The sequence below is a fragment of the Platichthys flesus genome, chromosome 11 (genome assembly GCF_949316205.1).
Source record: "Platichthys flesus chromosome 11, fPlaFle2.1, whole genome shotgun sequence".
Taxonomy (NCBI): Eukaryota; Metazoa; Chordata; class Actinopteri; order Pleuronectiformes; family Pleuronectidae; genus Platichthys; species Platichthys flesus.
The window spans coordinates 20,578,603-20,645,084 of NC_084955.1; the positions used below are offsets into that span (position 1 = coordinate 20,578,603).

A 66,482-nucleotide genomic window follows, 5' to 3' on the forward strand; every position below is an offset into this window, starting at 1 on the left:
TCTTATTTTTCTCTCCTTTGCACGTGAGTTCAGTCCAGGACAGCGAGGGAAGACCTGTCCCATGGGAGCTGGCAAGGAAGAGGGTGAGCTCACTAATCCCATGAGGTCCTGGGCCTCCCAGTGTGGCACCCACAACCCCCCCCCAAGACCCTGACAAAATCCTGCTGACAGCAGTCCTCATTGTTTGCCCATCGCTGGCTTAGCTCCACTTCCATGCAGAGCAGAGAGGGAGAGTTCATTATCAAAGGATGAACAGAGGAACATTTATGACAACACAGATATAGTTTCCTTATAGCCCACTACTGAACAAATGTGGAAAACTAAAGAATGTGACAAAGAAATCAAAAATCTATTACAACGACGGCAAGAAGATCGATGCAGGTTTCAGGACATCAGCTCCATTGTCAGTGTGAACGATGAGAGAACACTGTAACCTTGACTTTGAGCTTCTCTCCGTTGTGAACAGGTTTTCTCCTCCGCGTTCACTCTGTGCCTCCCAGCGTCTGATCAGGGCCGAACAGGTTGCTTCCCATTAGCCGGACAATCCTAATGCTATTGTTACAAAGCTTATTAGAAAACTCAAGGGGATTGCACGTGCATTACATTCAATTATCTGTAATAAGACATGAGTTTGAGGTGACAGCTTCTATCTGTGTATCTCTAAGACAATGGGACTCATTATAAACGGAGCACGTTAGAATCAGTTTGTCAAACCCGACGACAGCTGCTGTATGTGAGTTTACATTAAATAAACAGAGAGAAACGTAAATATATGTTTTAATTTACCCCCGAACAATATTACACTTATACAACAACATATTATTATTATATTATATATAAGAGGACTGTATTCTGTATCATTTAAAACATGTAGAAACTCAAACGATTATTTTTGTCAAATGTCAAGAGAACCTTATATATTTATATATATATTTATCACAATAAAAGTGACGCAGCAGAGTGGAACAAGAGGCCGGGATGACGCCTAATTGAATTTGGTTGATGACGTGAGTTCATTTTCTTTTTGACACCCTCCAAGGACGCACGAGGAAGATTCCCAGCTTGATTTACCGGCCTCCCTCCTTTTTGTTGGTTCAGATTCTAGAGGAAGTAAATCAGATGCTTCCAGCTTCACTGTAAGAGGCCTGATCAGTCCACTGGCTCCAGCGGGATAAAAATGATTGGTAGAGTTTTTTTTGGACTTTGTGATGCTGATGAATAATGGAAGTCATAAACCAGATAGCAGGGGGGGGGGGTTGCTGTTGTTTGTGGGCTGCAGCATGTTGATGACTAATTCAATCATTGCTTAACAATTTAATAAAATGACAAATGTAGAACATCCTCATGGAATATCATATTTGTTAGTCATACATCATCACGCTCCAATTGTCTGGTCACACGAGGCCATGTCAGAGGGATATGAACACCTCATTAGTCATTACAGTTACAGCCAATAGCTAAAAGCCAGATAGTGACTAAAGCATTACTCATAAGAGTGAGTGCCATAACGCCCCGTCTCTCAATGAAGCCATTTCTCTATTAACAGAGCACTGGTGCCGACATGCAAGTGGCAGTTAACTAGTGTTTGTGCAGTTCATCATGAAAATGAAACATCCTCATCCAGCACACGACTCCTGAGAATACACAACAAGAAAGACTGAGGTAAAGAAATCAGGTACTGAATGAAAACGTCTTCTTACACTTACAAGAGATTTTGAATTACACCGATAATTCCAGAATATCTGATTTGCAAAATCCCTTTAACCACAGGACTGTCTAATTCAGTATTTATGTGATGTTGATAAGTGGATACAAACGTGCATTCATATCTATGTTTTCTTTAATTCTCCTCACATTTCAATACATCCAGGTAGACGGAAAATAAGAATTTCATGCATTATTAATTTTGAACCGTTGAACCTAAAATAACTGAATACCTGACAAAATGAGTCATCAGGAAAAACAAGTCCTCATTAAAACATTAGATCGACTCAGAGGAGTTGCTACAAGAGAAAACATGCACACTCTCACACACAAACACACACACACACACACACAGACTCTCACACACACACACACACACAAACAAACACACAATCACACACACACACACACTGTTCCTAGGCGATGTCAACACAGTGAAAACAGATGAGGAAACACGTGTGGAATTTAAAGACTGTCCACCACTTCATCACTTCTTCCAGCCGCTACGTCAACCCCCCCCCCCCCCCCCCACTCATTGGACCCCACTCCAAACAAACAGCTGCATGCAGATAAGAAGCCAGTCAGATGGATTCAATGTTCCTGTTTATTATTTGAGGAGATTTAAACAGGATTCATGGTAAAAACAACAGGTTTAGATACAGAATACTCTTGAAAACTTAGGTCCGGCTAAGTTTTCTGTAAAACAGCCTCATGAGAAGGCATCTTTAAAATAATGTTGAGCTACTTTGCAAATCAATCAGTACGCTACAACACAGCTTATTTATGAAGGTATAACTTCTTTTCCCACTTGCCAAAGCCCTGAGAAAATGTTAAAAAGAAATGCTAGCAAGTTTCTGGGTCCAGATAATTGTAGATGCACAAAAACCGGAAGCAGCGATCAGTATGTTTAAAATATAAATTCACGAGGTCCAGAAACTATTCGCCTGTACATCAGTTGTGTTCATCGCTGCTTCTCTTCCTCCAGATAACAGCACAGGACCGGCCTGTCAATAAGTCTGACCTTTGATGTACAACATCAGCGTCCATTAGAGGAGAGTGTCCTCGCTGTCCTCATTGTGTTTGCTGAGCTCTGTCTTTCTGCGAAGTGTGATGTCGGCCCAGAGTCGACACAGCATGCCGCCTCTGAACAGGCAACATGGCACAGAGGAAAAGAGATTTAAATAGAATCAAACATGAAACACATAACTTCAGCCTCTAGGGGGTCTCTCGATTACAACACTGACAAAAGACCTAGTTTGGTGATATTGTGAAGCAGCATAATAAACATGACAATCTGCTTTGCTTGAAGCTATAGAGATAACGGTAAACAAGTAATGATTTCAATGTGCACTTTTTACTTCACTTTTTTTTTATCTTTTATCTATTATATATTATTATTTAGATATGTTTATGTCTAAATAAATGTTACTTTGTATAAATATTAGAAAAAGGGAGTAAAATAAGAAGTAAATAGTGAGTAAATATATATTGTTTAATGCTTTTCCAATGTGTGTTGTATTTATTGTGTTTTTAAGTCTTTATGTTTCTATGTTCATTGCATGCACCAATAACCAGAGCAAATTCCTTATAGGTGTAAACCTACTTAGCAATAAATACTTTCTGATTCTGATATTGCCCCCCCCCCCCCCACCTGAATAAATTGTGGCCCCCTTAATGCCCCTGATCTAGAAAATCATAGGTCTGCCACTGCCCGAATGTTTAAGCAGAGACAAGCAAAGCCACAGGTGTATGACACAATTACCTTATGCTATATCTCACAGTTTCCACATGAATCAACTCCTAGATCCACTTGACCTTAGACACTGTTCTGTCCTCACCCCCACCACCTCTGAGCCACTTCCCTTCCAACATCTCTGTGAGGCTGACGGATGGAGGAGACTCACCTTATTCCACAATACATCAAGTCGTCCCTGGAGGCCATGTGGAGGAGACAGTCCAAGGTGAACTTGTGGGCGAGCAACTAGAGAGAACAGGATCGTGCAGGTGTGGATTAACGGAGGGTGGATGAGTAATACCAGCCTCAGCAGGAAGTAGAACAAGGAAGGCAGAGTTTACCTTATCAATGGTATCTTGATCTACAGGGACAGACTTGAGCCAATGCACCAACGCCTTCATCTCTGGATTGTGTGTTTTCTGTGAAGTCGATTCACCTCCTGTAAAGTAAAGACATTAAAACACCATTCAGGCTTCCTGTTCTGACACTTGGTGCAAGCTAGAGACATTGAATATGTCATGGTATCAGTGTTACACACAGACAGAAACACTCATTGTGTTTCCACGGCCAGACTCTAAAATCATTATCCGAACTGACGAGTCAAGTTTGAGCACATTAGCCGATGATGCGATGGTTTACGCCTCTGCCAGGAACCAGTCGAGCAGATATCCAGAGCCTGAAGCTGAGGTGTGGTTGGCATCCTCTGGTGCAAGTGTTTAGAAACAGTAATGAAACATCACTCAGCGTATTAATGAGCCCACGGAGGGCTTGGTCACCTCGGTGTAATCATGCTGCTGCTTGTGTGGCTGATCATCAGACTAGTTCTGACTAACTCTTAGGAAATGGCTAAAAACTAAGCAGATGTTCAAAGTATCCTCATTATCCTCAATTTTAATGTGGTTTATGTTACTTATCACATATTACCAGCAGGGGGAAAACAAAGAGTTACTGTTTGTAAATCAAGGTCCCTGATGGTGACACTTGACCCAGATCATGTACATTTCCTTGAATGTTGATTTGAACCTGCTCAGTGTCCTGGATATGGAGGTTTAGACAGATTCCTTGAAAGGTCCACATAACAACTATTTAAAAGGAAAGAATTGGATTTTTCCCAGTCTATTTTCTTACATAAATACAATATTTAGAGGGTGTGTTCCACTGTTACATTGTCATTTGGTTTTCCCCTTGAAAATGTCTCCCAATTACCTCTGCTCTGCGATGAACAGCTACGTACAGAAATAAAGATGTTTGTGGAATTTGTAAGTGGATGGCAAGATTTTTTAAATCTTCACTAATTTCCAAGGGAATAATTAATGAATCTTGATGAAAACAATCAGGCATGTTTAGAAGACTGATATTTACAAGTGTGTGCAGAGTTAATTGTAGTTTTATATGGGGACAGTTGGCCGAGGTGTGTGCTCTACTGATTCTATTCGTGTGTAGAATTCACAGCGAGCAAGGTCAAGTGATGATTACATGTCTTTCCTGTCTCTTTCACGCTCTCCCCTGGTGCCACCACTCAGCTAAACCAAAGGTGAATCTCATGGTGTCTGCTACACGTGAGAAAGACCAACTGGTGACAGTGATTCACCTGAAAATGTCCAGACTTCATGGGGGAAACAATATCGACCTCACCTGGTGCTTAGACCAGAGTGTCTGTGTGGTAAAAGAGAAAACATTACCGTCCGTGATGGCCTCTTTCCTCAGTGCATCTATCTGTTCCTGTTTCCTGTGGACTGAGCTCCTGAGCAGATCCTGGTAGTCCCTCTCCTTCTCACTCAGCTGACTCAGTAATCTGAAACACAGACAGCCATCGTCACTCAGCAGAAATGTCTCATTTAAACATAGATGTCTGATTGTGTGGTCATGAAAAGTCATTTTAAAGGCATGATTTCAACTGATGATTATTGTTGGACACATGTTGAAAACCATCGGAAATAGAAATAGCCTGGCATCATGATAAAAAAGAGAAGCTGAGTGTCACCTTTGGGTCTCGAGTCGCAGCTCTCTGAGTTTCTCGCTGAGGGGACAGCTGGTTCTGAGGACCAGGTCTGTGGGAGAGTAGCGGTCGGCGGTGGGCGTGATGTCGTTTATCTCTTCGGTTTCCTCCAGGTATGCTGGCGCCTCCAGCTGGTCAGGCACGAGAAGCACAGGAGTGTCGGGGTCAGAATTCAGCTCCTCAGCGGTGCAGTCATTCTCAAACGAGGACTGCAGCTGGATTTTCAGTTCTGAGAGGAAGGGGGGGGGGGGGGGGGGGCAGATGAACAGAAGCAACAATGACAAGGGAAAAAATCACTCACAGGAATAAACAACTAAATAAATACATGAAAATGGACAATTCCTCCTGAGCAGATGTTTGCCTTCCACGACCAATGCAGTCACTCTAACATTTGAAGAAATTCCTTAAAGGCAGACTTGAGATGAAATGTTCAAGAGGCCGAACACATGTTTTGTGAGGCCACTGTGACCTTACAACACCCAAATCTAGTCAGTTACAAAATATAAAAGACACTAGACAATGTTCATTTTTCTTTTTGTGGCAAATTGGATGATATTAGTGTCCAGTATTTGCTTGTCTCTCTCTTAGAATTAAAACCCATATTCTTATACTCATGTAGAAAAAGATGGAGCTCTACCTGGTAGCAGCACACAGATGGCGTCCTGTACCGCCTGCCTCAGGAGATTGTCCAGAGCAAACATCCAGTGAGGCTTCACCTGCTGCTGCTTCAGCACCTTCTTCACCTGCGGGCACAGCGGTTGGTTTAATTCGACCCCGATAAGACAAAGACATCTGAATAATCACCAGAAGAAAAAGTCTGCGAGCCGACTCACTGCATCTTGGAAGCTGAACAGCACCGCCTGCAGGCTGTTCACAGGTACTGTGGCAGCGAGCAGGGCTGCCCGGACGTCCAGCAAACCACCGGTCAGCTGCTTCCTGTCCGGGGAGTGGATGTTGTCTCGCAGGCAACCAATGAGCTTTGTGATGTGGTCTGCAGAGAGCGATGACCCCTTCCCGACCTTTGGACAGAAAAAAATGAATTCATAGATAAACAGAAATAGTAACATGTTTTTTTTTTATTGTTCTCATACTGGAAATAGTCATGGACAGGAAACGAAAACAAGTGTACTGTTTGTTCTGGGGCAAAGTGTTTTTAAGACCAATGCCAAAGTAAAAAAAGAGGTGAAAATACCTGCAGGCTCTAGGTGTTTTTCTTGTTATTAACTTTGCATGCCAACTTTAATATTAACTTTCCAGTCACTGCAGATAGTCGTGCCGGGCGATTGCTCAAACACACACAGGTACTAATATTGTTTGAACGGAGCAACAACATGCTTGAGCATCTTGAGCAACATCTTTCCAAAGACGGGATCCAAATATTCAGAGCTCGTTTGAGGAAACACGTCTTTGCCAATTAGCTCAGACTTTGTTGACTCTGTTAAACAGCGTCTGTGAAATATAATAACTGTTCAAAACTTGATGATGAATCAATAATCTGTCTGATAAAGAACTTACAGTTAACAGATTTCAACACAATGTTCTGTTGTGACTTTATAAACCCCACCCCCCCACCCACCTGAGGCACTGACTCCTGTATGTGAGCGATGACGTGAGCGATGTCGTCGGTGAGAACCCGGTGGAGAGTTGCTCTCCTCTCGCTGTCCTTCCTCAGCATGAACAGACCCATATTCTCCTCTGTTGAGGCAGGACTGCACATGTCCAATGTAGAGTCCTCTGGTATTCTGGACAGCAGGGGGCAACAGAGAGGTAAAGCACACCATGTCAACAACAGAGATGCAAGAAAAACAAGGGGTTGAAATGCTCAGAAATAGAAACACATGCCGACAGCAGCAAGATATTCAAATTAATAAATCAAATCTATGCAATTCACAGGCAATATATGGTTTATTTGGGCAGTGGGTATGGTGATGTTACACCAAAAGGATGCAGCCTCAACAGACACCCTGACTGAAACCTCACTGTGGTTTGCCACGTAAGATCCTGTGTGATTCTGCCAGACGCAGAGATTAGAAGGCTTTCATTTTTTGTTGAGTAATATTAAAACTCACGGCAGGAAGCTGCTGGTGCTGGGGGGGCTCTCGGAGGCTTCACGTGTTCTGAAGGTGTACAGGGATGTCCGGAGGTCCAGGGAACAGGACAGGTCGATAGAACCTGAGTATGAATCAGTGTCCTCAACCAGGATGGAGATGGGCACAGACAGGCTGCGCTGATAGTCAGCTGCAAACACAAGACGGTTGTTAGTGGCTTTGTGTCCCTGATCAAAATCTCTACCTGGTGTCATGATATTATCACACAAAATATGTGCAATAATAAAGGTTTGACAGAAATTCCCTTTAGAATGAGAATCAGAGACACAGAGACATAACCGTAACATTTAAAACAGATGTGAAAATAAGATCAACTGACCAAATGTGTGGTAGAAGAGCAGTGTGTGAGTTTAAAGTGCAGTGAAATCTCTTTACTAGAAAGGGAGTCTTTGGGTTCGGCTTCCTGCGGAGCCCTGGTCTTCTTCCTGGGGGACGACCGGAGGAAGGCGTTCGCCAGCAGCTCTGTGGCCGTGGCTCTGTCGTCCGGGTTTGGATCAAAACTGTTCATGATGAAACCTTTGGCCTCGTCCGACATGCACTCAGGAACCTTGGGGTGGATCTTAAACATGCCAACCTAGACAGGAATGTGTAAAGGTTACTTGCAGATCATCATTAACCTGTAAAGGAAATAGTTTATATGTCCATTTAATTTCATTTTACTACAGCAATATTATGTGCTAAATGATAATATCACCACGCTAACATGCACAAACAGACAACACAACACACACACACATAAATCTAGCATGCATCATCTGGGAATCATGAATGTCTGTGAAACACTTTTCAGTCCATCTAAGGATTGAGTCCAATTATCTGTATTTCAGTCCAAATCTATTAAAGTCCCTCTAACAACCACAGAAACCTTCATATCTTTCACATTTCTAACTATCAGCCATAACAACTTTCCCTTCTTTACCTTGAACATGGCCGCCTGGGGACTTCCCAGCTCATGAAAGGGGGGCTTGCCTGTCGCCATTTCTATAATTGTGCAGCCGAGGGACCAGATGTCAGCCGGCTTCCCATAACCCCGAGGCCCCTGGTCTATAATCTCTGGGGCCATATACTGAAGAGTTCCTGGTGAGAAATCACGAAAATGACGAGAATGCAGCGACTGTAAATCACTTAAGAAATAAAAAACATCGTTATATATAAGCAGCATCCTACCAGCAAATGTCTCAGTGCAGGGGTTGATCCCTGCTAAACGTTTGGAGGTTCCAAAGTCAGAGATCTTCAATACTCCACTGTACGTGTTGATTAAAACATTGTCCCCCTGCAGCACAGATTCATAATCGCACATTAAGATGGTCCAAAAGTTCTATTATGCAAAATAAAAACCTCCATATGACGTTTTCCTCACAGAGTCCCTGGGGGTTCAGCTCACCTTAATGTCTCTGTGGACGATCTGATTGTCGTGGAGATACTTGAGCCCCTCCAGGATCTGCTTGGTGTAGAATATGATGGTGGCTTCGTTGTCTTTCAGAGGCCCCCATTTGGAGCGCAGCAGAGACGACAAACTGCCTACGAGCAATGATGGGAAATAGAAAAAAATGCTGGTTCATTTATAGAATAGAATTCAATACAATATTGTGATAAATACGTTTTTTCCTGCACGTTTAAAGGGGCAGAGGGGAAAACAAAATATAAAAGACACTTGAGGATATTCATTTTTCTTTTTGTGGCAAATTGGGTGTATTTCTCAACTCTCAGCTACACCCGGTGATGTCAGACAAACATGTGGTCACTGTCCCTGGCTCGGCAGGAGTTCTCTGGAACCAACAACTTCCCTAAACAGGTTTTCAGTAGATGTTGCATTATCACACATGCATTTGAATACCTCAACACATCACAGTGGGACAGAGGGCAAATTCATTTCTTTTAGAGTTGGGTTAAGTGTTAGGTTTCCTCCAGTGAGGTGTGATCTTTCATTAAATATTTTTCAAGGCGGTCAAACAGTTTTGTTGAACTGTTGGGATCACTACCTCCTGGAACTTCTTCCATGAAGATCTTGATGAAACCGTCCTGACTCACGGAGCCCAGGTACTGCACGATGTTCCTGTGCTTCAGCCTCTTGTGCAGAGCGATCTCCTCATGCAGGGGCTGCGAGTACCTGGAACACGGGGCAACAAGGACAGGTTTGAGAGGAGGATTTCCTCATCGCTTAAACACCTCATTTGGAAATGTAAGTGAAAGTGACAACTGTAATTGCAGGGTATAACAACTTGTTAGGCCGGGGCAGTAAGACAATAACAACAATTATAATAATTATAGCAATATTATATTCATCATTATATTTAATGCATTGTGTGAGCACAGAAAGGAGGAATAACATGTAAGAGTTTAAAACTACAGCCTTCACTCTGGAGCAAAAATCGGTGTAATAATAATAGAAATAATAATAAAGAAATGTTTTTAATAATTATCAATATCAACCGATATTTTTTATATGGTGTTATTTTTGGCCTTATCGCCCAGCCCTACCACGTGAAATATAAACCATTTCTATACCAGACCAAATTATTACTACATTGCTCTTTTTTAAATTTCCATTCATAAATTGATGCACAGAGGATTTGACCATTTAAAAATACATTCATCACTCTTCCCCTGAACAACCCTAAAAAGCCAGTGCACGATGTCACATGACAGCTGCTGTTGCGCCACACTGAAAGCCCCCCCCCCCCCCTTCTGTTTTTTGGGATCTTCACCTCTTTCCGCTCAGCCTGATGATTACCACATCAGAGGAGCGATAGAAACAAACACTCTGCTGCAACTTGGACACAGAGAGCTTTGGCTCAAGTGCATCTAAAGATCATTTAAAGATCACATTTCCCTTCCACTGAATCATTCCCATGTGCCACCGAGTGCAGCACAGGCCTGAGCTCTTTGTGCAGATTGTGGAGTGATGTGCAAGGAATGAAAACTAAACACGTATCCGCCTCCCCCCAAAAGTTTCCTAAAGAGCAGCGGTGATCCAGAGCGTGCCAGTGAGCGTGGCGTCTGCCAAATCCTTTCCATTATGGCATTATGGAAAAAAAGCATTAACGTGAGAAACAGTGGAGCTCAGTGTCTCCCAGTGAGACACGACTCAGACTGAAAGAGGTTTGTCTCGTACGTGCTGTCCTTCTCGGGGATCTCTTTGATGGCGATGCGTACTTGATTGCTCAGGTCCCTCCCGGCGTAGACCACCCCGTACGTCCCTCTACCCAGAACCACCTTGTCCTGGTTCTCGTTGGTCTCATAGATGTACTGTGGACGAGAGGAGATCGGTATGAATGAGAAAGCACAAGTGGTGTAAGAGAGGAAATGTTACGAGAAAAGATGTTTCACTTTAGTCCCGTATTTTAAGAATAAAAACAAAAGTTACATTCTGGTGTGTTTATCAATTGACTAACAAAAACAGTAGACGGTGCCAAATTATGATCATCATCAGAAGGAATGTCTCAGTTTCGGAGAATTGACATTTTCCTCCAGAAGTAAACAATCCTTTTTGTTCTGCTTGTTGAGGCAAGCGAGGCCTCGAACAGAGAGTGAAGGCCGACAAACAGACCTCGAGTATTCCTTCAGTCAGACGATTCATGTCCTGAGCCGAGTCCTCAGCCTGCTGGAGCAGAGAGTTCACCAGCTCGCAGAAACTGGAACAGTGGGGAAAGAAGACAGTGACGTGGATGAACATGTGCTCTCTGGGAAGCGTGTGTTGAAGTGTGTTTCAGGGAGTATAAGTAAATAAACTAAAGAGACAACAATTACATAATACACAGCAGAAGCCTTTACACGTAAAACCAGTTGAGCAGAATTTATTTTTGCCAATAAAAATCCATAGAGCTTTAAGCCTCTTTCCAGAATGACCTCTGAAAATTATCCTGTGTGAGAAAATTTCAAGAAACGTTCCTCTTCCAGCCCGTTGAGTAAATATCCTAATGAGCCTGTGTGTGATAACAGCAGAATGATGTCTGGAGAATTCAGAGCAAAGACAGTCTGCAAAGCTTGTTCACTATTACCCTGTAATGATCTGTTGCAGGGTCCAGGCTGCAGGTCTTTATCTGCACAGTCAGTGGGCCAGTAAACATGTCACTGCCTCTCACGTACACACACACACGCACACACACAAACACTGTGCTTGCTGTATCTTTGAACCTGCATTAGTCGCTCACCCTTCGCAGTGAAGCTCGGAGGGGAAGCAGAGCTGGAAGTCGTCGGAGTTGTAGTGGACGTACAGGAGCAGCTCCGCTCATCATTCTTGAAACACTTAAGAGGGAAGAACACACAATTTAATTATTCTAAGATGATGGGACTCCAGAACAAATCTAGGTGAACCACTCACAACAACATCACCGCAACACATTCATATTTCTTCCCCATCTTAACTGTTTACTCCTAAATGATTTTGTGATTCGTCATGATCACTCATTACTGTCGCTACAGCACAAGCACAACAAAACAAGTAAACAAGAACCTCCTCTAACAGAATGCCCCCCTCTTTAGAGCACATGACCCTGAGGACCTCGAGGACCTAGCGCTCTGAGGCCGACCTTTGTATTTGGGTCTTTTAGCTCTATTCCCTGAGCGTCACTTTCAGTCTCCTCGGCATCAAAGTCTGGAACACACACACACACACACACACACACACACACACACACACACACACACACACACACACACACACACACACACACACACACACACACACACACACACACACACACACACACACACACACACACACACCACACACACACACACACACACACACTCACACACACCACACACACACCACACACACACACACAAACACACACACACAATCCTCTCTGCTGGCATTTCATGTGATAAGATGACGATTTTAAGAAACAGGGGGAAGACATTTTTTGTCACAGGGTCTACAAAAGTAGTCTCAAAATACAACTAACTGTTGGCAGTCCTGGAGCTGGGGATGGTTAGCTCGAATTAACCTTCTGCTAAAAAGGATGCGTGCACCGATTTAAAGCCTGTGCTATCAACCCGTTCACTGCTGCAGGAAGCAATAGCTCCTGTTTGAATTTCAGTATCAGCTTTAGGTCAACAAACGGTGGGAAGTAATTGATTCATTCAGGATATGCAGATAAAGTGTTTTGGGGGTAATGCTTAATAACTGCCCTTGTGGCAAATCTGCATACGAGTCCAAAGTACATAGTGGATGAACAAAAAGCTGCATGCAAATAGAAGCCTGAAGATCATATTGACAGAACAAAAATACGACCGACAGCCAAGGTTTCCCAGGCAACCCCTGTGTTTTGGGTCCTCTGGCGCTGCCGTCGGCCGGGACACACCCAGAACTGAGAGCAGATGCTTCACTGCACTTTACCTCACTCCGCGGATTGCAGAGGCCGGGAAAGTCCACTGGTGTAAGCCTTTCTGTGAAAATCAAAAGATGACGTGAGAAGAAAGAAGGAAAGGAGCAGGTTCTGCATGTATGCACAGACGTGCAAGAAAAGAGAAAGCAAATAAACTTCCCCGGGAGGAAGGAGGATCATAAATGTGCTTCACACATGGTGACGCTCAAGGAGACACACCTACACCCGTCCTGGATTAAACATTCACCGGATCATAAATTGGTGTAAGAAAATGTCCTTCCTCCTTGTCCTATTGAGAGTGTACTGCAGGTCACACATCAGTCAAGAGGGAGGCTTGGTGGAGACAGAGGGTCTACATACCTTTAAGGCTGTGACGTGTTTCAACTGGACAGTGCGACTTTCATCTTCCTCACTCACGCACACGATAGCCGGTTGCAGGACTTTACTGGGCTCCAGAATCAGCACCTGGAAACCAGCAGTTCATAAAATAAAATCTATTTCAAATCATTTAGAACAGGTCAACATGGAGAGAAGGTTGGAGACCTGGTTTCAGCCGGGGTCTCTCTGTGTGGAGTTTGAATGTTCTCCCTGTGTGTGTGTTTTTTATCTGGGTACTCCGGCTTCGGTGTGTGTGTGTGTGTGTTGACCAGATACCAGCTAACAGAGAGTTGTCTGTTTTTTGTTATCTATTCAATGTGGTCTTACCGGGCAGCGGCCTGTGGAGACCGTGGGTTTACAGGTCTGCAGCAGCAGCTCCATCCAGAAGTCCACAGTGTCCTGTTTAGGAGCCTTCACCTCCGGCGGCTTGGCAAACTGACGGTACAAGATGTACGTCTCCATAATAGATGCCACGTACCTCAAGAGGAACACACAGCTCTCATTAATCCACATTACATGAATATGGAAATAAGGCTGGAGGAATATTTCTAATCCACAGGGTTGTCTTTTTTAAACGTTTAAACGAAGCAGTCAAAACGAAACACACATGCTCTGGTGACTGAAACCTGATGATGATGATGAACCTGATAAGTGCTTAATCGAGATCTGGTGGTTGGACCTCACCATATCGGAGCCTTGAGCCGGTAGAGCTTCTCCGAGGCCTCGATGACTTTCCTGTGTTCGTTAACTAAGATGTTGGCTCCGAGGTAGAAGCCGACATCCCAGTAGTCCCTCATCATCTCCAAGCTCCCCTTCCGGCCGAGCAGGGAGCTTAACGTCACACCTAGACAGCAACGCATGGGCGCGGCACAAATCAATATATGAACCAAATGAATCAGCACAAATCATTTTACAAATGCAAATTACTGGGAAAACACATGATACAGCTATAAGCTCATTCAGTTGGAAAACGAAAAAGTGTAGCAAATATAAGGGTAATCTGTGCATCACATATTCTATAACACATCAATAGTATGTTTCATGACACAGTAAAACTAGAGACCATGAAGTTGTATTGTGTCCACATGCTCAAAGATTTGTTTTTGCATTTAATTGTCTCAGAAATACGGAAAAGAAATTGATTGAAAATCACATGATCTGAAAGTGAAAAATAACATTTGCAAATATGAATTAAAAAGGTAATACAACTCTCGGTGTTCACAACTGCATATGCAAATACACAAACACAAATACCAAACAATTTGTGTACACATTGAATCTTTTTTTTTTTTTTATCATTGTATGCATTTGAAAATCATATTTATTTCCCTCGTAGATCATGTGATGCAGATCTGTGACCCATTCTGTGTCTCACCTGATTTACGCAGCTCTATAGAAGTGTCAAACTCGTGGCCGGCTGCCATCAGCAGGACCACGTTGTTAATGCCCGAGTGCAGAGTGGGCTCCGTCTCGAAAGCTCGTCCATACCTGAGGAAACAACACAAAGATAAACACTACCTGGAATATACCACTGCACCAACACATCGGGGGCACGAATAATAATTCAAAGTAAACGTGCTGCAAGTATAATAACACCAGGCAGATGTTAAATACCTTAAGTTCTCATTAGGTACAAATAACACACAAAGGGGTCGTACCAATAGCACGCCTGGTCCCTGCTGCTCTGGTCCCTGCTGCTCTGATCGGTGAACGCGGAGCTCATGAACATGTCTTTGTAGATGCGTCCACACAGGCAGTAGACATCTGATGCCACCTTCCCCCCCGACTCCACCATGGGCAGAATGTTCTCCAGAGCCTTGGTGCGATCTCCAGGGTGGTTCCTCCTGACATGGGATCAAATGAGAAAGTATCAGCTGACGAAAAGCCCTTGATACTTCAAAAGGGCTGAATAAAGACTTCAGGCTGATGTTTATAAATATACTTAAAAAGACAGAAGGAGAGATTCCAGCCGTTTACTTATAGAACAATAGGAGCCACGTTACCTGTTGAGAGCAAATATGTAGTGAAACTGGATATTCTGATGTCTGGATACCAAACACATGGGCAGGTGCTTCAGAGTCTCCACCAGATTTATTATTGCATCATAGTCCTGCAATGAGATGGTGTAGAATTACCATGCATTATTAACCAGGCTCACATTTGATGGCATGCAATACTCTATTACAAGAGATCCTTTGAAACCTCAGTGGTGTTACATCTATACAGGCTCTTACCTCTATTTCATATGATTGTAAATAAACAACTATAATTCCACAATAAAGAATGCACACATACACACACATAAATGTCTGCACACACACCTGGACGTCCCTGTAGGACAATATCAGGTTCATAACTATGTCGGGGGTGAGCAGCTCCACGCTGTCCAGGCGTTTCTGGATGTTGCTCAGCTCGTCGCTCAGGGCCTGGCCGCTGAACCGCTCCCGGGCCATTCGGATCTCGTGCCGGATCGACTCCTTGAAGTACTCGCTGTCAGCGTCAAGAGCAGAAAGGTCATATAGCATCGGACTCAAGCAGCCAGTTCCGGTGTGTGCTGGTGCGTGTGTAATCTGAGAGGATGATGTTTTTGGCAAAGCACATGTCGGTGAACAGAGCCGTGCTACGAGCGCCTGACCTGGACTGAGTGTGAACGTTGCTCAGCAGATGCACCAGCCTCTCCACCAGCGGCTTGAGGAGAGGCTCCAGCTGGAAGCTCGGCTGCATCAGCTCCTTGATGCCGGTCATTATCGCGGTATCGCAGGCGAACACTTTACCCTGAGGGGACACTACGTACGGGATGAAGGTGTAACTTCCACACTGCTCCTGGAGGACGACAACACACACGTCACACAGGGACAAACTCTCACACACACACACATCAGCTGGCAGTTGTTTGGCTTTTAATACTATTTCAGTTCATATCTTACACACATACAACTGATTTCAAATTATCTTTGGCGTTTATCATTGATATAATATCTTCCTCATCTTCATCATATAAACGTGATAGGATAGGCTGGAATAGGATAGAACAGAATAGAGCTGAATAGTATAGAATAGGATTAAATAGAACAGGATAGGACAGAATGGAACACAACAAAATAGAATAGAACAGATTAGAATAGAGCATAATAAGATGGAAGAGAATAAAATAGAACAGAATAGGAAAGAATAGAGCAGACAGTAGGTTGATGTGAAGTTACCTTGAGGGCCTGCAGGTCACTGTGTTGTTTGTAGATCAGAATAGAATAGAATAGAATAGAAGAGGATAGGATAGGATAGAACTAACAGTAGGTTGATGTGAAGTTACCTTGAGGGCCTGCAGGTCACTGTCTTGTTTATAGAATGGAATAGGATAGGATAGGATAGAACAGAATAGAACAGACAGTAGATGGGTGTGTTGTTACCTTAAGGGCTTGCAGGTCACTGTCCTGTTTGTAACAGTACAGAATGATGTTGTTGGTCATGCTGAAACTTTCCCTCACTCCCAGGTGATAGAAGAGGGAGGGCTGACAGAAGGAGTCGCTCATCTCCACCACCGCTACGTCTGTGGAGTAAAAACGTCAGTAAGTTTTGAGGAAAGTTTGCGTAATTTGGAGCAGAGCGGCTGTCTGCCTGCGGCGTGCGTGTGTCCGCGTGCCTGCACTTGCCTGCGTTGTAGAAACTATCCAGGATGTCGGTGGTCCCCAGAGAGAGCCGCTCGAACGGAATGGTCTTGAAGGCGGCGTGTGCGTCCGCGCACGCTTCTTTCAGACTCTTCAGGGACAAGTTCTCCTCCGTCTGCGGCACCGACGCGTCCTCGTTCACGATGTAGGCCACGGACACCTCCCTGGTGCGGCTCCGCGGGGACACGAGCTGCTTCCCGGGGCCGCTGGAGCTCAGTTCCATCGCGAGGGAGTCCTGCCAGAAGCTCCCGGCGGACACACGCACCGGGTCCTTCCTCTTCACCTCGTGCAGACTCATGCGCCGGCTCATCCTCCTGCGCTCCGTGGTGAACATCTTCTTCTTCTTGTCTCCTCGGACTCAGCTCCTGCCCGGGTCGGGGCTCGCTCGACTGGGTTGCGTGTTTCTGAAAGTTCCCAGGTGTGTCTCCGCCTCGGCTTTCACCTCCTGCCACATTCCTGCTGCTCCTCTCTCCGCTCGACCCGCCCCCCTCGGCTGCTCCTGCTCCGCCCGCCCGCCCGAGCGCCGGTTATAGACTGAAACCAAACGCCACGGCCTCGACTCTCACATGACCCCTGCTGCTGCCACCGTACATTACTGAATGAAACTATACCAGGAATAATTAATTATAATAAAATAATAATAATAGTGGTGGCTCATTAAATGTCACTATCAAACCAAATTATACCATATCTCCATCTCCACAGAAACTCACAATATGAGTTCATCTCACAATATAAGTAACAAGTGGAGAAAATCTTTATATGATGTTTTATTTATTAATTTATGCTTATACGATTGTTTTAGTTTTTTTAATATGTATATGCCTCTCAAGGATTTAAAAAAGTTATATTTAATAGGAGCAGTTTATGAGTGCTATTATGAGAAAGTAGCCAACTTTGCCTTTAATTTTCTCATAAATTCTATCTTAAAATCTCCTGATACTTGAAATGCGGATAGTGTTGGTCACAATGAGAGAGTGAGATGAAATATCGGTGTCACCTCTCAAGGATTAATAAATAAACATGTTTAATATGAGCACGTTATAAGTGACCTTAGGAAAAAGTGACCAACTTTTCCACCAAAGCAAAACCATTGAGATCTCTCCTAATTTTTCAGTTCAGCTTTTCACCACACTAGTGAACCATCTTTCCCAAACAAATCCGTAGAAGATCTGTGATGACGAAGCAAAGCGAGGATCTGTGCCTGTGCTGGACCCACCTCCTCATCTGAGACCTTCTGGGACACACTCCTCTCCACGGGGTGGCGCCATTATAAACAGGAGGAGGTGTGGTCATCCATGGTTATGGGTAATTAAATAATAAAAAAAAAGTAATTTATATCAGAACCACAATTTAGACAAAGAAGTATTGATATAAAGTGGGATGGTTACAGTCGCTCTCTCTTATCATCAATGACACCCAGCACTTCATTGATTACTTATTTGTTCAAGACTCTCAACCTCTTTAATTCCCTCCGACATATTTACAATTTTATAAAATAATACAATTTAAGGTGTTATACACACAATTCTATTTTTATTTTACCAGGTACAATTCATAAGTTTTCCAACCTTCCCTGATTCTAAAGGTAAAAGGTAAATCTAAGTGTAAGTAAACTTTATAAACTAATTTGAAAGTTCACACCACCTGAAGTAACTAAATAAATGCTTGATGAAGCGTCCCAGGGCTTTTCCCAGTCTCCCTCAGGTGGTTATACTGGGAAGCCGCTCTCGGTAAACTCCCAACATCTCCTTCCTTTACCAACATTCAGATTCAATATTTAGACAAAAACGCCTACAATTTGTATAGTTTTTTTTAATTTTTTACCCACGCCCAATCCATCACCAAGCTCTTCTGTGGAAACCTGTTGTTTCTGGAAATCCAGCCAACAACTCAAACAGTCTAGTTTTGTCTGAATTTAGAAGTAAAACATTACAGTTCATCTAAACTTTATAACGTAAAGCAATTCTCAAAGCAGGTCTTTCTATTAGTGATAAATGTCCATAATGATTAATCTTCTTAATCTTATTATCACATAACATCTTTTATTTTTTTTTAATGTATTGAAAAACAAAGCTCAATAGAAAAGAGACAGATCTGAAGAGGGGTCTACATTAAAACCAAGACAATGGACTTTTTCTTTTTTATTTACAGTAGAAAAATGAAAATCTTAATATGAATGCTGTGGGCCTCTGAACAGACAAAAATAAAAAGGGAAGTCATTAAATACACACAACATCAACTATTGTCCCTGCACTACAAAAGCAAAAAGGCAATATGACTTAAAGTTGTATGTATGTTTTCTCTGGCAATAAGCGGTGCTTATTTAACATGAATGCAAAGTTCACATTCCACTTGATCATATACAGACGAGAGAGATTAGTCTTCAGGTATTCTTTGTACTCAGTGCTGAGATCCAAAAATATAAATTTAACTACTGTATCCAGCGAGATATCGTTATCTGGCACTGAGCACTTTGTAAATGATGGGCACTGTCAGATGAGAGATCGGTCATGCATCACACAGACATTGCACAAACAACCTGAGAGTATAAGTCTTCTTCGAGACAGTTGTGGCAGGTTAAAACAAGAGTTCGGTAAATTACAGAATACACAAACCAGCCTTGTTCCATTGTTCTAGCTAAGTCCCACAGATTAAATCCTTGTTCCACTCCCTACAGACACAGCTCTGATCACCGATGACGATGCTGTCTAACCTGAATGAACCGAGGAAACAGAGTCCATGGGAGAGATTCACTCGTCGAGGCCCTCGTCTTCCTCGTCTTCCTCGTCCTGCTTGACGTCCACCTCGCTCGTGTCTGAGGTCTCGTGCAGGAGGACGTATTCGCGGCTGCTAAAGCCGAACTTGAGAACGTCCTTTTCTTTGAGCTCATAGTAGCGCTGGGATTCGATGCGCTGGTTGTTCAGGTAGGTGCCGTTGCCCGAACCGAGGTCAATGACGTAAGGCCTCACCCTGCGGCCAGAGGTCCCATCTGCACGGGTAAACGGCACCAGTCTGAGGAAACACAAACATATTAGACACGTTTACTCATAATCAAGTAAAACACTTTTCAAAAAAGTACCAAGATTTGAATATATCGGTCTAAATTATACTGATTAAAAAAACAATTTAAAACGATTGTTATTCTTACCTATACTGGAACACCGCATGTTGCTTGGAGCACGAGGGATGGTCAATGGGGATATCAGCAATTTTTCTCTGCCGCCCCAACAGATAGGCACTCTGTCTGTGAACGTACATGACCGGGAGGGGCTCGTCATTCTTGAACGGGTAAAGTCGCCATCTGCGCTTGGGAATTCGAGCCTCGGCTGGCTCGTTGTACTTGATCACCACCCCTCGGAATGTGTTGGTATCTTCGGTGAGCGCCCCCGACAGTCCAAAGTCGGGCTTCTCCTTATCGACAGGAGGAGCATCTGCACCGTCACCCCCTCCGTCGGGCGCCCCGAAATCTTGCTCCTGGTTTTCCCCGCGCCGCTGGTGGTTTTCCCTGCGCCGCTCGTTGTGCTGCTGTCGCTCGGCTTGTTGAGAGGAGAGCGCTTCTCGATCTCGGTGTCGGTCCCCGCCGCGCTCTCTCTCCCGCGGTCTGTCCGATTCCCACCGGCTCCGCCCCTCTTCGGGCTGGTCGTTTCGTCTCCTCCGACCGGCGGCACCACCACCACAAGCTCCACCACCAGCACCGCCATCAGCAGCCCGATGCTCATCCCGCTCCTGAGAAAACATTAGGAAAGACGACAGAAGAGAGATTATTAATCATTCAAAAACAACAATGAGTTACTGACATTGCACTTGAACATATTACTGTATTCTAGCCTTTCTATTATTAATTCAGAGGTTTACTCTTTACTCTAATGTTAGTGTAATAAAATAATATTTGTTATTTAATTGGTGAAGAGATTCGACTAAATTGACCAAAGGGTTCTGTTATTTGTCTCTTTTGGTGAGAGTTCTGCGACACATCTCCCTTCCCACTCCCACACGCTGCCACCTGTTGCGTGTGTGCGCATGTGTCACACTCCAATCACAACACCGCATAATCGGCACCGACACGGAAGGGACTGGTTTCTTCAGAGACGTTATTGAGGAGGTCAAAGAGAAACTTTTGTTTGTTTTTTTTACAAATTGATCTCTGGACATTGAGACAGTGGGAGGAAAACGCACGCACTGAATCCACATTTGGGTGTTTCAGCTGCTTTTTCTTATGCACCCAATAAGACCCCAGTCTCTCAGATATCAAACCAAGGTATGAACCGAACTGTGGATTCGATGCATCATTACAACCCTGAGTTCCCATCACAACACTAGCAAATATTGTCTCTGTACACAACAAGCTGAGCCTGTTGGATTCAGATCAAATTTGAGTTTATTTGAAAATTGTTTTCTGGTTATTTTTTTGTCAACTTATGGTGCTGACCACTCCTAATACACAACAAACCCCTGGCTTGAGCGTTAGAAACCAGGTACCCAGAGTAACACCAGTGTCTAATGGGTGATTTAGCACAAAATACACACCAGCAGCAGAGGAGGGGGCCAGTTCTGGACAACGCAATATGTCTGTGAAGGTGTTAAATACCCTGAAGCCTCTTTACGTCAACGTTGTTCGTCAGATATCTGAAAAAAACCTAAATCACCCGCTTTATTTTGACATCAGCTCCAGCGCGCGGGGGACTCCTCCGGTTCCTCGGGGATCTGCTGCCTCTTTTCGGGGAGCGCTCCCTCGTCTTGCCCGGGGACCTGGACGCAGAACACGGACACTGAGTCGAGAATAAAACACCGGTCCTCAAACACATAGCACTGTTTCCGTTCCACGCGACCAGCCGGGTTTGTACATGTGACGTCAAATGCTAACAATCAAACCATGCTAGCGCTTTAATGGCGGACGTGTGCGGGGGTTAATAACACAATAACACGTCAATAGCGACACCATGGGATGTTATTGTTGTACCAACCTGCTGGTTCTCCTCCTCTGGGGACTGGAGGATCTGGACCGGGAGCGTCGGGATGTCTGTGGCCTAACGGGGCTCACTTTCTCCTCCTTTATCTTCACTTTGCTCTCCCGCTCCGGCGACTCTCTTCTCCGGTGTCGCTTTTCTTTGGCCATCTTTTTAAACATGTATCAGTTCGACCGCCGATGCGACTAAACGCACATGTTCGACCCCGCAAAAGTAAACACGAGACAAAGGAAAAGTCCAAACGTAACCAGCGCAAACTTCGACTGTCGTAATCGGAACACGCTTTTCCGGTTCCGGTGGTCCGCCGCATATTTATCCCGATGTAAACGCTAACCACTCGTGACATTGGTTCCGGTGTTGTGCGAAAAAGTGATCGTTGGCCAGAAACGAAAACACTTCCATAACCGAATGATCATAATTATTATTTTTGTGAATCTCACTGACATAAACTTCACGTGACCACAGAATTCAAACATGAATTCAGTGTTTTCAAAGTGTTCTTGTTTGGGGATTTTAGTATTGAATTTATATATTATTAATATATGTTGTAAAGCCAAACATAAATGTTTTCATAAGAGAGTCCAGAGTCAATATATTAGGGAATAACTGGGCAGAGGAGTGGGACACGACCAAAACGAGATATTTTGATAATTATGAATCAGTTTGATATTACTATTAGATATTTAGAGGCAAGGCACCACATTTTCTTCCACTTAGGTTATAACATTTGAAATAGAGAGCAGTTTATTTACAAATAAGCCATTTTATTGTTCTTTTTTTAGAGGAAAAACTGACCAACACATTATTCATAATATTTAGGCACGTTGTCTTCAATGTCAAATTTTTTGCATCTTTATTTTTGCATCTTTCTTCAGTCTATATATGGATAACGGCGGTGGACTAGAGCCTCCAGAACATCCCTCTCAGTGCCAAATTTATTAAACACATCCTTGAAGAGCTTCTCAACATTTTTTCATTTTAATGATCTCCAAGTGCAAAGCTCGATCTGCTTCTTTGCCTTCTCTTCCAAATTTCTGATAATGTAGGAATCTGTTGGATCTGTCGCTGTGTCTTCTAATCTACAAGACAAGGTCAAAGGCATTGCCTTTTATCAATCAATCCATTAATCCCTTTTTAGTCACTTTATTTGTTGATGTAGACTCGAATTGGCTGCAATATCATAGACACCTTAACGCTCTTTGATATCATCATCATAAAGGGAAACAGGGAACGAAGAAGAATAAGAAGTGACAGTATATGTCTTTAATTGTAACAGAGACTTTATATTTGATTCATTCAATCGCGTAAGAATTGGGACAGCTGTATAGGAAGGTATATGGTGTAAAATGGTACTCCTCAATCATTAGTCCAATATTGTTTTCCATTATGATTATTGATATGTTCTCTCAAGTTCAGGATGCTATTGGGTGAGGGGTGGGACCCTATTTGCTAATGATGGAGCCTTTTGGAAATGGGGGAGGAATATTCATCAAATAATGGGAGGAAATTCAAGTGGCAAATGATGTGGTAGAAAATGGTTATATTCATGGGGTTTCAAGTTCTCAGTGTAAAAAACTAGAGCATTCGTGTCTACTAGAAAGAGAGGGTTGATAGACAGCTAGGTATGTATGGACAAAGAGCGTTGCATGCGTTTTGTGCACCATGGGAAGGATAAACACTTCACTTCCTGTGTAGATGGCGCACCAATTGGATTAACCCTAACCTTAACAACTCTTTTAGTCAGTATGTAGGGATAGACATAGCACTACCTACTGGCAACAGGAAGTAAGCCTCGTTTTACAACTTTAATCGATTTATAATCAAATGTTCACAGTGTGGTCTACACTTGATGGCATGGACCGTGATGCGTGATCAGTGAGCATGGTTCGGAGTTGCATGATGGACACAGGAAGGGAAGTGTTTATCCTTCTCGCAGTCCACAAAACACAAGCAAAATGGAGCCGGTTGGCCCGGTCCCTGTCCGCCCTCCTATCAGGTTCAAAGTGCTAGGGCCCACACAGTTCTGCTCGTAGCCCGATTAATAACATTCTGATGTGTGACTACACCGGAAGCTGCTAGGCCAGTCGCGCTTTTGCCCTGACAACGCAAACAGTGCTAAGCGCTAACAGTTTGTCAGCAACAGCATCAACTGATCTGCAGCATAAACCTTACAGATCCTGATTTTATTTTTTCGTCATCACAGCAGAAGACGATGATCCCACCGACAGACTCTCTCCTGAAATACAGCACCCCCGTTCTGATCAGCAAGACCACAGACGAGAAATTACCTAAGGTCAGTTAAACTGACTTCTCTCTCTGAACAACAGGAAGGGGGTAACAAAGAGAAAAGGTTAAAACTGAAATTGTTCATATGTAAAATGTAGTAAGGAAAAAAGAAGAAAAGGGGGAAACTTTATCTTAAAGGGATAGTTCACCAAAAAAAGAAAATACTCTGATTATCTACTCAGCACTACGCCGATGGAGGAGTTGGTGAGGTGTTTGAGGCCACTAAATACTTTTTGAGTCTCAGGGGTAAATGGTGTTGCAGACAAATCCAATACAATATAAGTAAAGTAGGACCACTTCTTCAAACGTAAAAAAAAACAAAAACAAGTCACCCAAGTGTCTGTAAGCCCCGACATTCAAATCCAGGTCGAAACAAGATCATTTACAACATGATTTTAGCCATTGAAAGCTATTAAAAAAATAAAGTTATATTGTGCAAAAAAGTGCAAGCACTGAAATTGAAGATGTTATTTTTTCCCGTCTGTGGTGCAGCATTGACATGACAACTGTAACACTGTTCTGTCTGGTCTTAAACATGGTGAAGCTTGTTTGTGGAGCAGGTCTGTCAGTTTAACCATGTGACCAATCTGTGGTTGGCTGAGTTTGAATGTATGAGTGAGTTGAAGCAGAAACAGTTTATAAGGATAAGTTAAGTTGATTGAAACATGTCCCACTTCATACTCTCCACCCCAGGTGCGCCCCTCGAGAGCGGGCCCTCAGCAGTCCAGTGACTCCAGCCCTGTTCCACCTCCACCTAGATCCTCAGATTCTACTGAGGACACCTGGAAGGGAAATGAGGCCACTTTGGACACCATCTTCCCACCAAGGTACATTTATCTTCATCATCGCTCAGAGGGGTTAACCCACTGTGGTATTTATCTCAACATCTGCTTCTTTACAGAGAATGGATGGTAGGGAAACAACAATGGCTGCAGCAAGTGTCCAGCATTCCTTGTACAAGAACAGATGTCGTACGCCTCGAGGAACTGCTGGACACAAACCTACAGAGGAGGCAGGCCAGAGACACGGGCATCTGTCCCGTTCGCAGGGAGCTCTACACCCAGTGCTTTGGTAAACACAATGCACTGTACTTTACTTTACTTTACTTGGAGAGGCGGTGGTCTAGTGGCAGAAACTTGGACTATGGGCAGAGAAGGTCTCTGGTTCGTCTCTGGTTCGACTCCACGGAGAGACAACAAAAGACAAACCTGGATTGATCTGTCCAAAAATCCAAGAGTCTCCCTACCCTGTCTAGTGCCCCTGAGCAAGGCACCTGACTCCCCCAACATCTGCTCCCCGAGCGCTGTACATGGTCGCTCACTGCTCTGTGTGTCCTGCACCAGATGGGTCAGGAGCAGATGTTAAATTTCCCTACCTGCATGAGTGTGCCTTTGCATGTCTGTGCATGTGTTTGGGACAAATAAATAAATGCATCTTAATCTAAATCTTACTATGGTGGAAGATACTATGGCTACGCTTTTAGACGCTTGGCCCTAGATCCATGCTTTGTTGGTCACAGTTATTCATACACAGCAACACAAACACTTATTTACATCCTGCTTTTCTATTTTTCCACAGATGAGCTCATCCGACAGGTGACCATCAATTGTGCCGAGAGGGGTCTGCTGCTGTTGCGGATTCGAGATGAGATTAACATGTCCTTTGCTGTCCATGAGACCCTGTATGAGAGCAGCATTGGGTTCGGCATGAGGAAAGCACTGCAGGCCGAGCAGGGCAAAGCTGACACGGAGAAATGCGTGAGGGCATTGAGTTTATTTGATTTATTATGAATTACAAATACAGAGGAACAATAGCCAAAAAATCTGATATTTGGATTCCAAAGTGAATTTAGAAATCTAAAGATATGGGATTACAATTACAGTTTGCTATTAGGAGTCCAGCAGAGAGCGCCATTTCTCTTTAAGAGAGCCTATAATAAGGATGCTGGCAGCACATTTTACAGAATGGTTCTTGCGTCTGTAACTTGCTCACGAGTGTCTCATTGTATGTTTGAATTTAGACTGCTGATCTGAAGAATGAAATTCAAGACCTGAATAGGGAATTGAACGAGGAGAAAACTAAATGTGACGTGATAGAACAGAGAGAAGCTGAAAAGCGGCAGGTGGAAGAGAAGAAGTTCACAGAGGAGATTCAGTTCCTTAAGAGAACCAATCAGCAACTCAAGGTGAGGTCTCATCATCACAAATAAACGTAAATGTGTTTTTCCAAGCATCAACTGCCTTGTTGAAGCCGTGCTGCCCGTCTTAACATTCAACCCATTGGTCTTTATCTTCAGAACCAGCTGGAAGGGATCACACCGAAAAAATGACTGCAAAATAAAAAACCCTGAGTTACCATTTCCCCATTTGCCGGATGAAAACTTGAACATCAAGAGAGCATCACACCTGTAAATGATGAATGAAATGTCATTCAAACACAGAGGGGTTGAACATGACGTCATTGTCCTGAGTCTGAATAAGGCATCACATGGCCACATCATAAAGACCCTTAAACACTCAAGATAATATTCCACCCTTCATCAATTGTACCTTTTCAATCAAGACTTGGTTTTACTTGGCCAATTGAAATAAAGATCTATTACACATGTTGTGTTATATAACTCTATCCTTAGTGCTTTGATCGCTTGGTCCTCCCACCCTCTGTGGCTGCTGCTGGGGCCTTTCTGTTCATGTTCTTGTTTTTCACATTGTGCGTTTCGTAATAGCGAACGCCAACTCTCTTAATCCTCCCTGCACGATCCATCGCTCTTCTCTGTAGACGTAGACAAAGAGGGAGAAAACAATTGATTAAATATCCTGCCACAAAACACCTGAGCTTTTATCTTCATTCCAGTTACGTGCGTAAGAGGAACATATATTCATCAAACTGATCTACTGTGTGACAGCAGAAACACTATGTACCTGTAATGTCAGCTTCAGATTACTTCTCAAGGTCAACCCGACCCAAACCGTGCACATTTCATTAGTAGGTTATACGTACAGATACATTTTTCAAAAGATAAATATATTTGTGTCAAAAATGGGAAAGTAATTAATCTTACGAGTGACACAGCATGAACGTATCCTTAACCATATCTGATAATACTTCTAAAATCATTCCTGTTGTTAACAACCATACAAGGTCAGGATAGCTGATTACCTTTCACCTCAGCTGCTGCTTGACAAGAAGATGTCATAACTCTGCTGTACATTGTCCTATCAGCCTCACAATTCTGTCACATGATCAATGTCCCGGCTTGACACAACTGCATATGAGAATATCAACTCAGGGCCATAGGGCAACCTACTGATTCGTCCTTAAACACGTTTTATTTTTTTTAACTCCACGATTCATTGTCCAATCAGCACCAAATTGCTCACGCTTCATCACAGCCCCGACCTGAACAGATCTATTAGTGAGCATGTAGTGATACTAATAGCGCCATCTACTGGCAATAGGTAAGCCTCGTTTTAAAACTTTAATTGATTGACTTGGCATTTTTCACCTCATGGACTGACCCTTGATGCCTAATGCGTGATCAGTGGGCGTGGTTCGGAGTTCGCGAGTGCTCGGTCCCGCACAGTGCCGATCGCAGCCCGCGTAATAACATCCTGATCTGTGATTCCACCGGAAGTTCGCTACGCCGCTCGCGCTGTTGCCCCGACAACGCAAACAGTGCTAAGTTCTGACAGTTCGCAACAGACAGCACCGACACATCTGCAGCACAGACCTTAAAGTTCCAGATTCTGTATTGCTACCGTCATCACAGCAGGAGACGATGATCCCACCGACAGACTCTCTCCTGAAATACAACAACCCGGTTCTGATCAGCAAGACCACAGACAGGAAATCACCTAAGGTCAGTTGTCATAGTTGTTTAAAGTAACTTCTCTCACTGAACAACAGGTAGTGGGGAATAAAGAGAAAAGGTTAAAGTGTTAAACCTGTTTATTTGTTGAGATTGTTTATATGTGAAATGTAGTTGAGAAAAGAAGAGGAAAACTTAACTTTATTTTAAAGGGATAGTTCACCCCAAAAAAATACAGTTCTATCATTATCAACCCAGGACTATGCTTATTGAGGGCTGGGTGAAGTGTTTGAGGCTATAAAACACTTTTGTAGTATCAGGGGTAAATAGTACTGCAGACAAATACAATACAAATGGAGAAAACTTCTTCAAACATAAACAAACTGGAAAAAGGTAACCTAAAATGCCTCCATATGGCTCCTGTGGTGTCATCCAAGTTTCCATAAGCCCTGACATTCAAATTCAACTTGAAACGAGATCTTTTACATGATTTTAGCTAAAATATAATAAATGTATAAAGATTAGTTAAGTGATTACATTATACCAGAAATAACACTTCTTACTTTTCACCACAGGCTCGCCCTTTAAGAGCGTGTCCCCAGCAGCCCATTGACTCCTGCCCTGTTCCACCTCCACCTAAATCCAACGATACTGACGCCACCGGGAAAGAAAATGAGGCCACTCTGGACACCATCTTCCCACCAAGGTACATTTATCTCCATCATCGCTCAGAGGGGTTCACCCACTGTGGTACTTATCTCAACATCTGATTCTTTGCAGAAAATGGATGGTAGAGAACCAACAATGGCTGCAGCAAGTGTCCAGCACTCCTTGTACCAGAACAGACGTTGTGCGCCTTGAGGAACTGCTGGACACAAACCTGCAGCAGAGGCAGGCCAGAGAGACGGGCATCTGTCCCGTGCGCAGGGAGCTCTACACCCAGTGCTTTGGTAAACACAATGCAGTGTACATACACTGGTGGAAGATACATAGCTTAATGAACCATGGATAAGTTTTAAGACTCTTGGGACTAGAGCTAGACCTTATGTCACATTTTTCCTCTTTCGCAACATCCACTTATCCTGATTATCTGTTTCCACAGATGAGCTCATCCGACAGGTGACCATCAATTGCGCGGAGAGGGGTCTGCTGCTGTTGAGGGTTCGAGATGAGATTAAAATGACGATTGCGGCTCACCAGACCCTGTATGAGAGCAGCATCGGGTTCGGCGTGAGGAAAGCACTGCAGGCTGAGCAGGGCAAAGCTGACATGGAGAAACGCGTGAGGGCATTGAGTTTATTTGATTTATTATGAATTTCAAATACAGAGGAACCAGGACCCCAAATTTTGAAATTTAAAAGATAATTTACAAATCTAATTTGTTTAAAATAACTTTTGTCAGGGGTCCAGCAGGGGGCGCCGTTTCTCTTTAAGAGACCCTAAAATAAGGAAGGTGGCAGCACCCTTTACAGAATTGATCCTGCTTCTGTAACTTGCTCACAAGTGTCTCATTGTATGTTTGAATCTAGACCGCTGATCTGGAGAACGACATTCACGACCTGAAGAGGCAACTGAACGAAGAGAAAGCTAAATGTGATGCGATAGAACAGAGAGAAACTGAAAAGCGACAGGTGGCGGAAAAGAAGCACACAGAGGAGATTCAGTTTCTAAAGAGAACCAATCAGCAACTCAAGGTGAGGTCTGATCATCACATATAAAAGTAAATGTGTTTTCCAAGCATCAATAGTAGCTGTGTTGCCCTTGTTAAGCTTCATATCAAGCTATTTGTCTTTCTTTTCAGGCCCAGCTGGAAACGATCATCACATCGAAGAAATAACTGAAAACCAAATAACCCTGAGAAACCATTTCCCCATTTGTATAATGAAAACAAATATTTTCTTTTTCTTTATGACAATTACAGTTTAAAATTATCACTGTAGATATCTCTTAAGCGTCAAGAGAGCATTAGACCTGTAAATGACGAATGAAATGTCATTCAAACACAGAGGGGTCGAGGGAAAAAGAAAGTCCAAAAGGCAAAAATGACTTCATTGTCCTGAGTGACAGTCTGAATAAGGCATCACGTGGCCACTTCATAAAGACCATTAAACACTCAAGTTAGAATTCCACCTTTTATCAACTGTACTTTTCCAATCAAAAGCTTGGCCTTATTTGGCCAAATGAAATAAAGATCTATTACACATGTTGTGTTATATAACTCCATCCTTAGTGCTTTGATCGCTTGGTCCTCCCGCCCTCTGTGGCTGCTGCTGGGGCCTTTCTGTTCTTGTTCTTGTTTTTCACATTGTGCGTCTCGTAATAGCGAACGCCAACTCTCTTAATCCTCCCTGCACGATCCATCGCTCTTCTCTGTAGACGTAGACAAAGAGGGAGAAAACAATTGATTAAATATCCTGCTGCAAAACACCTGAGCTTTTATCTTCATTCCAGTTACGTTGGTAAGAGGAACATATATTCATCAAACTGATCTACTGTGTGACAGCAGAAACACTACGTACCTGCTTAGAGCTCAGTCTGTGCGCCTGTGCCGGTTCCTCTTCTTCCTCAGCTCTCCTCTTTTTGCCTAAATGGACTCTCGCTGAAATCAAACAAAGATGTAACGTCAGTTTCAGATTTAGCTCTTAAGGTCAACCCGACCCAAACAGTACAGATAAATAGTTTGACAGAAATAGTTATTTTTGTGTCAAACATGTGAAAGGATATAATCACACCAGTGACCCAGCTCGCATCTTTAACCACATCTGTTAATCCTTCTAAAATCGTTTATTGTGTTAAACACCCCACAAAGTCATGACATGCTTATTACCTTTAATCTGATCTGCTGCTGTTTTCGCCTTGATGTCTACGAGTGCTTTGTCAGACATTGCCTTGGGTATCCTGTCCAAAGAAGAAAAAAACAGTTTAGTCCTGAATCCGGGATCTGCTGAAATGAACAACTACTAAATTAAGCTCAGTGCAGCTTTACATCTTATTTCCCGAATTTTCAACATTCGGGAAATCACACTGGTTAGCACAGAACACTTTAAGTGAATGGCATGAGAGCAGAGACGGTTATGGTGAGAGGTGACTCACCGGATTGCAGAGAAGCGCTTGGTTTTGGCGCGGTCCAGAAACTGCTTGTATTTGGCGATCTTCTCATCCAGCTCACGGATGACCTCGCGTGAATTCTTGCTGTCGCTTGCTTCGCCAGTCTGAGCGGTTGTTGCATCAGAGTCCTTGATTTCTCCATCAGGTTGCTCAACTGCGGTTGTGTCCTCTTCTCCCTTCTCTTCGTCTTCTTCATCTTCTTCTTCGCCACAATTTTCATCGTCCTCAGAGCCAGAGAAGTCCGACATTTCCAGCTCAGGTATCTCGACGGGAACCAAGTCCTCCTCTGTGAACTCGGGTGCCACGTTGATCTTGCCAAAGTTCTGTCGCACATTGGAGAGAATCTTCTGGACCTGCTCCTTCTGCCTCTGCTGGTGTTTCTCCTTTTCCTCCGCCGTGGCATCTGGATTTTCTGGTTGTTCCTCCTGCACTGCCTCAGTTGCCTGTGAGGCTCCTTCCGCTAGCAACCGCCCCTTAGAAAAATAACCACAACAAAATACAAGTTGACAAATAAGTTATAGGCTGGTGATGAGAAAACAAACAAACAAAAAAGTCAAATTCAGTTAAACAATACCTCGTAATCCCCCTCAACTCCAGGAGGTTTCACAAAGAAGGGGATACGTCCTCTCTGCCAATCGTTCAACACCATTTTGGAGACTGTTTGGATATCTGGTTCACCGCCCTGCACAAATCCAGAGATACAATGCTCAAGCTTAACTTGTGATTCACATGTGATGGACTTTTTTAACTGAAAGATTGCAACAAATGCATTAACTGAAATAACAGCGCCTTAAAGTACAGCTACAGTTAGGGTAAGGTCCTGCACAGGAAAATGAAAGAATCATTCAGACCTTGAGAAGTTTCCCCATGCGACATGCCAGCTTCTCAAGAAAGTCTACAGCATTCTCCCAGACCGGGATGCGGTAGGTTTTCTGAATGTATTCTGGCTTGGCCCGCTCCAGTACGCCCTCAATGTGCTCCTCTGGGTTCTTGATCTTCTCCACTTGGACCTGATTTAGGGAAGGGAGGGGAGGGGGGAAATGTCCAATTTACAATATGAAAAAGAAAACTTTTAGTGATGGATTGAGTCGCATACATGTTAAAACCATGACTTACCACTCCTTTCAAGACGATATCGGTTTCACTATCGCCTGAAGGGTAGACCACACCGGGGCAGTCGATGAGGAAGATGCGCCTCATCAAAGTGATGTACTGCCACACCTACCATGGAAAAAGATAAATTGTTGAGTGAAAAATGTAATCATTTTCAAATGAGTAAATATGATGAGTCAGCTGAGAATCTTTTGTGATGGAACAAAAAACTGTTAAATCAAGTCCAGATGAGATCATAAGAACCACTTCTTCTTTTCATATTAAAAAAACTCCCTTCAATGGCAGGATTTTAGAGCAAAAGTTCACATATACTCAAATATAAATAAACAAGAGTCACCACAGGGCTGCAGATCCTGAGCTTGTTTGTTCGTCAGTAAACAGCCTCACGTGTGGGGCGAGAATCAAAAGACGAGTTGGCAAATAAAGGTGAACTGGCCACAGATCTACTGGGTAGGTGTGGAAATTATTCTCCCCCGTTTGTGGCCAAAGTTCACAAATTTTGCTTTTTCTTTCTTTCCCCTTGACCCTTCTTTGGACACTTGGGGTTTTAGACCCTTGTTCTTTTCCAAACAGGATAAGCAACCCCAGAGAGGAAATTAAGGATAAAAGCTGTTGTTGTTCTTTCTCTTGTCCCAGTTTGTTATATAGTTAAGAACACGGAGTCTGTTGTTGCAGCTATGAGCAATTACTGAGAAAAGGAACCTGCGTCTTTTCACCTCACGTTACCCTACCATTGGATTAAAAGGTCTCCTTTGTCGTCCCAGAGAGCTAACACACTATCACGTTGATCATGTCCAGCAGCAATATTTATATGAAACATGGAGGTTACCTTGGTTTCTCCAGCGAGCGGTGCCACGTTGCAGACCTTCTTGGAGCGCAGCGTGTTGATGACCGAGCTCTTTCCCACATTAGGGTAACCAATGAATCCCACACTTATCTGCTTCTTGTCCGTGTGGAGCTGTAGGAGACAAACCAATAAAAGTCTAGAATGTTGTGTTTCCTAAACAACAGTCTCACTCTGTCATCGGTTCAAGGAGGTAATTTTGGACGACGCTCTGTTGCTATTTGTAATAAAGCAGGTGGACTTGTCATCGCTCCAGAACAACAACGTAGTTGGCTCAAAACTAAGCAAAAGGATTTATGTGAACAGGAATCATGAAAATCTACAATCTTTTATAAAAAAAGGTATATTTAGCCCCATTATAAACATCTCCTGTTTGTCCTGGGATGTTAACTCTGTTTTTAGATATGGAAAAGAGAGAAGCTTTAACTTAGAAATAAACTCAAGGGTTTCTGTGCCTTTATCATGAAAGCTAAAATAACAATAACAGTGTAATTCCCTTTTGATCTTTTGACCTTTTAGATTCCCTCAGTCCTCCACTTTCTTGAACAAGCTTCATTCCACAGCGTCTATGTCACATCATTAGTTCAAGTGGGTTCAAATCAAAACTTTAATAAAAGTAAATCTAATATAAGATCTGGTTAGTATTGTGAATTATATGATTAGAAAATTGGTTTTAGCAGCAGTTTCTTTTAATAAATAAAATCATCTTTTACAAATATAGAAAGCACACTCAGAAATACAAAGAGGTGTCCACGGCCGAAACCTTAAAACTTAAGAAAATGGCTCTGTTGCAGATGTTGACAAATAATATACGTTTTTGACATTTTGAATTCCAGCATGTGTTTACCTTGCTAAACTGCCTGAGCAGCTGGATGAGAGAACCTTTACCAAAGGAGTTGGTGAGACTGGCATGGAACGCCAGAGTGGGGTGCTCCTGGGACAAAAGGGCAACCCACTGTCTCTGTTTCAAGGTTGAGGGGAGGAGAAAAAGATATTTAATGTAACGTAATACTATAAAAACACTGACATGTCTCTAGTCAAACAACATCTCTTAATTTCTTACCGTGACCCAGGTGGGGATGAGATCACACTTGTTTAGTACAAAGATCAGATGTTTCCACTGTTTCTCCTTCTTCATGTAGGACTCTATACTTTTGGAGCGTGTTCCCATTGGATCACGGGCATCGAGCACTTGGATGATAACGTCAGACGAGTCGATCACCTGTTACAATAAAACAGTCAGGAATGCAGGATGTCTCATAACTCTTTAGTGTACCTACTCCAAATTAACATGGAAAACAAACCTTGTAAAGTTCTCCCCAGATCCTCTTGGACTGACCCTTCTTGAAGATTTCCTCACGTGCTTCGTCCCTGATGTCAAAAGAGAAAACAAGCAAAAAGACCTTTAAATATGAAAATTCTGCATCTTTGCTCCTGACCACTAAGATGTAGTGACTAAACTGAGAGACTCACCGGACTCCTGTGTCCTCGACCACCAGGTCCCTGTCCTTCTCGGCGCTGTAGCTCAGGGCCGAGGCCTCAGCCTTCTCGATGAGGTCTTTCACGTCCCCCACCATGAGACTGGGCCTTTTCCTCTGAGCCTTTGGTCCAAACGTGGTCTCGAAACCTTCTGTGTCGAGAATGTGCACCTTGGAGTTCTGCAGATATAAAGAGAGAAGATATGAGATGAGTGTTACATCGCCGATTATTGCTTAATTCCATCAAAAGCTCAAGCTCTTTACTTTAGGTACTTTCTTGGGATGTGCATTCAAATTAACTAGAGTAGTACTTGTTTTTAACCCGCCTGGTTAGCCTGTGGTGATACTGGTTGTAGCTTTCTTTTTTGAAACTGTAAAAATGACCTGCCGTAGTTGAGCCAAGACGAGTAAAGACGCTCTGAAGCAGAGCTGATGCTGCAGCTGCACAAAGATCGGTTCACCTCTTTATTCAAAGTGAAGTGAATCTCCTCTCAGTACGCAGATCCATGCTAAAGAGCACCGGTCATCCATTTATTCAAAAGTCTATTAATATTGAACAGACCGTGTTTCCAACGACTACCAAATTCATCACTGCACTCCATGTGAGCTAACGAAACAGCCAAGTCCGTGTCTATGCTGATCAAATGTTCCAGTGATCTTGAAACTCAAGCCATACGTCTACTGCCCCGCTGCCATGTGGAGCGCGGGCAGCTTTCAGCCTTGTCAAAAACAATGATGTTAAAAGCTTTGGGTTGCCTTGAAAATCTGCCAAGATCTTTGACAAGGGAATCCTGTGTAAAAAAAAAACTAATACTGAACCAAAATCTCATTCATCTGGTCACTCAACAGTCAGACGTCTGAATTCGACTCTAAACAAGAATTGTAAATGCATGACAGTTATCACAGTATTGACCAGTGCATTGCCCAGGAAACACCAAAACAAAGGATCCAACGGTCAAGTGCCTCTTTCTTAAATTCAATTTCAGATGAACCACTTTATTAATTTTGCTTTGGGCTTTCAGCCTGATAGGAACACACCACTTTGATTTGCTGGGAACCCCCTCCCCACAATGTCGTCATTTCTCTTTGGAACGTATAACTGTACACATCGCCCTACCCTTGTGGAATGGATACGGCTGGAAACAGCGAATAAATGAAAAGAAGGAAGAGGATGAGAAGACCTTGATGATATTTAGAATCATGCTAGTTTTGGGCAGGAAAGGATAAAGCCTGACTGATGACAGCTCTCTGATGTGAAGCACAGTGGCCACTTAGGGTCACAGAATGAGAACGGACTGAGGATAAAAGTGAGGTCTTGTGTTTATTTCAATGAAGAAAGAGCCACAACTCTCCATGCTTTATATAAGCCAAACCAAAACACTATAGTTTTACATGCCTGTGCTTTCATGGTAAAATATAACTCAGACCACGAGGCACATCACAGTGCATACGCACGGAAAGGGTAGAAGACCCCTATGGAAAAAAAAACCCCTACAGAAAAAATTCTTCCTTTAAAGTACAGTTAAAAGAGGTTTATATCCGTTATACTCACATGGGCTTTGACTCTGTCGTGCAAAAGAGACATGGGGAGTCTGCTGCGTTTCATCACCACACGATATGGATCCTTCTGTATCGCTCCCATCTCCTCCTGGAACTTCTGGAGAGATGACTGCTTGATCACACGGGTATTTGCTGAAAAGAAGAAGAAGCGTGACATGATTGATTTAGAAATCACATCTGTGATCATATTTATTACGCCTTGATTCATCTATTCTCACTGACGAGTTATTATAGGGCACTTAAACTTTTCAACTCTTTAGTAATACAGTGGTGCCAATGTTATCCTGCTAAATTGACCTATTAGCAGATAGCGGATGTAATACATTAAGACAATACTCTTCAAAGGTTTTATGATATTGTCAACATAATCCAGGCAGTGGGGTCAATTCACAGTCCCAGACAATATGAGCAGGCAATCCTGCTTTAAGACACACAACATATTCAACAGTAAAGAATTGTACTCACTAAACCATTTGATGTTGGGTTCCACTCGGGCTTGAGTCCCTGGAGCCACTGTGGACTGGTACGACAAAGGTCTGATGACTTTTCCACGGTCATTACTGGAATCAGAGGATCGCAAAATCAGCGTGAACTCAGCACCCACGGTTACATTTCAATTCTACTAAGAATAATCTGTCATTCGGCAGCTCACAAGGGAAAACTCAGATCTTAATCCTCACTCACCATCTCTGTGTCTGTCTGTACATATTCAGACGCTTGATCGTGGCTCGGTCCCTCAGGTTGGTCGCAACAGCACTTTTGACCCGATCTGAGAAACAAACAGAGTTAATTGAATGTTTCATCTATTAAAAATACAGAACTTGTATTTAGTTGAATGTGTAATAATGCCAGTTTCGTTAGAAACGCCAATCTAATATTAACACAGTCGAATAAAACAGCCCTGGTAAAAATTACAACAACATTGTATGTGTACCTATAAACTGTAATACCTTTTTCTGTTGAATAGTGTTGGATTAACTGTCACCAGGCTGCCAGGTGGTCAGCATTACTGCCTATGTTGATCGTTATTTGACTTTATATTTTTCATATCTTTAAGTTTTACTCTTGTTCTGTTTTCACTTGGTTAAAATATATTTACATCTGTGGTACCATCATATCACAGGCTATGCACAACTTTATACAACTTGTTATTCATCTTTAAATCTCAAATATTTATATTTGACTTATATACTCCGTCTCTGTTACTTGTGTCTTTCAATCACCTTGTACATAAAATATTGTATTGACAATATCAACATTAGACACATATTTCTCTAGAGTGACAGCTTTGTAGTAGTTCAGGTGTCTAGACTTTCATATCACTGCAGTGAACTTATTCATGACTCATTTTGATCTTTTATTATTCTTATGCTTGTGTGTGATACTGGAGGCCTACATTTCCCTCAGGATCAATAAAGTATCCATCTATCTTTAAACTCATAACATCCATAATAACATTTTCTGATTGAAACTGTTTTAATAAATGCAGAACATTATCCTTCAATCTGTGGAATCTATTTAAGTTTTGTATTCTATTACAGTAGCTTAATTGCTATTCTAGTCTTTCTATTTTGAATTCAATGCATTTCTACATCTTTTCATACTGTGTTTTTAATATTAGGCTTTTACTGTTAGATATATTGTTTTTAACGTTACAGTCTTAATTTGGTAGTTTTATCAAGTAAGCATCCACAGGCTTGTTCCACACTTAATGTCGTTGTACACAGTGACACTAGAGATTTCTTGAATCTCGAGGTGTCAGCTTCATGAACCTGACACCTCAGGGAGTTCCTTTTACAATTAACATCAGAGCAGCTTTAAAAGTCACTTTAAGACAAATTAACAGCAGCAACTGCTTCCAGACTAAATAAATAAAGACCTTATATCAATCCACACTTTCCCCTGAAGGCTTAGGTGTCACATTTAAAAGGCCTAGCGATGCGGCTGCAGCATTAGCTTAGCATTAGCTGAAGTTAACTTAAGTCACCCAGAGTTGTGTGAATAATTTGGACACTTTCAACGTGTAACATGAGAGATATTAGTTTGACGAAGGGGGGGATAATCCACGTTTGTGTTGTACAGATCGCAGGGTGAGGCAGCTAGCAGACGTTAGCATTAGCTAAAAACAAACGGTGTAGCTGGGGTTAGCTCACCGGGGTTGCTGCTGGACGACCCGGGGTTGATGGAGCTTCGCCCCTTGAACTGAGGCTTCACCATCTTGGCGGCTGTGTCGGCAAAGCCCTGCACAAGCGAGGAAACAGTAGAAACCCTCGAGAGGTTTGACGAAGCTGGAGTTCGGCCGCTGTTGTTGCCGTTAGCTGGAAACTGTGCACTGCACACGTGTTGTACAGCGAGACAGGAAGGACGTCACCGGGGGAAGCGAGGGGAGAGTAGCCAATCAGACAGGCCGAGACTGTGACGTAATAAATGTGAAAAGTCTCTATTAACATTATGTTGAATGGAAGTTAATAGAAATGGTTAAAAAACATTCTGAAATTAATAATTCCCTCAATAATGTATTTTAATGAATTAAATATATTGGCTCCAATAGTACTCTCATTAGTAGGACAGTAAATCAAGTATTTGATTTATTATACTACAACTGCTGCAATTTACTTTTACATTACTTCCCATGCATTGCTCTCATTCTATCCACCGCGTGCCTTATAACTGCGTACTATGTCGTACTTTGTACTATGTTTTCAGTACTTTTTACATACTTATACGTTCTGTTTTTGCATACTTATATGTTAAGTCAACTTATATGTCTACAACGGGATCCCAGAGAAACAGCATTACAATCCCGTCCTGTACATATGGCTGAATTGAGAATAATGTCTACTGACTTTTTGAAAGAAGTTGCATAACATATACCAACAGAATCTGCAGCTCAGTAACAGCTCTGCACTTTATGTGAAAATGTGGCATTGCTATTCTCGTTTTATCCCAGAAGAGGGTGCAACACAGTTTCCATCAGGGTGTTGCCATAAGCGAACATATCCTGCCGAAAATTAATAATCTGTCATGCTTAGTCCTTCAGTACCTGAGAGTCTGCTGTCTGCAGTCTGCCGTGAGTGATAAAGGTCACAGCAGGCAGCAGCAGTGAAAATAAAGCGTGTTTTGCAAAATAAAAGTGGTTGAATAAATGTGTTTTTATGACAAAAGGGGCAGGAAACAGAAGCCACAGCAATGTGGCAGGAATTTGGGGAAACAATGTGGTCACTACAGAAAACTTAAAGTTGTCAGGACTCGTTTTATTTTATTTGTGCTACCCAATTTAAAGTTTCAGAGACATGACCTCAGTGTCCTCAGTGATGGCTGCTGCTCATTAAATGCGAAAGGAACAATATAATTTCACAATAAACTAGTATAATTCCACTGTTAATGTAGTAGATCTAAATATACGTTTAAAGGGACTTTGAAAGTTGCAGCCTGCATGACCGGGAGCTCATTTGCAAACAGAAAACAAAACAGCCCTCTTATGAAATGATGCTTTTCTCACTCAGGGATCTTTATGAATGCAGACCCTCTGCAGACCTGTTAGACACCACAACATATTGAAAAGGCCGAGGTGGTGTGGTTGTGATGATGCCGCCTTCACAAAGAGGATGGTATGTTATAAAATTGTGGCACAGCGCCATTAGGCAAGTTCGTAGAGACTCCGGTCTGGAGAGGCGCCATTCCAGTATTCAGTTTACACAGCAGGGAGACCAAAGAATGTTCTCTGTTCATTTTCATACGGATGAAATTGGAACTGACTGCATCAGCAATCCACTGCGATAAATGATTTAGTAAAATCAGAACATAACGTTTCTCCTCCTTTTTTAGGCCTAAGAAAATCCAAGCACAAGAAATAAACGGAGGCTGTGAAGGTTCAATCTAAACTTCCTTAATTTTTGATAATCTACATTCATAGTTTACAAATCCTCCATAGGAAGCATTTTTATGAAGACAGGAGAGAAAAAGTGTTCCTTTTTATTTCAAGTCAACTTCATTGACACTCCAGACAAAACAGACATTACGCTCTTCTAACAATTTCAATATATCACAAAATGTAGCACCAATGTGATAAGAGTTAAAATATAAAGCCATTCCTGCTGCTGCCTCCCCATGTCTTTTATTTACCGACAGAACTTTTTGGAACGTCTCTAAATAATCGTCCTTCTCCTTAAGTTCAACACAAGTTCACGAGAACATGAAATCCTTATTCTCAGACTGAAAGGAAGTTGACTTTTTCTTGGCCTGAGGAAATTTCGCTTCCTCTCATAAAAAGAAAAAACCCAACACCAGTTAACTTCTTCAATTAGTGGAGAGACTAATCAAAGTTTGCAGTATATAGTCTCCGTCATTCTGCCATGCAATGACCGTAGGTTTATTCGGTCTGTCTTCACATCTGTAATCAGCGGCTGTGCATTTTACAGCCGCTAAAAAACCAAACAGGTTGGCTGCACTTCACTTGACCTCGATTTGCTCAATTGGTCAAGCATTAATCTGAATTTGCATGTGGGAATGCAACAGGACAAGGACTGACCACCCATGACAGAACGACCACAACCTATGATGGATGCCCTCGGCAGCTGGAGAGAGAGACAGAGTTATGTGAGGATTGTTTTGTTTTAGCCCAATTAATCTTATGACAGGACAGGACTCGTGTCCAGTCTATTCAAAAAGAAAAAGTGAATGCTGTGCTTTCCAGGAAGAATAAAATAAAGTGATTTGAATAACATTATATGACACTTCTGAACCAAACTTTGTGTACTAGCAGTCAGGTACTCTGTTCTTTCATTAAAAACACATAAAAAAAACACATATAAAGCAGCTCTCAATTAAACAACTACAATAAATAGCAGATTTAAGTAGAAGGTTTATATTACAACACACAATTCTGCTATGCACTACATTTTATAGACTCGTATAACTGGGAAAAGGTTGAAAAGAGCAGAGCTCCGTGTCCTCTGGCGTCCCATAAAGGAGCTGGAGTGAGAAAGCTTGACAGACGATGTGAAAATTTCCCTCCTCTCTTGGTCTTCTAGCCGTGGAGCATGGCAGGTTGAGCTTGTTTATTTCTGTCCATGAGCGCCAGCCACTCACGTCACCGCGTCCATCTTTCAGGCAGATTCCAATTTAGCCCATCAGCCCAGTCTGGATTGTGACTGACAGCTGAGGAGTTATAAGGAGTGGCACGTCAGCACGAGGAACACCTGTGTTTAATAAGATTATAACAGAACGTTGCACAGATTGATACCTCGGTCCACGCATGTGTTGTACAGATTTTACGTTTTCGACTAAAAATGCTCATTCCAAAATGAAATAAATTATGAGATGTTTGCTGGCTGAATTTTTTTCCGCCAAAAATAGGAAGAATATATTAACATTCTTACAAAGTGATTGATGATATAAAAAGCATCAAAGGAGACATATTGTATTTTGGACAAGGGGTAACAGACTTGAATAAAACAATTCAACATGTATTAGGAGAATTAGGGGAGGAGAATAAAATCCAAAGAAACAAACATTGTGTTTAAAGATTTATTTAATGGCAAACACTGAAACTCTAATAAGTTAACAACACTAACACATTAAAGTGGTTCATAAAACACCCCAAAGTATAAAGTTTCATCATAAACAAGACAATTAAGCTTTTACTTCCTAGCCGTTGCTCAGCAAGGCCATAATATGCAGGTTCCTTACATTTTTCACAACCCCACATCCCTTCTTCTTGCAGTGAGAAACACCAGATGTGGGTGAAGGTACTCAAGTTTAAATCTGCAACACGCAGTAAAATGGGAATATGCTGAATGGGGTTAGTGAGACAGATGCTGCTTCACCACTTAGCGCTGGTGCACTGAAGCTCTCCACAGCCGTCATGTGAACGTGTGCATTTGTGGATAATATTTCAGCCTGGCTCACATGGCAAGTCTCTGCTTTGAGTCAAATCTGGAACAGCAGCGAGATGACGGAGCGCAGCCTCCGGTGGACTAAACAAAAAGAGAAAAATCGACAAAGTCCTGAAAGTTGCTCCTCCTTTTAGCTTCACTGTTGAGAGAGGCTGCAATGGAAACCTAATATTTCCCTTGAGAGTATTTCATAGCTTTACTGGAGGGGTACTGATGTGCTAAAGGCTGTCAAGAGGCATTTCATCATGTTCTTCTGTTTTTAGCAAAAGAAGGCACTACTCCAATAAACATGTGATAATGCAAAGAAACATCACAGCCTGATTTCACCTCCATTTTAACTGGAAACAAGACAGTTTATGGCCATGCTAGCTGCACTGGCTGTGTAAGAAATCACTCACTAACCACATACCCTGTATAGTTTCCCACAATGCATCTCGAAAGATAGTCTACAACCGATGCAACCAAGCAATATACACCATCATTAAAGGTGGTCATTCACCTTGTTTATTACCTAAACCTAATAACACTAAATTTAAAATAAACATTTGAAGTATAGTGGGATTTTCCACATGCCGTTGCTATTGTTGTTGTACGTCATAATCTTGAGACTATGAAATCATTGTAGTGTTTCAAAGCTGTTGGGCAAACACAAATTCATGGCAATCCATCCAATATCCCCAATCAAGACATCTTTCTATAATAAAAAAACGGAACCCCCAAAGTCAGGATTAATCCTCTGGAGACCATGAAAATTACAAAACTTAAAGTGAAATTATAGATTTTTCAGTTGTTTTTAGAAAGAAAAAGTGAATTCTTGGCAAACACTATGTAGCATGAACCATTAAGTTGATGTATATCCATAGATGTATCTATATTTAGGTTGTGATGACATTAAAAAATCAATAGAATTCATGGTCTTGATTACAGATTTGGACTCTTCCGTGGATTACGCCACTCTCCTCCATCTCAAGGCACCAAAGAGAGCAAAGCACTCTAGGTAGAAGCTCCTGTCTCCAGATAGCACTCACACCTCATTTATATATAGAGATACTATTGACACTCTCCAAAGGGGATTAGACAGATTTCCCAGGGGCAGGAGAAGGAATAATGAGAAGTGTGAAGCATTAATCAAGATACAAATAAAAAACCAGTGTTGGAAAAACCCAGCTGGAGGTGAAGTGATAGAATACTTTGTTTTTCAACAGAGTATGTTTCACTTATGCGTAATATCCTCTGTGTTTACTTTCACCAAACCGAAAATCCTCCACTTACTGAGCTCACGGCTTGTCGCGGCCACAAGTTTCACACCACATCAATCATATCATAATCTGTTGGCATGGGCCTTTGGGAGGTGTTCTCCGTGTCGTCTAATGAATGGTGTTTATGAGTGCTAATCTGTGGCATGTAAACCACCTTTTTTGGTAGAGATAAGCCACAATAAGGTGAAAATGTATTTCTCAGTGTGCTTCGAGCAGACTGTACACTCGCTGAACTTGGCTCACGGGTCGGTTTCCACTTGTGTAATCAGTGACCTTCAGCTTGGGGTGTAATATAAATCTTAGGCCAAAATATTTACTATATTCCGACGTCACCGAGAACCTGAACGCAGAAATAAGTTTACAAATCCTAACACGAACATTTTTTCACTTGGTGAAAGTGCAGGCATAATAGCCGCGTAATCACTGACACACAGCGCTGAGGCACCTCTGACGTTACTTCAGCGGGGGAAGGCAAGAATGCATCCCACTGCCAGGCCTCCAGGTGAAGGTAATAACTGAACCTGGTTTATGGAAATATGGGGTTTTACAAGAAGTCGTTTGGTTACCTGAAACAATTTATTTCACTTTCGGCTAGTGTTTTGGCCTGATAAGATTGATATCTCCCGAGAAACATGTGGGAACTATTACATGGAAATAGGCCTAAAAGGTCTAAATAACCATGATTTAATGGGATTTTAATGGAACAATGTTAAGGGCCTCTATAATGGTAAACCACAGCACATGACTGACCAAACAGATGCAACACAGCATCAACGAAGGGCTCTGCCACACTTAAAAGAAAAGTTGAAGCTTATCTTTCTCAGCACCTGAACCGATCATGTTGTTTTTTCCAAGAATCCCAAGTTATTTAATAGAACAATTAAATTTGCTTAAGAAATATGTGTCAAGAGTGTCTCAGAAACCTGATGTTGAAACTAAATGAAATGCACGGTTGCTCCCCCACCCCCCCGTCTTGATGTACCGACCCCATTTGGTTGCTGCCTGAGCACTTGCTCAAAGAAGAAGCTGGCAGCAGGTCCGTCTCTAGCTCATCCAAGACAAACACACTCCTCTTGATCCACAGTCCAAAGATGAGCTGCCATGGAGTCCAGGCCTTTCTTTGCATCATGCCTGTGCATCTGGTCCGCAGCACCGGCCTAGCCTCGCCAGCACAGGGTGTTCTTGCGAATATGGATTGGACGTCGACAGCACTTTGAGTGTCAGCAACTGGACTGTGATGGCCACGGTCGTGATGTAAACGTAAAGGGTCAGCTACAAATAAGCAGTGCATGGCAAGCTTTAGGTGGGCCGTGTGCCACAGAGCTCCTTGCCAACAATTTTCTCCACTTGAATCGAAATAGTGTTCCCCGGAGGTGGGCACCACCGACCCTCTCTCTTCTCTCTGCTTGTTTTTCTGTGGCTCACCGAGGCAGCTTGTCTCCAATGTTTATCTACTGCCCTTTCAGTTAGATAGGGACAACAGAGGAGCCTATTCGGACAGAGGTCTGTGTCACTTCAAGACTATGGTTGCCACTGCTGAGGTCATGCCATGAAAAGGAAATGGAGCACTACTGTTTCCCCTGCGTGCTCTGAAACACAAGTGATTACACTGACTGATCTGTCCAAGAGACCCTGGTTGGTGGGGATCAAAGAAAGCCTGGAGACCACCTGGAACTTCTCTTGGCAGTGGACTTGGCCTGTAGAGGCATAAGAGGCTCTGGGAAAAAAGAAGCAAAAGTGCTGTGCCCCTCCTGATCTTCGTGAGAACACTGGCTCTTTGAGTGAGGAACCTCCTTCGCGTCCAATGAGATCTTTCTAAGCATTAAGTGTCACATTCAAACATATAAAGATGTGTGATTGGGGTGAAGAGGATACAGTTCAAAGACACATCTTGAGACCTCAGCATGGAAAGCTTGGCCTCACTGCTCCACGGACGTATTCTAACATAATCTAAGTAGACTGGGGCTGAATGGGGCAGATTGCCATCGTTAAACAATTGACCTCTTTGGCCTCATCATCCTGGTGGGTCTTCCTGGACCCCCATGGAAGCTGGATTAATTTGTTAGGGCCTGGTACAGAGAACCCATATATCAAACTCAAGTCCCAGAGCTCAAATATCTAATGTAGTAATCAAAAATGTTTTCCTTTCATATTTGTAAGAATATCAGCTTTTCTGGATCGAATTTTTTCACATTTTAGGCAATGATAATTTCAGTACATAGTCATTACACTGATAGCTACGTTTATAACTGCACTTCAGAAAGGATGATTGCAAGAATAATTGCATTTAAAATTTCTCTGCACTCCACACTCACAGCTATTTCACCCAAGTGCATTAAATGCTGCGAAAGTGAAGAAACAGGGAGAAATACTGCAAATCACAGAGGGACGTAACTAGAGTAAAATGTTGGACCATTTAGCTCTTAAATTCCTATCTATGGGCCAGTAGTGTGGTTTGGCGGACACATTACCCCTTCTTTTCTACCCAATGACAAACATACCCGAATGTGTGCTCAGTGCATGAGAAAAGACAGGATACGTTTGGTGCTGAATCCCAGGACGGGACTGGGAAGTGGCGGAGGTCTTTGCATACGAGCTGCAGATTGGAATTAAAGATAGACAGAAATTGAATTCAAAAAATGTTTCCAGTGGTCTGAAAATATGACTTCACCCAAATGGATATTGCATGCATATGGGCCATATTTTGTACACATGCCATTGGTATACATAGCTTTTACATGACTGTGAAAAATTCTCGTTTTATTAGGGCCATACTCGACTGTCAAAGCAACGTGTCTAATTCATCGTATTGTTTCCTTGCTTGGGTTGTTGCTACGCAGACAATTATTAGACCAAAGACACTAACGAGTAGTTAAAAACAAATTAATCAAAAAAGGTGCATCCAGGAAAAAGTCTAGATAAACTGTCTTTGTTTATGTTTCCGTTGCGTTCGATCCTGACTCTGTGGCAGGTAGCAAATTAGGTTTGTGTTACTGGACACAAGGGGACATCTTCAAAGATAATCAACGGCAACACACATGGAGATGTTTGTTTCCATCGGTTCAGGCCGTTAATGATCTGTGTCCCATATTTCTTGCTTGGATCTGATTGATTCCCGACACTGTGTCCCTGGCAAACTCAACAATGTCACCGCGGTTCAAATGTTACCTTTAAAGGCGAAAGCGTCCTATGTCTCCGGTAGCTAACGTGCTGGATCCAAGACAAAGAAAAAGCAACAACACTTCAATGGCGCCTTTTTACATAGCTCTGAGACATGTTTACCAAAGCAATGTCATCCTCATGCTAACCTGTTGTTCATGGAAAAATAGAAGACCATCCATTTAGCCCACACCACAATTCTATGTTTTTTTTATGATCCCACCTAAGTGACCTTTTCTTTTAGCTGATCAGGTGACAACAATCATTGTAGATGATATATTTCCTCCCCAGCACCTGAAGTAGACAAAGCAGTCTTTGACCTCCTCCTTATCTGCTGAGACATATCTTTGTGAGCATGTGACAGATGCTGGATGACAAATAGGAGACCAAACACAAGGCTAAGTAAAGTCTAAATGACACAGAGACATTGAGGCCTATCAGTAGGCAATGTGCTCTGTGCATTTAGTGAAGTTGGACTCGTGTAAGAGACAAATGTGTTTGGATTTTGAAGTGTAACTTCAACTCTGAGCCAAGCCCAAAAAGTGAGGTAGGAGCCTGGAGAGGGTCTGGGGGCTTGGATGTGTGAGGCAGGAGTTGCTCAGTGACATTTCCAGGTCATAGGAAGTGCAGGTCACCTACCACAGAGGAAATTTTGCAGTGGGAGTCTTTTCCACCGATATAATCACCTGGAGTGAACATCAGTGTGGTGGAGGACCACGATGGTCCTGAGCCGAATGCATTGCAGAAGTTGGCTCCAGCCACAGCAATGCCCAAACCTGGAGTATGGAGTTAAAAGGCAGATGTGTGCAAAATGCTGATTACAAAAGTTTCCAGTGCTTTCGTCAAAAGTCTAAACCCCTGGCGTCAATATTGAAGAATGGTCAAATCCTGGGAAAGATGAGTCATGATCAGCATTTGAAAATAAGTGCGGTTATACCGGCTCCCACTCCAGGGCGGGAGCTCAGTGAGGTGCGCTGCCCACATCTTATTAAAGGGGTGTTGTCTTCCTTTGTTATGAATTAAAAATGTATCACTTGAATGAGTCCCAAACGGTCGACCTTTTGCGAGTGTTGGCTTTTCAAGGTTTTGAATGATTAAAACTGTGGATTAAATATTTTCGAAAAAAACTTTAACCTCCAAATTTTGATGACTATGGTCACTCCTCACAATAGTCGTCTAAAATTGTTCTGAACATGATAAGCGGTGAGTCTGCCGGACTCCTGCCACGAGCTACATGAGACCTGAGATATTGGCAACGACAGGGGAGTTGGGCTAAAGAGCCAACCTGCGTCTGTCTCCAGGAGGAACTAAACCTGGGTCTGAAGGAATGTTCCACACCATAGAGAGTTTCTGTGGTGCGGATCGGAACCCAGACGTGCAGACCTTTGTGAGGGGATTATTAGTTCCCATGTAGCCCTTGTGCCCTTGTGCCCTCCTCCTCCTCCTTTCTCCCCACTCGTCTTTGTGCTTGACTCTACTCCCTGCGTCGACCGAGCCCAGGAAATTAGGTTCTGCTTTTTAAAGATTTGTGTCCGTTAACTACCTGACTCGGCCTCTGTCAAGTGGGTTTGATGTGTCAGTAAAAAAACCTGCTTCCATGGCGTTGGCCTGCTCATTAGTGCCATATTTCTCGAGAGCACTTTTGACCTTGGTTCTTTTACTGGCCTGCCCTTCCTCTCTGAAGGTTTCAGTTTGACCTGACCTGACAAGAAAGGAGCGGCCTGCCAGTGGCTGCGGTTTTGGCGCTGAGGCATCCCGAGCCAACCACAACACTCTCTGGTCTCATGATAAGGCCTGTAACTTAGACAAACTCGCCCTAAATCCCCTGTTTTTTTGATGAATTGACTGAAACTATCTAATGGTGTTTTCTATCTGGGCAAGAACAGCCGACTTGGCATTACCCTGTGACTTCCTTGCTGTGCAGAGTCTCGTAAATTTTGCACCAATTTTTTGGTGTAACTAAGTTCGATGTGCCTTTCCTCCCGCTCTGTATTAGGAGACACTTCAGCCTGCTCCTGTGTTGTTCTGGGGTTGTGTTGAATTGAAACTCCTCCAGTTCCCGGGCCTGGTCGCCTATTTATGGGCTCTCTCACGCCTCACCTACTTTCAAAAACAGTCCGTCATTTGTGCATCATTAAGTTCGGTGTCGATGGATGTGAGATTATTTAAAACTCCAGTCGCTTAATGCTGGATGCAGTATTGACACGTTGACTGCATTTCTTCTGCGTGGTCACACAATATGTTTGCAGGCAAATATAACTACAACTTTTGGGAAGACATTTATAGGCAGTATCTGGTAATTAAAGCTGTTTATCTACTGCATCATTCATCCTGGAGAATAACAAGTCAAAGATCATAATGTTTAATGAGAGAAGTCACATAAATATTATATACTCTCCTACATTGTTATTTCTAAGCTTCACAAAGTGGCTTTACATCCCTTTACACTCTTAGGTCATTGGCTAAATGTTTGTCCATTAAGCATTTCCCCTTTATCTGTCTCTCTTCTCATATTATCCTCATGTTATTTGGCCAAAACCTTTTCAATGAATATGTGACCGACTAATTCCTGATGTGCAGAAACACTGACCCTTCAAAATTACCGTTAACATACATCAGACAATCTCATGCATTTCATGAAATTAATTTAATTTTTTCAGCTCAACATTGATCTGATTTTCAGTGCAGGCAGGACATAAGAGCAGCTTTCAGAGATTTGATATCCGTAATATATTCTTGTAAATGCTGTTTTGTTATTTGCAAGAAATATTCTTTTTTGAAAACTCCCTTCGCTTTCTTTTCCAGAAACTCCATCACGGCTGAGCCTTAAGAATGCAAACATGAAAACTGAGAAAAGGATCATGGGAAGTTGTCCATTTTTATTCTTTAATCTATTTGATTCTTTTCTACATTCTGACAGAAGAGCAACTGATTTTTGACCAAACCTGAAATTCTTTGCTGGTTGAGAATGCACCATATCAATCCATTTTCATGCTGTATTGAAATAAACCTGTGGTTGTGAGTGAGGATTTTTCCATGTGTTTGTGGCCATGACCTCCTCAATACTCTGAGCTGATCATCCCACTATCCATTCGTTCCAGGACCATTTAAAGGAAAAGGGATTTGAACACTGCAGCAAGTTGCCTGGAGGCTTTCTGCGATGGATTAAGATAAGACATGTCTACATTTGTTCTGACAGTGATTGGCCCAGCAGCAGAGTTTGTGGTCTGTCGGTCGCTGTGGGAATCAATTTCCTTTTTCCATCCATTCAGTTTATCTCTGATTCCTTAAGGTTAAAAGAAAAACACACTGGACATGAGTTCCATTCCCTCGCCTGTGTGCTTATGTGTCCTTTTGTGTGTTTGAATATGTTCCCTGAGCAGAAGTGGTTGTTAGATTAGAAAAGGGGGAGAGCGTGGCCTAGGGGATAGAGTGGGTGCTCTGCAACAAGAAGGTCGCCGGTTCGAATCCCACTCTATCCCATCTGCATGCCTAAGTGTCCTTGGCAAGAAACTGAACCCCTAGATGGCCCCTCATAAAATGATGAGTGTTCTAAAAATGTAAGTCGCTTTGGATAAAAGCGTCAGCTAAATGACATGTAATGTAATGTAAAAATGGATGAGCTTTGTATCCAATGCGTGTAAAGGGAAGAGTGTGTTTGCCCCTGTGTCCTCTGTCACCTCCCACTAGAATCACATCTGGAAGGGATCAGCTGGAAGGGCCATGAAAAATTAAGAAGCACTTAAAACACAGCAAAAATATTTAAATTGAGCGAGCAGATAGGATGTGTGAACTACACCTCTTTGCACTGCAGGAATGTGGAATGGGAGAATCTGTGGAAATTGTTTCCTTACTCACCACTGCTTGCGCGCCTTTATGGTTTTGTTGTATAATGCAGCCTTGATGTTACAACTTCTGTAAAAAATAAAATCTTCTTATTACATGCCCTGGGTGTAATCTTCTGCATTTATTATTACAATTTTTTTATATCAAAACCTAAACCATAGTTTCAAATAAGATAAAAACACTGATGATCCAATGCCCAACATTATTTAAAACGTTATGGTTACGTCTACCAGGCCTTATTACCATTTAATAAATAAAAAACATTATAATATGATTTTATTTATGTATAAATCATACAAGTTCGTTTTTGGAAGGAATGGAAGCAGAAAAAGTCAGTACCCAACTTCCCCGAACCCCTAGCAAGCACATACATTTACATTTAGTCAATTCAACAATAACGAGGTGTCTTCTTTCAACGATTCATTAAAACACTCAGATTTCACAGCTGTCCCGAACTGTTTTGTCCAGAGAGGAGATTCTAGTGACCAGAGCAAGAAGTGGAATTCACTGACCCGTGCTGACCACCCATAACATCAGCACACATGTATGCTAAACAAAGCACCGGGTCAAGGGTCTGCACATGTGACATGTAAGAATGCTTTCGCAGTCTATCAAACCCACATTACAGGATATTAAATGTTGTCTTTAGCAGCAGAATACTGGTTCCATTTGAGACAGCTGGGATGCATTTTGCGAGAGACAAGCTCAGTGTCCTATTTGTTGTTCTTCTGTGTGCAAGTCTGGGATTTCGTTTATGTCCCAATCTCCTTGTGGTGACTGTGATTACATCTGCTAATTCATAACTGCAAAACAAAAAGTTCTCCGAGGACACTTTTTACCTTTCCAAAATAAATCTGTCCTTGTTGCTTGTTAAGACATAATTTGTCCTGATTTGATAAAAAAGCATGAACAATATTGCACAGTTCGATCTGTGACCAATTAAAGATGTCAAACCTGGAACAATTCTTCATTATGATGTTTTAAAATTACTTTAACTATGTTGCGTATTTTGTTGACTTGTGATCTTACATTATCCAAAGTGTTTCCAACAATGTCCAAACCCAGAGATGCACACTGCTAGCCAGTTAGCTAGTCGGCTGTATGTATTGTTAACTCATAATAGATCTCGATTACGAGAATAAAACTTAAACACATGACCTCATCCGTCAAAATAATTTGGCCCTTGAAAGATTTATTTGTAAAAGTGGTGAAGACAACAACTCCCATGATCCCATGCAGCTTCGTCAATCAATCTTTTGTTGATTGAGAGGCCCGAGCCACATATTGAAGGAGCAACACTTATTGAGTACAGAAGTCAGGATAATCTTTGTGAGGGTTGACAAAGCGTCAATTTCCCCCCTTAAGACCACGATCCCCAATAAAATGGCCTCTACGGATGTTTGAATGTCCTGCTCACGACGCCCTCGCAACATTTCCATTGAAGGAGAAAGAAAATAAGACAATGTGGCATTTGTCTGAAGAAGCAAGAACCAAAAGGAGGTGAACACTGGCACTGACCGTTCTCTACTCTTTAGCGCTCGACAGAAGTTGTGCAACCGCATGTGCAACCACAGCGATGGCATCCTTCCGACATATTTCTCCCCAAACTTTCATCTCAAACAACCAAGATTTGATTTAGAGAAATTCCCAGTCTGCGCCATATCTTTGGGTTTCTCAGCAAATCTCCACTGGCAGTCTCACTTTCTTTTCCTTAGTAATCAGTTATTCGATCCTCCATAGGGTCTGTCTCCTACTGCCGCACTCCAGCTCACTTATTGTGCTGTGAGCAATTTGTAGACAGTTAAACCGACTCTCAAGACCTTTGCGGAGGAAACTGAATCTTATCAGAGGTTTCTCTTTCCTATTTTCTGTCTCTTTCTTTCCTCTACTTACAAACTCACACACAAATCCAATCAGAGTCACTCTCGGAGGGTCGTTTAGGAGAGGTTAGAACAAATGTGCCGTGTTTATTAAACTGCCATCGGGGGCGCATATGTCTGCAGTGGATGTGTGATTATTTCTGATTTCTGTTGAGCGGGGGGTTTTGAGTCATGGTGTTTACTGAACAGTGACATACTAAATCACACAGTCAGATTTCCAGCACGCAACTCCTCTTGTGTTTTATTTCCATACACATGGGAAACAAAACCCATTAATACAATATTATGCATCAATTATACCTTAAAAAGACAGTTTCATAATCGTGGTAGACTGATTCTTAATAAGGAACACGGTGCCTCTCGCCTATCCAATCTCCACCGCCAATGCCTGTTCTTGCACCATGTAAGTTGTATGACTTCCTGTGAGAAGTATGAAACTAAATGATAGTCTGTGGCTTGAACTGCAAGAATAAGCCTCAGCAAGTTCAAACTTAATGCCGGAATGTGGATAATTTAAAAAGACTTAGATGTCAATAAAAACCAGCATTTATCCCTGAAATTCATTGTGGAAAATATAAAGAACTATTCTTTATTACAGAGACGGAACTTCTGGTTTAGGAAGCTGGAGTTTCAGGGGGAATAGACACTGTTCAACTGTATTTGAGTTCAGTGAGAGTGACTATGAAGTAATGAGCTCAGGGGTTGTGTCACAATAAGCACCCCTGTGTAGGTTTTTCATTTTAAGCCATAACCATAATATCAACCGGTTGATACGGAAAATGACCACGACAAATTAGACAGTTTTGTGACTTATTTCTGTTGCCAAGTGAAGGTGATGGTTTTAAACTCTTCTTCAAGGGCCGATAATGACAAACACCTGATAAACAGCAAAACGTTTTATAAATCTAAAAAGTTTTTATGGCATGTTATTGTGCTGGTGATAGATGCTTATTAAACCTGCTGCCAACAATGTGGCAAACATGATCCATCTGCTCTAATAGGACTGTGGTCATATTAGAAACAGAAATCTTGAGTCATCAGTCAAATTTTATGTCTGTTGTCTGGTTGGGTGGCGCTGAACCTCTAAACTTTTTCCTTACACCTCAAATACGTGATATGTATTAAGATAAAACGATGTCGGAGGAGGAGAGAAGGCAGAAGTCAATGGCTCAGATCTGAAGAGGGAGAAACTTTCAAATACATGACAGCAAACAACTAACTTCTACGTCATCCTCCTGAGAAGCCACCACCATCACTAGCACCAGCCATCATGTTCCTGTTGGTTCAAATAGTCTGTAAAGAATTTTTCTGTTGCAATGTTGCAATGATCTGCAGAAATGTCTCTCACAGTTAATACAAATTATATATAAGCCTAATAAAGATCTATAAACATGTATAAAGCTCTTAATAATTGAAGTGTTTAAGAATAAGTAAGCCATCCAATCCCTGATATTGCTGCAGGTCACAAGTAGAGAAAATCCCAAAAGCACAGCCTGTGTAGTGACCCCACGCTTTCCCTGTAAATGTGCTGAAAGGTGTATTTATTGAACTAAGGCTAAACGAGTTGTTTCAGATGGTTTCGATTCATCAGCCAGATTGGACAGCTGCTCCTGGCTCAACCAAGAGAAAGGACTTAACTTACAAAAATGTGTTTATTTTGGAGTGTTCTCTTCAATGGCCCTTTCCAATCCTAACAAGTTGTCAAGAGTACGCAACATGCAGGTAAATTGCATTGTGCTGCCTTCAGAGCCGCTCGAAGACGCGAGATAAGAAACACGCGTTCGACTTGGATTGTAAACAGAGACTTTGAGAGATGTTTTATTGCATGTGAGGGGTCGGAAATATGCATAGCCTCACCGTAGAAAGAACAACGTGTCTCGAAAACAGCCGGAAAAAATGTTGGAAGGTCACGTCTAGCATGTTTGAGCAAGGAACTGAGCGGGTTATCAGTGAGCATCAGCGGGCACGGAAATCAAAGCGTTGGACAGGAAGGATAAAATCACCCCACAGAGAAGCGATTTAGTTTTTCCCCCCTTATCTGCACAAAGCATTAACGTGACTCACAGCTCCTCTCGACTAAGTGCAGGGAAACTTACTTGGTGAATGGAAACCATTTCCACATCACTGTTGGTCATTCCTTATCGTTACATTATTAACAACGCGTGAATAGGGGAAGTGTTTCCTATGATTAACAGCTGAGTTTCTAAATGAAGAAATATCGCACCGCTGCCTTCCCCCCCGAGGCTTGAAATACAAAGAAATGATAAACGTTAAGCTCTTTTTGATGCAATTGTTTCCTTAGTGATTTCTTATGCTTTTTTATTTATAAATAGTTAGCTTTTATGTGGAGAATGACTGTGTAATTGGAGGTCATACATGCACAATTACAATGAGGGGATTTCAGGTATTTTGTCATAACCTAGAGTAATGTACGAATTCAAAATGTGACCAGATGATCATCAAAGTCAAAAGTCAGATGCTTACCATAGAGATTTCAGCCTCATCGTTGCTCATAGGTCGAAGTCAGTCAACCGGCGAAGTCGTAGATTCACATCATCTGGGAGCTGTGACAAAGTTTGACTCCAATCCATCTGTCCCTGGTGAAAACTGATGAAGAATGAGAGGATCAACAAAACTCTGTGAGTGATTTATCTTCTGGAGATCGAGAATTCCTTCTTCACGGTAATTTATTAAATAGCTGTTGCACCTCACTCTGGACCAAAGCGGTGGATGGACTAACCCCTAAAAAAACAGATGACAGTTCATTCGTTTATCAAACCAAAAATATTTTCTTGAGTTGCTTGTAAAAAATGGAACACATTGGTCCCTGGCAAAAAACTGAGCAAAAATCGCTTATCATCTGGTGCCAGCTTCGATAAACAACTCAAAATTTGACATTAACCAGTTTTTAAAGATTAAATTACGATATTCACAACGTGTTGCACAAGAACCAGCATCTCTGAAATGAAACAGATGCTCCATTGACCTCTTACCTTCGTCTTCTCAGAGCGGCTAGCAGCTAGTTAACATAGCTGCTATTGTCAGCATAGCCATGTCTTGCTGTGTGTAGCCTATGGACTGAAGGCTGTACAAATAGGTGTAGTCACAGTCTGTGGCTGAAAAGCACCATACTGGGCAGGTGTGTGTTTACAGTGTTTGTGTTCTCTGGAAGACGTCACAAGGCAAAGATTAGCATGTACCCCCGGGTGTCACATCACTGCCGATCAGACCTGAAGTCATCTGGCTTTATAAATGTAGGGAGGGCCAGTTTCATCGGGACTGACACGCACATTCATCGACATCGAACTCCCAACTGGAACCTGAAAGTCAAGAAATACAATACTAGGCTAGAAATCATGAAAGTCAGGATTGGCGAGACCGTTCCCAACAAGTGGAACTAAAGAGGAAACTAAAGACGAGCTTCAGGATGAAATGGGCCTATATCTCGTTCAAGGATCACTTTCACTCTAGTGGGGAACCCCAAGGGTCTCCACTGTCAAAGCTGAAATGAGCTCAAACCCAATAATTTCAATCACAGGTTTATTCTCGGTCCCTGGATTGAAACTAAATGTATGGGGGGGTCCTTGGAAAGGCGGTCACATGAGGACGAGCTAAAGAGCCATAAATCTACGGAGTGCGCAGAATGAGTTGTCCTACTACCTCTGTTCTTTTGTTGTTGGCTGTCTGTAACACGAGAGGACGTTGGATGTTTCCTCAGCAGATGCTGCTGGACCTACTTGATCGTGACAAAGATACTGACAATATGTGACAAGCTGAAGCGTTTAAATAGCTGCAGATGCCTTCGCTCCATCTGGATTCTCTTTCATAAAAGAGTTATGGAGTGTCAATGGTTTTTTGCAATTTGATAATGGCTGGAAATGCGCAGGACATGCACCACAGCTGAATTTGAACAGATGCATGCTGCAGCCAATAAACTCCTGTAATAGCTGCTAAACAACACGGCTAATTTTCACACGCAACAATACGTCACATTAAATTTGAGAACGTCCAGAGCGTAACATCAAAAGAGTAAAAAACGATTCCCTCGGTCTTTGCTGTTGATAGATCGCACATTTTCGCTTGCATGTGATAATGAGTATTTACATGTGGCTGACGGCTTGAATCACTGCTGTAATGTAATGTCCGTTTGTAAATCAAGTAAATTCATAAGGGAAACACGGCCACATCTGGAGCCTTCCTGAGTTAATTGTTAGAAAATTAAAAAGAAAATAAATTTCTTTCAAAGCTACATATTTCTTCTTATGTTCCCCACAGCCATTACATCTTTCCTCTGTGTTCCCTACATCCCAGTTCAATCAATAGACTGTACATGATGCGTCTCCACTTTCTCCCATTGCACAAAATTAAAGCCGGAAAATATACAGTGCGGACATCTTTTACTGGTCAGGTCATTTGGAGACTGCACAGTAGTTCTCATAATATGTATTGAGGTCTCGCCGATTCCCAAATCCGACCAATCTCGATTCAGTCTCAGCTGTCAATCATGAGGTTTCACCCTGGTTATATGGCATCAAATAACTAAAACCATACCCAAAGGAAAAATAAGAACTTGAAGATAAATCAATGTGGTAAGAACAACTTAAAAAGACATGTATCGGGTAATTTACCTTTTAATTTAGTCGAAGTCCTATCCACTCACATGGAGGAGGAGGACATCTGTACCTATACCGCAGCCAGACACCAGGGGGAGCTCCAGATGTTTTAGCTTCATTTTTTGGGAGCTGACAAGTCGTCCATCTTTATTTACAATCATTGGCTGAATACGGCTCACACAACCACGATTAGCATCATACATGTGGAGGTTACATAACCAACAGCCATTATGTAAAGTTACACAGTCAATCAATTGTCTCTGCGCTGACATCATTACGACCCGCCATTTTAAATGAAACCTTATTACTCTGGTTGTTTTCTTGTGCGGTGCTGAAGTGTAGAGCTGAAGTTCCAAACAAACACAGCTGCTCATATCTTTCAACTCGTCAACACCGAGACTAAGATTACTTATTGGGGTGTTTCTCATTAAATGTCACAATGACTGGCCAAATTTGAAATGATACTGTAGAGCTTGAATGAGACTCTTGTTCATCTTCACATTACAGCTGTTATCTTATAGATTTTGAGTTCTTTTATTTGGACAGATGCAGACTGAAAATCTGAAAATTCCCTCCTCCAGGGCCACGATGTTAAAAATCGTCTCATTGCATGTTAAAAATACTAAATGTCCTGCATCTGCGTGTTCCAGTGTTTAACTGAAATGAGATACTTATTCTGAAATATTCAAACACAGCATGCCATGTGTTTTTAGGTCACATTAAATGGAAACAACATTGACAATTGTCGACTCATTGTGACGTTATCCAGGAGCACACACATCAGACTTTGAATTGAGTTGAATTTGGTTTCACTCGAGCTTGTCTGCATGGCTTGCATGTGGATCCATCTGTGGGTCTGTACACATTTAAGAGGTTATACTTTTGAAATGGTTCTAAATCTGTTACATTGTTGTTGTAATGTAATAACTATGTCACGCTGACTTACAAATAATCCTACTTAGGTTTTCATCGCTGCTTTTTTGTCGGACTCAAAGCAGGATTCCATGAACGGTTGGAAATAAACTCTTTCTCTCTATCCGGATTCTTTTCTCATGTGATCTCCGTTCTCACTTTCTTCAACAAGTAGGGCGAACCAGGCAAGTTAAGACTGTATCGGAGATGAAAACTATACAACTACCATTTATAGTCGAATAATTGAGAGAAAAACCTAGCAATTGAATATATTTGAAAGAAAAACTGCTATGATCGCCAAAGAGGACACCTGAGCATAAAATACAAAAGACTTCTCCCCTTTCCCACTTCCAAGGATGTCCACTGCCACAACAAATCGAAGTTTGACAAAAAGTATTTATCTTGCAATTGAAGTAGAAGAAAAAGGGCGTCGTGGTGAGCACAGCCACAAGCAACAAACTAAACAATTATAAATACAGTAAATCTCAGCTGCGTAAATATATTTTCAAAAGAGCTTCAACAAGTATGCAAGTTCACTGCAAAGCCACAACATCTCTACTAAAACATTTTTAAATAAAAAAAAAAAAAAAAAGTCAGTAACTTTGGCTTACTACATTATTAAAAACTGTGAAAATGAGTTGGCAACTGTTAGGATTTCAATATATTGAAATCAATATATTGAAATCCTACACAACTGACTAGACATACTTTTTGTTTAAACATATAAAATATCTAGAACTAAGGTACTTGTAGAGTACACGATTCAGCCAGTGTGAACTCCATATCTCACCATGTGAAAAAAGCAAGGAAAGAGATATTCCTGCAATTTCCAAATCTAATCCCGAATAGTTTTGATTCTTCCTTGGGTCAGGCTGCACCCCTGTACTAACCTTCATGGCAGGTTTTGAGTTATTTATGCTGAGAGATAGACAGTCAGTGAGACAGTGAGACAGAGAGACAGACAGACAGAAAAGAAAATATTATATGGTCTCTAGTTATAAATCACTTTTCGATCCTCGATGACCACTTAAAGCTCTTAATAGTTTTTAACACACACATTCACACAGTGCATCTGTATCTTGCCTGAGGACACTACGACAGGCAGATGGAGACGAGTGGGATCCAACCCCCCCGCCTTTGGTTAGAGGATGCTGCATGTTAAAGCGACCCAGCCAGTTTCGGTTGCACTATAAGTCTTTTACTCCAGACACCCCCCCCCCCCCCCCTCCTTTCAGTCTCAAGTGTTAATGAACTCATTAGCCCCTGGATGAGAAAAACACACCGGCCTGCTAGAGAGGTGTGGGGAAGACTGAAACCATGCCAGCTCCTCTACACCACGGAGGACGTTACTCGTGATTAACACCCTGGACAGTTCCAGAACATCTGTGGGAGGCGAATCACAGTCGAGCGAAACATAAACAATATCGGTCAGCGAGAAGAAGCTGGAGCTGTGTAATCCGCGCACTTTCAGGGAGAGAAGGAGAGGGAGAGCAGAGCAGCAACAGAGAAGTGGAAGTAAAAAAGAAATAAATGTTAAGCAAAGCTAATTCATAACTGAATCCCCCCCCCATCCCCTCTGTTTTTAATAGGTTATATCAGAATGAATGATTATTTACGTTTCAATAAATTGAACCGTGATGCTGTGTCTTCCCTGCATAGCATCTGGATTTTTACTTGACAGAAAGGAGAATTAATATATCTTGTCATTAAAAGTTCTCCTCGGCTGCAGGACTTGTGATCTCCAGAGATATCACACCGTCTAGACTTTATCCGGTGCATGTGTGAAATCAACCAATTTATTTTATTTGGGGGAAATATTGAGAATATCTCGCCAGGTGGATAAGTTTGTGCTTACTGTGGAATATTAAGAAACAACAGTGTTAGCACGACCTGGTTCCAACAATTCTTTCCTCTGTCAAATTACAGAAATTGTAACATTATCCATTAAAACCATTGTTTGTTCAACGAGTTATGAAAGCGATCATAAATAATGTGTTGTCATTAAAATTATCGTTTTGATTTGTTTTGAATATTTATATAAACATTTGTTCTATTCTTGATGATGCTCTAAATCAGGGGTCTTCAACGTTTTTCAGGCCAAGGACCCCAAAGTGATGGAGAGATGGAGCAGGGACTCCCTACTCTATGTTGTAAAAAATGTATATGTTTTATATTAAACTGGGCCTAGTGCCATGTTTAAACATAGCTCCCCTATTATTGTGCATTCAATACTAAGCTATTCAAATAATACATAGGTTCATATATTCATGTTGTTATTTTTGTGTGTCGCTGAATGAAAGATGATGTTGTCTGCCTCCATTTATCCGTTCGCTACGGATTCATATATGTTGGATTCATGTAAATGTGTATTTTAATACATTTAAAATTAAAAATTGGCTCCACCAAAAATGTTGCGACCCCCCTGAATACCTCTGCGGACCCCCTAGGGGTCGCGGCCCCTCTGTTGAAGACCTCTGCTTTAAATGCTTTTCTTTAGTTGCTGCAGTATTAAATAGCTCATAGTATCAACAAACCAAATTTAAGACCTGTGTCAAATACGACAGATACGGAGGAATATTGCAGTCGAAGAATTATTGCACTTCCACATAACTGGAGATAAGGTGAAGTAGCCTTGTAGAGAATAACCCCAGAAACTTAATGTTATCCCTCAAACCTCCCACAGCCAAGAGGAGAAAGAACTACAACACACTGAGCTCTCCTTTAAATGAAAAGATTAAAGTGGAGTGGAGGGGCCGTAAATTAACGTTAACACGATAAAGACCTAACTAAACTTATTTTACGACTTGAAATGTCATACTTTACACATTTAAATTATTTTAAGGCCTTAAAGTCAGACTTAAAATCATTTTACTTGTCAAACCCTGTGCAAACAACAACAGCATGCACCTGGTCAGAGGCAGAGCATTTTAACTTTGACTTTTAATTTACCCTGAGTGAAAACAGAAAAAACAAACAGACCCACATGTTTGTCTGATCATTCACAGCCCAAACTGCCTCAAATCCAAAAAAACATAAAATGAATGATCCAATACAGACAATTACCATTTCCTCTCCTTAATTCCTTGTTGATTTTCGTATCATGCTGTGGCACGTTTCGAGTTCTGGTTCTGTCTGCAACATCCATCTGAAGATTATTGGATCAGATCGGCCCTTTTTCGTTCTAACAGCCATAGCAGATGTTAGGATTCCCAGTTCCCAGGGAGACGGCACCAGTGCTTGTTGATACTGCACAGATATAAAAAAAACTCCATCCAAAATGGCCGTCCCACGCTCACATTAAAGACATGGGGAAGTGCATTGTAAACTTTTACTAAATGTTGGCACGTATTTCCAATTTGAAGCATTTCTCCATTCACCACCAGACTGAGCTGATGTCACTATTGTAAAGAATCCAGTGTTGATGACAGTAATTGTGACGTAAAGCAAAACAATTTACAATCTCCCTGTTGATCATCTCTGACAAATACCAAACATTTACATTTATAGAGTCTGAGAAATAAAGCAGAAGGTATAAAATTAAATAAACATATTCATTAGAGAGCTCCTCAGAGGATACGGTGTCAAGCCGCTTACTGGAGGGTGTGAAAACGATCACAAGATTTATTGATATGAGACTGGTCTGGAATCTCGGCAGCAGCTTGCAGCCAATAACTTGTCTGTTCACATGTTTCTTTTTATGATCAATGGATTAAATGTTGAACGGCGATTAGCTGTGCCTTCATCAATTCTGCCTAAAATCCCAGACAGGCATTGTTTTATGTTCCACTGGCTTTTATAGATCATCTCCTGCAGGTTTTATGGCATTGACCTCCATGACCACGCTCACCTTAAAATACCTTTCGCTCTGGATGTTTCAGTCAAAAATAAAAGTGCACCCCCGGCCACGCACGGCGGCTTACACTTCTTTATAGCGCACTCCTAGACTGTAAGCAACTAGAGAACTTGTTCGTAAAGATGGCAGACGAGACATTCCTTATAGCAGAATTGTCATCATTTGATGCAGGGCAGGTAGTGTGCAGTAAATTTATAAGAGCATTTCCATTGAAAGCAGCTGCCTCCTACGTGTGTCTGGAAACCACCCTGACAAGCGGTGGGAGCGAGGGAAGCTGTGAGCTGTAAAAACCCAAACAATGAGCTGAAAGTCCCTGTGAAGCTCCATTAAGCTGAAAGGAAGTGCACGGCAAACACTGAGCGGTGCGGTCTTGAAGTTATAGGTCTCCATTTTAACGATCTAAGTGCACTTTTAGCTAATAGGGCAAAAAGGTCAGTGTGCCAGGCAAAGAGTTCAAAAGGGTTGTTCCTGGTGTCTCAATTAATAAAGAGAGGGTTTTTGGTGCAGAACCTGCAAAGAAGCAACCAGGGTTTCATCTCTCATCCCCTTTTAAAACCAGGTACACCCGTAGATTTTTATTATACGTGTGGATTTTGTGGGTTGCTAGATGAAACAGTTTCACCTCACAAACGAGCAGACCGACAAGCGATCAACCACTAAAACACAATGTTTGATAAAAATGTGTTTAACGTGACTTTTTGACCATTCACTAAAATGCAGGAGGAAGGGTTTATTATCAATACTGCAACCGGCCACCAGGGCTTCTACAGTTGGACCTCACACTAGGACAGATGCAAGTGCGGAACGTGGACGCTGGGAAAATGAAAACTGTGCCAGTCTGAAAATAGCAGACCTGTGGTTAATGGTGGAACATTGAGCCTGAAATAAAGGTTAAACATCTCACCTTGGTGCAGCGATGGAGACATATCTGGACCGTGAGATCATGTATTCAAAAGCGGATCACTTGTGAAAACGCCCAATGCCGTGCGGCAGCGATGGGGTTGGAATCTGAAACTTTCTAAAGGGCACTGATATATGGCTTCAGAGCCGGGGGGAAGTGACATGAGAAGATCAACTGATGTATCACGTTACAAACAAAAACAACACAAAGTTTGGAATTGAAAGGATTCATCACGTCACAAGACTGAAGAAGTCACGCAACATGACGTCTGACATGTAGCATCGCATAAGCTCAGCCATGAGGAAATTCAGTTTCTCCCATTTGTTAACAATCCACCTCCTCTCCCTGTGTCTTCTAATTGGCTGAGGGGCAGGGGGGTTGGGGGTTCCTCTACTTCGCACTGCCACACCCCCTTTCAACCTTGGTGACATCACTCTCCAAATAGACTCTTGTTTAAATCACATTACTTTGAAATATTTTATTGGCCTCCCCTGATTGAATAAGGATTGCATGTCCTCTATGATCTGAATACTTGCTTGAATCAGCTGTTGTCTCATGCATCACGTCTACTTCATTGAATCCTTGTTGTAAAATTAAAACAAAATGCAACTACACTGGCTAACAAAGGTTGGATATGGTGGAAACCTTCTCAGACTCAAGGCCTGAACATTATATGAAGAAGGACTCTTCAAGCAGCACACCTCCAGCCTCTGACTTCCACATCTGGAGCCGTCGAACATCTGTTACAGTCAACATATTTGCCTCTTTCACTCTCTGGCTCTGTGAGGTTATGTCTCAAATCTTCACGAGATGAGACTCTTTCACCTGGTCTGAACTGATGTTGGCCGATAGCAGGAAAACAAAAAACCTGTCTTTATCATAATTCGAATCATGCGCACCGAGATCAAATTGCAGATGAGAATTCGGGAAATCCTTTGTAGAGAGTAAATCAAATTTGTTTACTCTTTTTCTTCTTCTCCCAGTCGAAATCTCAGACAATTTGAACCAGGTGAGCAACATGTTCTGAGGATGAAAAAAAGTGTCTTCCAAGACGACGTTCCAACGGGATATTTAAATAAATGAATACAATTCTATGCTTAAACTAAAATAGCCCTCAGAAGAGAGTGTACCTGCACCAAGGTTCAACAGTCTCCCTAAATTCCATAAAGCTGTACCAGATTACACACTTCTACACATCATTCCCCTAAATATACCCTAATATATTACATCTGGTTCCCTGAATTATTCCTCCAGATATTGGGAACATTTAACATATTGCAAAAATTAAAGAAAGCGCAAAAATAATTCCGGGGATCATCTCCAAAAAATCCAATGAGTGCGGACTTGGCACCTGACCCATCCTTCCATGGAGTTTTACAAACAAAAACTGGTACTCAGTGGAGTGCATACCTGAAAATGTGAAAATAACACAAAATATATCCTGCATCCGTCCCCTGATCCAGATCTGCACCAACACGTACCGGGTGCCTCCTTGACCCATGAGGCGTCTTTCCAGCCAATTTCATGCTAATCCGTGCTGTCGTCTTTATGTAATGTTGCAGACAAACAAACAAGCTCTGAAGTTGTTACCTCCAGGACTTATTTTTCTGAATAAAAACATCATACATAATCCTTTTCTAGAAACAAAAAAAAATCACAGCCATATTTGTGACACAGAGGAGATCCTGTAAAGAGCGGGGGGGGGGGGGGGGGGGGGGGGTGACGGGTATTGCGCAGTCTTTCAAAACAACCACAGGCCTCGCGTGTCTGAAAATAAGGTGATATTCCGGTTGTTCATCCGAGGACCAATATGGCAAACACATGTTGGCAGCGGCCGGCTCTCTGGCATGTTGTTTCAAATGTGATCAATCTTTATTCTCGAGCGGTGGGAAGAGTTTCAAAGAAAAGGCTTCCAATAACATTTTCGGCTACACATACATCTTTTATTCAGTCGACAGGACAGCTTTTATTTAAATGCCCTAAATCATAATGTTGATGTTGAGTAAAATGGTGCGATAAACTGCTGTGCACACCATGTTTATCGCTGCTCTCATGGATATGAATGTGTTTGCTCGTTCCAAAATACGGGAGAGTTCCTTCTCTAGTAAACATTTTGATTGGGGTTTCGATCGCAACAGTTACAGTAAAAGATCAAAGTTCAAATTTAGCTTTATTTTGGTAACTAAACACTAGAAAACTAATTTTGCACAATTATTTACACATTTTAAAATCACGAGTGAAACACAGGATTTCTTTGTTTCTTTTCTTTGATTCTTAATTTCTTTCTGAATGGAGAGGATTGTATTTCCTCTTTACCCCAAGACATAATGGACTTATTTTTCTGAAATGATTTTATTGATACATAATCATATTGTTGTCATTATATCAGTACTTCTCACAGTACAATAAAGTGCTCACGTTAGCCTGAAGACAGATACAAAACTTGTTTTTCTATTGTTCCGCTGTTTACTTGTGTCTTGAACGTCATTATTGTCCTCTTGAGTTCCATCACAGTTTTTTGATTAGTTCTCAGGCTCTTTACAACCCCCCCTTCTGTGATCAAATCATTATTTGGGTTCGTCAGATTAGTCGCTTTTGATGTTAAGATCTTTCAACTTTTTGGATTTCATGCTGTCTTTAATGCATTTCAAAGAATACCAACACTAATAAATGTCAAACTCAGTCCCATGCATAACTGTGACAAACATCAATCAAATTCATATCAGCCAACATCATATTTCGGGGGTTACGTAAAATAAAAGTCTGAGTCGAATTTGTTGGTTGTGCAGTGGCTTTACTTTCAACCGAGCTCCAACCTCCAAAATGAGGACTACAATGGAAAATAGAGAAGAAAGCCCTAAACCTCCATCCAGGGGCTAACAGTCACCAAGTGAAATCCCATCTGATTGTGCTACATTTTTATTTGGATCAGCGCAAAATGACTTAAAAGGCCTGATTAAGATCCATAAATTATTTCCTGGGAATTTGGTCAATTTGTAAAAACTTGCGATGTTAAAGATAGTGAGAAGAAATAAATCCTGGATCCCAATTCACATCCTTCCTCCAGGTTTTGCCTGCAGAAGCCTGACCTCTCTGGCGGAGAGATGATTAGCTTCTGTGAGATTTAAGTAACGTTTATTTAGTGTAGCACCAGATGCTTCACACCAGGACCGTCAACCAATCAAAGAGAATCAACAGAGATGTTCCAGTTCAAGTGCACGATCACCTGACACCAAACAAACCGAAAGTTGTTTGAATTTGGTTTCACCCTCACGGCAAGAAGATGTTTCTTGCTTCAAATACCAGCTTGTTCTCCCCATGTCTGCGCCACTACTCCACGTCATGCCCACTGTCCAAAACCAGTCAGGATAACTGGAGACTGTAAACTGTGTGAATGGGTGTTATGTCTCTGCACGTTGGGCCTGTGATACTCTGTGACACCTCACTGTCAGCTGGGATTGGCTCCAGCCCCTCGTGACCCTCAAAGGGACAGATAGATAGTGGATGGATAGATATTATGCACACTCCTAGTAAAAACATGATTTTAACCTTTTGAATTTATTCCAAAATTATCTATAACCAATAAAAAAAAGCTTTAAATAGTAATAGATAATGTCCATAAAAGGTTTTGACATGAAGCTGCAGAGTCAGTGAAAATGGAGCTTTAAAATAAAAGATGTTCACCTAAAATAAGAATGACAAATGAGAGAGTTGTTTCAGTATTTTTTGAATATCCTCAGGAGATTGTCAGTGTTTCAGAAGCAGAATTAACATGTTTTATGTTTAGAGGAAATATGGCTCCATTATCTTTTCCTGTTCTACTTCAGACCGACAGGATGAACAAGGATCGTGTGTCTGATCCCATTTGAGATTTCCTTTCCCATACGCAGGCCGGGAGGCGAAAACCAGACCTGTCATGCTCCGGCCTGTATTTTGTGAAGTTTAAAAAAGAAATCAGTATTAATTTTCAGTTTTGGACGTGGGCTATAAGAAATCTGCAGATCTCTTAGTCTGACATTCTCGCTGTTCTTCACAGTCACAATGTTGGAGTCATAAACCTATCATTAGTCATC

The 66,482-nt window shown here is 42.1% G+C and overlaps 5 protein-coding genes across 5 annotated transcripts; 2 read left to right on the plus strand and 3 right to left on the minus strand.

The window, feature by feature from the left end:
- Positions 1-2,290: 2,290 nt before the first annotated feature.
- On the minus strand, positions 2,291-17,551 carry si:ch211-1i11.3 (mitogen-activated protein kinase kinase kinase 5). Its single transcript, XM_062399623.1, is given in 29 exon segments — positions 2,291-2,847; positions 3,609-3,685; positions 3,781-3,878; positions 5,122-5,234; positions 5,424-5,667; positions 6,076-6,181; positions 6,272-6,457; positions 7,015-7,180; positions 7,508-7,676; positions 7,922-8,120; positions 8,466-8,623; positions 8,714-8,819; positions 8,931-9,067; positions 9,529-9,656; positions 10,662-10,795; positions 11,097-11,181; positions 11,701-11,767; positions 11,770-11,785; positions 12,881-12,940; positions 13,240-13,344; positions 13,585-13,735; positions 13,942-14,101; positions 14,633-14,745; positions 14,916-15,101; positions 15,261-15,367; positions 15,579-15,747; positions 15,893-16,080; positions 16,665-16,804; positions 16,908-17,551. Coding segments are annotated over 29 exon segments (4,014 nt in total). The 5' UTR covers positions 17,257-17,551; the 3' UTR covers positions 2,291-2,750.
- A 1,500-nt stretch (positions 17,552-19,051) lies between these two features.
- Positions 19,052-22,187, minus strand: snip1 (Smad nuclear interacting protein). Its single transcript, XM_062399559.1, has 4 exons — positions 21,890-22,187; positions 21,572-21,674; positions 20,074-20,651; positions 19,052-19,937 (listed from the first exon to the last, which is right to left on the minus strand). The coding sequence occupies exons 1-4, from the start codon at positions 22,051-22,053 to the stop codon at positions 19,676-19,678; spliced, it is 1,107 nt and encodes a 368-aa protein (XP_062255543.1). The 5' UTR covers positions 22,054-22,187; the 3' UTR covers positions 19,052-19,675.
- A 1,917-nt stretch (positions 22,188-24,104) lies between these two features.
- Positions 24,105-26,591, plus strand: LOC133965078 (axonemal dynein light intermediate polypeptide 1-like). Its single transcript, XM_062399473.1, has 7 exons — positions 24,105-24,185; positions 24,736-24,738; positions 24,872-25,005; positions 25,080-25,249; positions 25,757-25,935; positions 26,199-26,363; positions 26,475-26,591. The coding sequence occupies exons 1-7, from the start codon at positions 24,105-24,107 to the stop codon at positions 26,505-26,507; spliced, it is 765 nt and encodes a 254-aa protein (XP_062255457.1). The 3' UTR covers positions 26,508-26,591.
- Positions 26,592-27,903: 1,312 nt separating this feature from the next.
- Positions 27,904-29,927, plus strand: LOC133964701 (axonemal dynein light intermediate polypeptide 1-like). Its single transcript, XM_062398928.1, has 6 exons — positions 27,904-28,037; positions 28,562-28,692; positions 28,767-28,936; positions 29,089-29,267; positions 29,516-29,680; positions 29,788-29,927. Exons 1-6 carry the CDS (start codon positions 27,957-27,959, stop codon positions 29,821-29,823), a joined length of 762 nt encoding a protein of 253 aa, XP_062254912.1. The 5' UTR covers positions 27,904-27,956; the 3' UTR covers positions 29,824-29,927.
- Positions 29,847-38,453, minus strand: gnl2 (G protein nucleolar 2). The gene is made up of 16 exons (XM_062398927.1): positions 38,243-38,453; positions 36,774-36,858; positions 36,555-36,649; positions 36,082-36,221; positions 34,525-34,709; positions 34,356-34,422; positions 34,115-34,273; positions 33,899-34,012; positions 33,037-33,165; positions 32,211-32,315; positions 31,946-32,104; positions 31,669-31,776; positions 31,080-31,567; positions 30,814-30,884; positions 30,506-30,585; positions 29,847-30,356 (listed from the first exon to the last, which is right to left on the minus strand). Exons 1-16 carry the CDS (start codon positions 38,304-38,306, stop codon positions 30,213-30,215), a joined length of 2,193 nt encoding a protein of 730 aa, XP_062254911.1. The 5' UTR covers positions 38,307-38,453; the 3' UTR covers positions 29,847-30,212.
- Positions 38,454-66,482: the final 28,029 nt, after the last annotated feature.

Coding starts and splice junctions, on each gene's coding strand:
- snip1 (XM_062399559.1), bottom strand. CDS start 22,053: ATGTTTAAAAAGATGGCCAAAGAAAAGCGACACCGGAGAAGAGAGTCG. Junction 21,675..21,889: donor CAGAGGAGGAGAACCAGCAG/GTTGGTACAACA, acceptor TTCTGCGTCCAG/GTCCCCGGGCAAGACGAGGG. Junction 19,938..20,073: donor CATGCGGTGTTCCAGTATAG/GTAAGAATAACA, acceptor GTGTTTCCTCAG/ACTGGTGCCGTTTACCCGTG.
- LOC133965078 (XM_062399473.1), top strand. CDS start 24,105: ATGATCCCACCGACAGACTCTCTCCTGAAATACAGCACCCCCGTTCTG. Junction 25,250..25,756: donor GCTCTACACCCAGTGCTTTG/GTAAACACAATG, acceptor ATTTTTCCACAG/ATGAGCTCATCCGACAGGTG. Junction 25,936..26,198: donor AAGCTGACACGGAGAAATGC/GTGAGGGCATTG, acceptor GTTTGAATTTAG/ACTGCTGATCTGAAGAATGA.
- LOC133964701 (XM_062398928.1), top strand. CDS start 27,957: ATGATCCCACCGACAGACTCTCTCCTGAAATACAACAACCCGGTTCTG. Junction 28,937..29,088: donor GCTCTACACCCAGTGCTTTG/GTAAACACAATG, acceptor CTGTTTCCACAG/ATGAGCTCATCCGACAGGTG. Junction 29,681..29,787: donor GAACCAATCAGCAACTCAAG/GTGAGGTCTGAT, acceptor CTTTCTTTTCAG/GCCCAGCTGGAAACGATCAT.
- gnl2 (XM_062398927.1), bottom strand. CDS start 38,306: ATGGTGAAGCCTCAGTTCAAGGGGCGAAGCTCCATCAACCCCGGGTCG. Junction 33,166..33,898: donor TGCTCAGGCAGTTTAGCAAG/GTAAACACATGC, acceptor TGTCTCCTACAG/CTCCACACGGACAAGAAGCA. Junction 30,885..31,079: donor AAGCGCTTCTCTGCAATCCG/GTGAGTCACCTC, acceptor TTCTTTGGACAG/GATACCCAAGGCAATGTCTG.